This window comes from Pinus tabuliformis, chromosome X, assembly GCF_031772625.1.
Source record: "Pinus tabuliformis cultivar Carrire ecotype Pingquan chromosome X, CPIR1, whole genome shotgun sequence".
NCBI classification, from domain to species: Eukaryota; Viridiplantae; Streptophyta; class Pinopsida; order Pinales; family Pinaceae; genus Pinus; species Pinus tabuliformis.
The window spans coordinates 162265059-162337147 of NC_142308.1; the positions used below are offsets into that span (position 1 = coordinate 162265059).

The 72089-nt window shown below is 38.2% G+C and overlaps 1 protein-coding gene and 2 pseudogenes across 1 annotated transcript; 1 reads left to right on the plus strand and 2 right to left on the minus strand.

Moving 5' to 3' along the window:
- The first annotated feature begins 22229 nt into the window (after positions 1–22229).
- On the plus strand, positions 22230–23940 carry LOC149138959 (sugar transport protein MST3-like). Its single transcript, XM_089453141.1, has 2 exons — positions 22230–22877; positions 23232–23940. The coding sequence occupies exons 1-2, from the start codon at positions 22275–22277 to the stop codon at positions 23688–23690; spliced, it is 1062 nt and encodes a 353-aa protein (XP_089309267.1). The 5' UTR covers positions 22230–22274; the 3' UTR covers positions 23691–23940.
- A 1993-nt stretch (positions 23941–25933) lies between these two features.
- On the minus strand, positions 25934–27593 carry LOC149138960 (isocitrate dehydrogenase [NAD] regulatory subunit 1, mitochondrial pseudogene; annotated as a pseudogene).
- Positions 27594–27730: 137 nt separating this feature from the next.
- Positions 27731–29655, minus strand: LOC149138961 (isocitrate dehydrogenase [NAD] regulatory subunit 3, mitochondrial pseudogene; annotated as a pseudogene).
- Between the last annotated feature and the right edge of the window lie 42434 nt (positions 29656–72089).

Sequence of the window (72089 nt, forward strand, 5' to 3'; positions counted from 1 at the left end):
AAAGGGGGAGAAATATTTCAGCAAGATCGATCTGAAGTCAGGTATCACCAGGTACCAATCGAACCCTCTGATGTGTGGAATACTGCCTTCAAATCCAAGGAGGGCCTTTTCGAATGGTTGGTTATGCCTTTCGGATTGACGAATGCTCCTGCAACCTTCATGAGGCTAATGGATTACATCTTGCGGCCATTCACCAACTCCTTTGTAGTAGTATACTTGGATGACATTCTGATCTTCAGCTAGAGTTGGGAAGAGCACCTCCACCACATCCGACAGGTTCTCCAAACACTGCGGCAACACAAGCTATGTGCCAATTTGGAGAAATGCACTTTTGGCATGACCCAGGTTCAGTATCTGGGATACATCATTGATGAACAGGGAGTGCATGTCGATCCAGCCAAGATCCAAGTCATTCGGGATTGGCCATCTCCAGCCACTCTAACAGAGCTCCGCAGCTTTCTAGGTCTTGCCAACTTCTACCGCAGGTTCGTGTTGGGGTTTTCTCATATTACTTGGCCCTTGAGTCAAGTCACCAAGGGAGGGGCGAAAGCAAAATTCTTTTGGTCTGAATCTCAACAGAAGGCATTCATGGAGTTGAAGGATCGCCTCTGCACGACACCAGTGCTCGCGTTACCAGATTTACAACAACCATTTGAGGTCGAGATAGATGCCTCTGACTATGCTATTGGGGCAGTCCTTACTCAACATGGACATCCAGTGACATATCACAGTGAAACACTTTCAGACACAGTCCGGAAGTACCCCACTTATGATAAAGAGATGTATTCCATTGTACAGGCCTGCCAACAATGGAAGCATTACATTTTGGGGAAGGAAACGGTCATCCACACAGACCACCGACCCTTGCAGTTCATACAGACCCAAGGGAAATTGCAGAATGATCGCCATCAGAAGTGGTCTACATACTTGCAACAGTTCCACTTGAATATCAAGTATAAGAAGGGCAGCACCAATAATGTTGCAGATTTCCTCAGTCGACCACCGATCATGGCGTTAACCATCGTGCTCAACTCTTGTGGGCACGAGACTTCTGATTGGCCACTTCTCTACAAAAGCGACCCAGAATTCGGCCACACATACCAGACACTCTTGGAGGGTCGGCATGTTCCAGATTTTCACCTCTAGGATGCCCTGTTATGCCACCTGGGTCACCTTTGTGTTCGTTCAAGCGAGCGTGCCAAGATGATTTGGGAAGCACACTACAGTCGGGCTGTGGGGAATTTCGGGGTCGAGAAAACAGTGGCAGTACTGTAAAATTATTTCTATTGGCCGAATCTTTGACAGGATGTTGGGAAGTACATCAGATCATGTACTGCCTGTGCCATTGCCAAACCGACCATTAAGAAGCACGGCCTCTATACCCCGTTGCCTACCCCTAGTTGACCTTGGGAATCCATCTCCATGGATTACATGTCAGGCCTTCCTTCCACTAAGCATGGAAATGACTGTGTTTTTGTGGTCGTCGACAGGTTCTCGAAGATGGCCATTATGGCGGCCTGCAAGAAGAATATCACAACAGAAGTCACTGCTAAACTCTTCTTTGAACGAGTGTGGGTGCACTTTGGGATCCCACAGTCTATCATCTCAGATCGGGACAGTCGGTTTCTTAGCACATTTTGGTCCAGTCTCTGGTCAATGCTGGACACCAAACTCACGAAGTCCACAGCCTTCCATCCTCAAACTGATGGCCAGACAGAGGTTGTCAATAGGATGATTGTGCACATTCTACGCATGTATAACTCAAAGCATCCACGCACATGGGACGAGAGCCTCCCCTATGTTCAACATAGCTACAACCGAGCTCTTCACAGCTCCACTGGCCATAGCCCTTTTCAGGTGGGTTTGGGAGTCCAGCCACTATGCCCCATTGATGTGGCCATGCCACTTGCAGCTACTCACATAAATTCAGCTCATGTCCAGTCCGAAACAAATAAGGCCACCAGCTTCATTGAGCGCATCCAACATATTCGCCAGCAGGTCCATGACATTCTGGAGAAATCAAATGCCAAGTACAAGCAGCGACATGATCAACATCGGGTGCCACACAAGTTTCAGGTGGGCGACAAAGTCTAGTTGCATTTGCAAAAGGAACGCCTTACTGGAGCCTATCGGAAACTGAGACCACTCCGATATGGTCCTTACACCATTACTAAGGCTATGGGAGACAATGCATTTGAGCTCAGCATTCCCCCATTCCTTGGCCTGCACCCAGTGTTCAATGTGGACCGCCTTCGGCCATACTTTCCACCATTACTAGACACATCCGACATTGCAGAACAACTCAAACCCACAGAATTAAATCCAGATTGCGTGGAACAAGCTGCAACTGATCAGATCATGGACACACAGATCAAGAACACTCGCCAACAGAATATCCAACTGTATCGAGTTGTCAAAGCAGGCCAACTCCTTCAGCAGGGCAAGTGGCTCACCAGGGAACAAGTTTAGCAAAAGTTTCCTCATCTCATGGAGGAACTCAACGCAATGGGGACCATTGCTTCCTAAGGGAGGAGGAATGATCCAGGTGGATATTGGTGGCCACTTGCCAAGTCCACCTGGACCCCCACCATTGTTTCTCTCAGCATTTTCAGTTTCCTTAATTGTAGCAAAACTTACTAATTTTAGCAGTTTTTCGGGTCCTGAACTTCTGGAGCCATTTTGAGGCCCTAAATGACGTTTTTTGGGAAATCTGGGGGCACCATGGGTCCATGGACCGATGTTGCCCTTCCCAAAGTGGTAGTGCTTGGATAGATCTTTCTAACGAGCTCTTGTACGCGACAAACGAAGATCGCATGCCAAAGTTACGACCCCGGGAAGTTGATGTACCAATTTACCCAAACGGGGCCCACAGTTTGGCGTTTCATCTCCTAGGGTTAGGTTTTGGAATGTTAAGGGTTTTCCATTGTTTCTCAACAATAAATAGGCCTTCGAGCCTCATTGTAACGCAGTTCAGAGGCATGTAGCCACCACATCTCTTCTCAGAGATAAGCTACCATCGCCCTAGCTGGTTTATTTCCATTTCTGGTTGTAAGCATATTTCAGTATTTTCCATTAATGAAATGAAGTATTATTTCCGCTGCATCTTTGTGTATATGGTTATCTCTGTAATTTGTTGCGTTCCTGTTTAAATCCGGATCACACACGATTGGGAAAGCATGGTGCTTTTCCATGGTCCACAGGCTTTATAACCAGAGTGGGATAGGCCAGGCCGACCCTACCATGGCGCTGACATACAAGAAGCGTAATATGCAACGTGGAGATGGCAAGGGAGGGAGGGAGCACTTAATGGAGCAGCACATGTAACTGTGTGAGCAACTTAATATGCAGTGTGGAGATGGCAAGGGAGGGAGGGAGCGCTTAATGGAGAAACACATGTAACTGTTGGTTGTTAAGAAGAGTGAGGAATGGAAACGCATATGACAGTGCACTATTCAGGGCTCTAGAGCATGACAAAGGTGTCAGTTCTGCAAAATAGGCAGAACATGGGCCAGGAGGGAGTTACAAGGGCAAACTGTAATGCCAAAGATAGAGTTGGCTCTAATACCATGTCAGGCCAAGAGGTAACTTCTCAAATGAAATTGTATTATTCATTTAGGTTGATAATTATTATATACAAGAGGGAGTGGTTGTTCAGTTCATCTCCCGATGATTCTCCATTTCCTCTATTATTTATTTACACTAGTTACAGCTGTTCATCCAATCCCTATGATTAGGTGTCAACAAATTTATTAATTTATTTGTAAAATATTAATAAATATAAAAACAACAAAACCTTTATATAAAATTTATCATCTTTTTATTTTAATTTCATTATACTTCCATACAAATAAAATAAAGCAATAAGATTGCAAGCTTCCAAAAAAAAATATTTCTAAAATACAAATATTTTTTCTTTTTTATTATAAATCTTCTCATATTTGTTTTTATAAAATAAAAATAAAAAAATATATATATACCATTATATTATACTAAAATTTACCATCTAAATTAAAAAAATGTAATTATGTGAAAACTCTCAAAACATACACTCATACTAAAAACTCATAATTTCATAGCTACATGTATTATTAGTCCCTGCCGGGGACTATATGCGATCGATCGATCGCTGACCCTTCGTTGACCGAGGTGATTTTTCGATATATTAACAATATAACCTAAGTCGAACTAAGGTTTTGGGGCTGGAAAGGTTTTGGGGTCTTATTGCGGGCTTCGCGTCGTTCGAGGTGAAGGCCACGTGGTCCCGCGACTCCCATGCGGACGACATGTACTGTGGTGGTCTTATCGGCGGACAACTGTCCCTCCTCGAGATCCTGGAAAGTTACTCGGCTTGGGTTTTACCCTGTTCGCGCCCTTTGGGTTATTATTGTTACTTGGTTGTTTAGCTCTGCAGTCTCTGCGATTTTTCCTTTGTATTTGTTGTATTGTCTGCGGTGAAAACAGAATGTGGTTCCTGCCTGCTCGGTTAACTGTATAGCAAACGTTTGGTTGCGGTTCTGTTGTTCCAGGTCCGGCTTGTATGCCTCGACTGTCTGGTGTCGCTTTGGTAAGTTCGGCTACTGTATTGTTTAGATGTTTGTTCCTTTGTCGTTTGGTGTTTTCCAGTGGCGTTGATGTTTGTCACAGTATTGGCATTCTGGTTAAATACTGAGGGTTTCTCTTACCTGCATGGGTTTTATGGAAATTTCCGTAAATTCTGGTTTCGACCACCATGTGAGTTCCTTATCATTTGGGTCGAGACGACCTGGGTGAAGCTGTGATTCTTGGTACAGATTGAGCGGCACGTGATCCCACGACTCCCAAGCGGACGGCATGTACTGTGGTGGTCTCCCTGCTCGAGATCCTGGAAAGTTAATCGGCTTGGGTTTTACCCTGTTCGCGCCCTTTGGGTTATTATTTTTACTTGGTTGTTTAGCTCTTCAGTCTCTGCGATTTTTCCTTTGTATTTGTTGTATTGTTTGTGGTGAAAACACAATGCGGTTCCTGCTTGCTCGGTTAGCTGTATAGCAAACGTTTGGTTGCGGTTCTGTTGTTCCAGGTTTGGCTTGTATGCCTCGACTGTCTGGTGTCGCTTTGGTAAGTTTGGCTACTGTATTGTTTAGATGTTTGTTCCTCTGTCGTTTGGCGTTTTCCTGTGGCGTTGATGTTTGTCACAGTATTGTCTGTTCGTTTCCCTCAAGAGTCCATGGTTATTTGAGCATTATAAGTTAATGGCATTCTGGTTAAATACTGAGGGTTTCTCTTACCTGCATGGGTTTTATGGAAATTTCCGTAAATGTCGGTTTCGACCACCATGTGACTTCCTTATCATTTGGGCCGAGACGACCTGGGTGAAGCTGTGATTCTTGGTACAGATTGAGCGGCAGTCTTTTGTAGTTTGAAGTGTTTTTGCACATGAAGATCTAAAAAAATTGGGGTTTTTGAACTGTTTGAACTGTTTGTGCCGCATATTGGGTTTTTAATGGAATGTATTGTGGTTTGGAGAAAGAAATAGGTACTCCTCTGTTAAATTCAAGGGTCTGGTGCTGGGTTGTGCATGAATATGGTATAGACGAGAAGGAATTCGAACCCTCGGCTTCGTTGCAGGTACGACGTTATTCTACTAATTGCTTTTTGTCAATTTTTCTATTAATTGCTTTTTGTCAATTTGTTAGGCTTTTAATTTTTGCATTGTGTAGGTTTATGGTCCAGTTACTATAGGTTTATAGTCCAGTTACTTCGTGGTCCCTGCCGGGGACTATATGCGATCGATCGATCGCTGACCCTTCATTGACCGAGGTGATTTTTCGATATATTAACAATATAACCTAAGTCGAACTAAGGTTTTGGGGTCTTATTGCGGGCTTCGCATCGTTCGAGGTGAAGGGCACGTGGTCCCGCGACTCCCATGCAGACGGCATGTACTGTGGTGGTCTTATCGGCGGACAACTGTCCCTCCTCGAGATCCTGGAAAGTTACTCGGCATGGGTTTTACCCTGTTCGTGCCCTTTGGGTTATTATTGTTACTTGGTTGTTTAGCTCTGCAGTGTCTGCGATTTTTCCTTTGTATTTGTTGTATTGTTTGCGGTGAAAACACAATGCGGTTCCTGCCTGCTCGGTTAACTGTATAGCAAACGTTTGGTTGCGGTTCTGTTGTTCCAGGTCCGGCTTGTATGCCTCGACTGTCTGGTGTCGCTTTGGTAAGTTCGGCTACTGTATTGTTTATATGTTTGTTCCTCTGTTGTTTGGCGTTTTCCACTGGCGTTGATGTTTGTCACAGTATTGTCTGTTCGTTTCCCTCAAGAGTCCATGGTTATTTGAGCATTATAAGTTAATGGCATTCTGGTTAACAGGGCGGAGATAGGAAGAAGGTTAGCATGGTTTCTGAGAAGGACAGAGAACGAGAGCTTACCAATTGAATTAGCTTAGTTTGCTGTTGTTTATATATTGGATGAAATGTTTCCTTTGCGAAAGTTATAAGCTTTTCCGTGATACTGAGGGTTTCTCTTACCTGCATGGGTTTTATGGAAATTTCCGTAAATGTCGGTTTCGACCACCATGTGACTTCCTTATCATTTGGGCCGAGACGACCTGGGTGAAGCTGTGATTCTTGGTACAGATTGAGCGGCAGCCTTTTGTAGTTTGAACTGTTTTTGCACATGAAGATCTAAATAAATTGGGGTTTTTGAACTGTTTGAACTGTTTGTGCCGCATATTGGGTTTTTAATGGAATTTATTGTAGTTTGGAGAAAGAAATAAAGACCTGCAAGTATTTATGTATGTATGTGCCGCATATTGCCTTTCTTTTATTAATGGAATGTATTGTTATTAATGGAATGTGTTATGGTTTGGAGAAAGGAGCGTTGTTTGCCTGGTACTCCTCTGTTAAATTCAAGGGTCTGGTTTCACGAGTTGTCAGGCTTGAGCAGACTGCTCTTCCTGTCGCTAGGTTTTGCTGTTCTGCTTGCCCGAAATGTTAAAATATTTAAGATTGCAGTCTGTTTTGTAACTGCACGGTTTCCTATCTTAGGCGTGTATTCAAGGTTTTTCGCTTGTATAATTTATCTGTATGCTTACTTTGGTGCATAATGTTTTTTTAAGTTTGTAATTCTGTTATGGATGTATGAATATTCGACTCTGACATTACTCCTAGAGCGGAAGGTTGCTTTGTTAATAACTCTGTTAAGTTCATTTAGTTACTGTTAAGTTCATTTGCTTTGTTAAGAACTGCTGAATTGAAGGTTTGCTATATTGGTACTAGATGTTCTTCGTTTGCTGTTGTTTATATATTGGATGAAATGTTTCCTTTGCGAAAATTATAAGCTTTTCCGTGATACTGAGGGTTTCTCTTAGCTGCATGGGTTTTATGGAAATTTCTGTAAATGTCAGTTTCGAGCACCATGTGACTTCCTTGTCATTTGGGCTGAGACGACCTGGGTGAAGCTGTGATTCTTGGTACAAATTGAGCGGCAGTCTTTTGTAGTTTGAAGTGTTTTTGCACATGAAGATCTAAATAAACTGGGGTTTTTGAACTGTTTGAACTGTTTCTGGCGCATATTGGGTTTTTAATGGAATGTATTGTGGTTTGGAGAAAGAAATAAAGACCTGCAAGTATTTATGTATGTGCCGCATATTGCCTTTTTATTAATGGAATGTATTATGGTTTGGAGAGAGGAATAAAGACCTGCAAGTATTTTTCCAGGGGCTTCTGGAGACTTCGTTAACCAATTTCGTCATTTGCATATTTTCTCATGGTACTCGTACAGGCTGTGTTGTGCATGAATATGGTTTAGACGAGAAGGAATTCGAACCCTTGGCTTCGTTGCAGGTACGACGTTATTCTACTAATTGCTTTTTGTCAATTTTTCTATTAATTGCTTTTTGCCAATTTGTTAGGCTTTTAATTTTTGCATTGTGTAGGTTTATGGTCCAGTTACTCTAGGTTTATAGTCGAGTTACTCTGTGATTGTTTTAAAAAATATAGATATTTAAGCTGTATTGGCTCATTTATATTTTTTGTCTCATTCAATTATATTGCAATTCAAATCTGGAATCGTCGTTGTTTATTCTGTGTTTACATTAATATTAATATTAATATTATTAATTATTATAATCATAACAATAATATTATTTGAGATGATCCCAACAAGTAGAAGTTGGGTAATGCATCCAACTAGCTCCGTATAATGATGTATCAAGACATTTTGTCTATTTAAACCTTAGATTAAAATCTCATGTTAGCTAGTTATAACCAGATTGGTTCTGATATGATGTTCAACTACCTTATTCTCCTCAGAGAGAAAAAATAATTTTATTATGAAAACAAAATTACATTTACTATATATGTTTCTGCATTTCACAGATATCCTTAAGCATAGGAAGTGATAAAAGTATTGCTGACAACATATCTTGCTTCATAAACAGTTTCCAAAAATGTCAATATGACAGCCCTATCATAGTCATTCTAACATATATCAGAGCTTTGAAGCCAGTTTTGTCTCATAAGAAATTAGCTCCTAGATATGTCCATAAACAGTCCCATAAAAAAATATACATATAGAGATATCCTTAAGCATAGGAAGTGATAAAAGTATGGCTGAGAAGATATCTTGCTTCATAAACAGTTTTCAAAAATGTCAATATGACAGCCCTATCATGGTCATTCTGACATATATTGCAGGTTTGAAACCAGTTTTGTCTCATAAAAAATTAGCTCCTAGATATGTTCATAAACAGTGCCATAAAAAAATATACATATAGATATTCACATTTAAAAAGTCCCATGATTATATCAAAAGTGTGTCAAGACATTCCATGAGCTGCCCTTCCACTTTCTCTTGAATGATCCAAGCTCGTGCTACCAAGTGTAATCTAGCTTTTGACAGTCCATCGGTTTGCAGATATGACCTCATCTATTTATGGATGCAGATTCTGCTAGTAAAACCCTTTTCAATTGAACAGAACGACCAAGAAAAAAGAACAACAACATGCAACATAAACAAACAGAGTATATTCTTTTTGCCTTTCCTTTCCTATGGATCTTCTGTTCTTGTTCAAGTTTTACTTTTATATGTTCTTTTGACTTGCACTAAATATGTCTTACTATTGTATAACATAGCATAAATCTTGAAAAAGGAAATGAAACAATTGAAGAAATAGAATGCATAAGCCAATTAGAAAGTGCAACCCAACCACTTGTTTTGCAAAGGTATGTCTATGATAACTACACAAATATGCTAATTTGTATTTAGAATATTAATGTTTACTATGTATGCATTCTATTTTTATTTTTACATATGTATGGTTCTATGGTTTTAATGTTATTGTTCACTTTTTACTTCTAATTTGCACTAAATATATGTTACTATTCTATAACATAGCCTAAATCTTCAAAGACAAAAAGAAACAATTGAAGAAATAGAATGCATAACCCAATTAGAAAGGGCAAGCCAACCACTTGTTTTGCAAAGGTATGTCTATGACAACTATACAAATATGCTAATTTGTATTTAGAATAATAATGTTCACTAAGGTATGTCTATGACAACTATACAAATATGCCAATTTGTATTTAGAATATTAATGTTTACTATATATGCATTCTATCTTTACATATGTATGGTTCTATGGTTTTAATGTTCCTTGTTAACTGTTTACTTTTATATGCTCTTTCAAATTGAACTAAACATATGTTGTTATTCTATAACATAGCATAAATCCTGAAAAAGGAAAACAAACAACTGAAGAAATAGAGCGCATAACTCAATTAGAAAAGGCAAACCAACCACTTGCTTTGAAAAGGTATGTATGACAACTATACAAATATGCAATTTTCTATTTAAAATATTAATGTTTACTATATATATCTTCTCTTTTTACATATCTATATTTAAATGTATATATATCAGATTAATGTTTACTATATATATCTTCTCTTTTTACATATCTATATTTAAATGTATATAAATTAGAAAATCTTGGACGAGTGAAGAAAGCACTAGTAGTAAGTCCCCCCAAACAATGCAGCAAGAAGACATGTACAGGTTACATATCACAATTTCTTTATTGATTGCTTATCACAAAATACATGTGATAATATCCACATCATATTGAACCATGCCTTTGCCTGTGTTAGTCCAACTGAAACAATCGCAGCCAAACTTCATTCAACAAATGTACAAAATGATACATCAAAAAGGTATGCATATGAAACAAAACACTCTAATCTATTTCTACTTATTCAGTCTTTAGGAGAAACATACTATTCTACAAATGTTTATAGCAATTTCTAACTAAGCAATTTTAATAGGCAAAAACAGATACTGCCAATTAAAGTATCAATTGAAGATCTCAATAGTCGTAAAATTGGGCAGCTATTTGTTGGAGACATAATGGTTGTCTATACTGCATTCCTTGATAAAGCAAACAAATCACGTCAAGTATTGCGAGCTGATTTGACAGATGCTCAAGGAATGATGACTATAACGTTGAGTGTACCTGCACATTTGGTGGAGCGACATGAACACGAAATTTTGCAAGGCAACAACATCTCAATTACAAATTTCAGGATATTGCCTAAAACTGTTTATGATCGCGGTGACTGTGACAAAATAATATTGCTTAATGAATCAAGTATCATAGAAACTGTACCTGAAGTTTGCAAAGAATATTGCTTCATTCCCAATACAACCATTAGGCAATTTGCAAACAAAAAAGAAATGTACCCAATTGGCACAATCGCTGCCGCCATTACACTTGCCAAACGAGTTGGATTGCATTACATACTTCATATCAAAGATGGAGATTCTGAAAACGACAATGCAACTGTATGTATTCAGATGTTACTTATTCCTAATTTTCAGTAGATAACATGCATCACTTCAATACATAGTTGTTGTAATTTGTCTATAGTTTTTGTAATTTGTCTAGTGCAATTGCAATTTTTCAATGCATACGAACAATGTATTTGCATATTACTTTTTGTATTTTTCAATACATAACAATTTCTGTTTTGCAGTTGCAACTCTTTGACACATATGAACAATTTTTCCTTTCAATGGAAAAACAATTGCAAAAAGGACACTTTCCGCTCATCCTTTTCAAAAATTTAACAAAAAAGGTAAACACAAAAGAAACAATATTCAGAGCATCGAAGTCAACGTTCATGACTGAACTTAACACAGATGCACTCAACAATCTCGGAAAACTAACTACATCTACCTATGCTGTAAGTATAACAATAATAATGTTTTTGCTGCCTTTGCATTTGCCATGTAATAATGTAAATTAACGCTTGAATGTTTTATAAACAGGTCGAAGGTATTCTGATCGCAACAAATCCATATTCAACTCCTTTCGAACCTGTTTGTGCAATTTGTAACTCCCCAGTGAATTCATCCATAGCAATAGCCAATGCAACAATTTTCTGTTCACAATGCAATGATAATTGCCCTTTCCTCTACAAGCATTGTATAAATGTTGTAATAGAATCCATTACAAATAACTTTGTCCAGTGCATTATTAGGGAGCCCTTATTACATGACTTGCTTCCTGATTTAAAATCAATGTCATATGAAACATATTTGCAACAGAAAGCTACCACTGTTTACATCTTACGTGACTTCAAAATTCAGAGCAAGTTCACACTCAATGAAGATAGTGAGCTATTACATGTCAACTAACAAATGGAAGGTACATGAACATATGCCTTAACATGTTTTCTCTCAAATATGTCCTCTCTTCAATTTACAATGTTATCATTTTGTTCTAACTAACCATTTGTTATACAGATTACAAAATCCAGGAACATGGCAGCCTTCACATCCACAACAAATGCAAAAGTAATATGAATATGTTTCTTCATATTATGCTCTTACTATAATACAAGTATTTGACTTGCAATTTTGACTCATTTACAAAGAATATGTAACGCAACGGTTGATGAAAAAAGGCTAGAAAGTCTTTATGCATCTGTGTTTGTACTATTTCTGTTTCTGTTCTCTATCTCGAATGGAACGCATTCTGCATCATGCTTTATATCATTGAATACAACAAATGCAACATCAGATCAGCAATAATTTTGTATCTACAGCTGCTGAATGCAAACACCAAAGATTCCATAGATTGATTAAACATGGCACTTATTATCTACTCAAGTTAAATGACAAATTGTATATTGAATCGGCTAGTCATTTCTGTCTCTTCCTATGTTATGGCTGAATGCTATGTTAGTTTTTGTTTCTTGCATACTGTAGGTAATGATTCAGGAAACAGGGCTAGAAAGTCTTTATACATGTCTGTTTGTACTGTTTCTGTTTCTGTCCTGTATTTGAGATCGAATGCATTCTGCAACATGCTTGAAGCTAGACTTTATAAATAGCACCAAACTATATGGACTTTAAAATGAATATATGTTGTTTGAAAATGGAATTATGGCATAATGCATTTGGTATTATTAGTCCTTCCCTGGGACTATATGCAATTGATCAATTGCTGACCGTTGGTTGACCGACATGATTTTTCATTATAATAGCATTATAACCTAAGTCGAACGAAAGTTTTGGGCTCGAAAGTTTTTGTTTTATTTTACCTATGTTTTTGTTACCTGTACAAGGAATGAAAATCTCATCTAAACATAAGTTTCATAGAGGAAAACAATGCTGGCAATGTTGCTGCAGCACTGATGACTTGGCTGGCTCCAAAGAGCAAGGTCTGTTCACTATCTTTTGTATGAGTGGCAGCCCCAATATTTTCAGTTTTCTATCCTAGTTTTTGAGGGGAAGCATGCAATTGGATGTTCAGAATCCTCTTAAGATCATGGGTGCTGCAGTTTTAAATTCCTTGGTCAATGACTTAAGACTTTGAACTTAACAAGTTCTCAGGGATGGACAATGGAATGAAGAAGATGCAGCAATGCTTGTTCTTGGTGACATAATCAGCATCAAACTTAGAGATATTGTTCCTGCAGATTCACGTCTTCTTGAAGGAGATCCTTTAAAGATTGATCAGGTCTTAATCCAATCCTTTTCTTTACTTCTTATTTCTGATTACAAGTGCTCGAATTTTCGGTATGCTTTTATATCGTTTCTGGGATTAACTTCAACTGTTTTGGTACTTTTCCTGAGCCACGCTTTATGACAATATTTTTGAATGTGTGTAGTCTGCCCTCAGTGGTGAGTCATTACCAGTAACAAAGCGTCCTAGCAATGGGATTTATTCTGGCTCTACTTGCAATCATGGTGAACTTGAATGTGTTGTCATTGCTACTGGGATCCATACCTTTTTTGGTAAACCAACACATATTGTCAACAGTACAAACCAAGTTGGCCACTTCCAAAAGGTTGGTATTTATTCTGGACTTCTGATTCTTTTTTTTGTGCTTTCTCTTATTTCATAAATACATAATTTTTGGTGATACTGCAGTTGTACCAAATTGGCTAGTTAGGGTTCGTGGTAATATTGGATGATCCAGTACTGTTAGCTTCCTTCAAACAAGTATCAATTACTAATTGTTGTCATGAATAGGTTTTCACGAAAGGATATGACAAGGATGCTGTTGTCTTGATGGTTGCAAGAGCATCCAGAACAGAGAATCAAGATGCCATTGATGCAGCAATTGTTGGGATGCTTACAGATCCTAAGGAGGCAAGTATTTTTTTTATGTCATCATATTAAATTTTAGTTGATAAGCAGGCCTATGCTTATTTTACTGATTTGTATCTTTTGTTGTGGCTTTTAACATCCATGCATCTAAAAGGCACGGGCAACCATTCAAGAGGTCCATTTATCTTTCAATGATTGTTACCCAGAAATGCTTAAATTCTCTCAGTTATTATTATACACAAATACTTACGAAACTTCAGCCATTATTATACATAAATACTTACGAAACAGGGGAGGTTATGGATGATGATATAGTAGACAACCATATCCTTCAATGCGATGTCAATACAGTCTGATGCATTAATAACTCCAAAATGATGCAATGGCATTAACAGCTTTCTTCTAAAAGAAAGGTTTCCACGAAATCTCAATTATTTTTATCTTTCACACAGAAATAATGAATAATATAAATTTTCACAGGAATCATGAATAATATTCTTCTTTCTATAAGAAAAATGAATGAATTAGGGAGATAGATTTAACCCGAAGGTCGGTGTTTGGCTCTGCAGTTGTGGGTGTCTCCCACTAGAAATTTGTACATAACATTATACATAAAATTACTAAGATTCATAATACGTAGCTCTCTATTTTAGGAGAAGGTGCAATCTTTGCATCACTCAACCATTAGATATCAGTTCCAGTCTTATTTGTATTTTTGGGCTAAACAACATAAATTCTCAACTGGGACGGATGGAAATCTTTTGGAATACATACTTGCTCACCAGGATATCCAAGTCCTATGCAATAAAAACGGGCACTAATGCTTTTTGAATGACCCGGTAGAGTTTATGTTTATTGCTATTGCTAACTTGTCTCTAATTGGAGCATTGCTTACTGATCAAATTTACCTACTGCTCAAATTATGATTGATCATTGCTTACTGTGTAAATTATGACTCATCAATCTTTTTTGAGAAACAGAGTAAAATAAATTGAATTAAGATGATAGACATTTGCTTAAATAAGTTTTAATAAGTTGAGAATATAATATATGTCACCTTCATGTTGTTTCTGTTTCCATGGTTACTACTTTCTCTTCTGCGGTTAAGCTTTCAATGCTTAAGTGCTCCATTATATAATTTACATGGGTAAATTTCATCCTTTATAACAATAATTTCATCTAAGAAATATGTATAACAATAATTTCATTTATGAAAGATGAAGACCTGTAATTTCTAACCCTATGATGGCCAAAGGTGTCAGTGGAGCAGAGTCATTTTGGATACTAGGTTATCCCCACCCTGAACTCCTAATCTTGTATTCTATGGGGATTTATACCTCTGGAGGTACAGAACCCTTTCCTCTATGCTCTCCTTGGCACATCCTAATGAAGCGGTTCCATATCCCCACTCGTGGAAGCTGCATTGTGTGTTACAGATCGCCTGATCGATCTCTCTTTCGACATTCCCTAACTGTTGGTTGGTATTTCTTTCCACACCAGCAAGTTTTTTTTGTCTTTTCCTCCAAATTCATTAAACATACCTCGTCTTCCGCATTTAGGCTCCTATCAAGAAACTACCTTTGGAGTTCTTCGGCAAGGGGACTTAAAGGTTTTTATGAAACCCGTGCCTAGAATTTCTAGTTGGCTGTTTGCATTTTCTTGCACCATTTTGCCCCTTTGTTGTATACTAAGACAATGGCAATGACATGGTGGTCGAAACCGACATTTACAGAAATTTCCATAAAACCCATGCAGGTAAGAGAAACCCTCAGTATTTAACCAGAATGCCATTAACTTATAATGCTCAAATAACCATGGACTCTTGAGTGAGAACAACATAACCGCAACCAAACGTTTGTTATACAGTTAACCGAGCAGGCAGGAACCGCATTCTGTTTTCACCACAGACAATACAACAAATACAAAGGAAAAATCGCAGAGACTGCAGAGCTAAACAACCAAGTAACAATAATAACCCAAAGGCCGCGAACAGGGTAAAACCCAAGCCGAGTAACTTTCCAGGATCTCGAGGAGGGACAGTTGTCCGCCGATAAGACCACCACAGTACATGCCGTCCTGAGCACTCTGGAATATTTTGAGCCAATGTTTGTATTAGATCTCGTTGAAAAGCAGGCACTCCAAGCCTTATTTCAGAAGTTTATGACTTTGTAGCCTCATGGTTTTGATCTCTCCTTCTGCATTGTCATGTTTAGCTAGTTAGCGTGAATCTGAAGTTTGATGACACATACAGTTCTGTAACCAGTAATAGGATTGCATGTGATAAAGTACCTTTGAACAGCTTGATCTTATTTTGAAATTTTGTTATCTAATTAGCAGCGCTACTGCAGTGACTTCTGAAATGATGCACACAACAGCTGCCAATATTAGAATATTACCAAGAGAAGACCTTCCTCGGTGTTCTTTCGAAACTGATCAGTTGGTTGAGGTATATACAATACTGAGTTTCTAATAAATTGTTTTTGCAAATTAAAAGAGATCTCGTCAAGATTGGAAAGCTGCAACAAGCCATGTTAGAGATATGTTTTACTCTTATACAGCTTTAGTCAATCAAATACTATTTTTAATGTTAAACAAGCTTTTGACACATTGTACATGATATAAGGATTGCACAAGAACCTTTAGTTCACATAACTCCTTAAGATGTTTTGTCTCAAATATGTCCTCTCTTCAATTTACAATGTTATCATTTTATTCTAACTAACTATTTGTTATATAGATTACAAAATGTAGGAACATGCTGGCCTTCACGTCCAGAACAAATGCAAAAGTAATATGAATATGTTTCTTCATATTATGCTCTTATTGCAATACAAGTATTATGACTTTGTAGCCTCACGGTTTTGATCTCTCCTTCTGCTTTGTCATGTTCAGCTAGTTAGCATGAATCTGAAGTTTGATAGCAGATACAGTTCTGTAACTAGTAATAGGATTGCATATGATAAAGTACCTTTCAGCAGCTTGATCTTATTTTGAAATTGTGTTGTCTAATTGGCAGGGCTGTTGCAATGACTTCTGATATGAGGCACACAACAGCTGCCAATATTAGAATATTACAAAGAGAAGACCTTCCTCGGTGTGCTTTCGAAACTGATCAGTTGGTTCAGGTATATACAATACTCACTTTCTAATAAATTGTTTTTGCAAATCAAAAGAGATCTCGTCAACATTGCAAAGCAATGCGAAACCCGCAATAAGACCCCAAAACCTTTCCACCCCAAAAATTTGGTTCGACTTAGGTTATAATCGCTTGGTTCAATGTATCATGTTTCAATTTCAGAATTTTAGCAAATGACAGTTTCTGTCATTTTCAGAATTTTGCAGTGGATCAATTTTTGACAAGACCTGTTCTGTATATTTAAAACTGTTGCCACATACTGGTTCCTGTATACCTTATGAGTTTTCTATTTTGAATATTCTTTTGCCCCAATGAAATAACATGGCAGCAGTATCAGATTAGCGATAAATTTGGCTTCAATGCTAGAGCAAATAACAATGTGTTAAATGGCTAGTGATTGAAGCTCGATTGTTGATACCTTGCTATGAAGATCCTTTATTGATCAATCCCATTCATCATCAAGCTATCCGACTATGCAGTCTTCACCAGCCCCATGGTCATCAAAGGTCAGCTTTGTTTAAACATTTTTATTTATTTTCATCCACTGTTAATTAAAACAAGGTTTTTTGTCTTTGACGACTGTTATCAACTATTCGACATTATTTCTGTTGTGGTATTTGTACTGGATCAATTTTTGATGGGACCTGTTCTGTATATTTAAAACTGTTGCCACATTTCGCCGCAATGAGATAACATGGCACCAGTATGAGATTAACCATAAATTTAGCTTCAATGCTACAAGAAATAACAATGTGTTAAATCGCTAGTGATTCAAGCTCAATTGTTCATACCTTGTTATGAAGACCCTTTATTTACTGATCATGTTTTCTTTGTATGGTCAGATTTCTCATGCCAAAGTTAATCTTCTTGAAGTTACACCAGGAACATCTGAAGCACTGGTTGAAATTTCAGGCACTCCACAGCAAACAAGTGCACCCATTTTGTATGCAGTTCTTGATTTCCCTCTGACATTTTCCAACATTTGCCAACAATTCCTCTACTGTCCCTCTGTTACTACTTTTTGATTTTTATTTCTTAGAATAAAAGCAGATTCCTTGGTGCAATTAAATTTCTATTTAAGATAATTAAGCATAAATCTGTCTGCAAACACCAACCCCTGTAGTACTAACTATATGCTTTGTTTCAAAATTCAGTCAAATCGCGATATAAACAGTATTGGCAATTTCTTTGAGTTTGAAGAGCAAATTCTTCGTCAAGGGAGTTCTGCCAGATTTGGAAGGGGCACAAGATTTGCAAAACTTTGTCAATTGCTGCTATCATGGGCGTTTTGCTAATCACCATTTCTGTACTAATGTCCCTCGCATTGTATATCACCTTTGGCAGTGTCACAGCAGCTGGTGAGCTTATCACAAAAACTACAGTTGAAGTTGTAATATCTGAACGCACAGTTGCAGCCATTCTAGGAAAGTCTGGAAATGATGTTGTTAAAATTCAGCAGCTAAGCTCGTATAAAGAAGCATAAATTTCTGCAAATTCCATGGGATCCCCTTCAACTGAAATTTTTGAAACATGGAGACTTGGAATGAAGTGTTGTCATTGCTGACAAAATGACATTGTACTGACAAAATGACAAAATGTTACAGTACAAAATTTGACATTGTACTGACACAATACTTCTTTATCCAGCCTATAAAGTGCCATTTCTTTGACTTGACATAAATGTATTTTGAAACAAAAATGACAGAACGATTTTGATAAACATGAACTGCATTATATTTTGAATTTGGATTCTACTGCCACTGCTTACGCTCCAAAACCAATGTTCTCTGTGTAAAAAATATATATTTTTATATATATTCAATATATTATTACACAATGTATTAGCTTATCAGTTTAAATTATAAATTATATTTTTTAATTCAAATACTATGATATTGCAGAAAGCAAGAGTATAGAACACCAAAAGATAATGGATTTTTTCTTGGAGATCATGATCAATTTACATTTCAACTCGTAAAGTTTAAATGTTTTTTTAATTTTAATTTGTTTATTTTAATTTTTAATTTATAAAATAAACTTATCAAAATTATTTTATTATTGTACTTAGATGCTATATTTACTAACCCAAAACTATAAAAAAGGCCAAAAGTCATGTCCTTTTGCATCACAACAAATTATTAATTAAATGCAACAAATTACTAATTAGAAATTAGATGCAGGGTTTATTTTCTTTGCTAATTAGTAATTGGACAAATTTAAAGTTCACACTAAAGTTATGATAAACAATATTTTTAAATAAATATATATTTTGTTCTTTTGACCATGGAATAATTCCTCAATCATTGAGATTAACCTGAATGGTATCATTTATGTCCAAACATGTTACTAGATATGTAATCTTTCAATCATGGGTTCAAGACTCCATAACTATAATTTTTAAATGCTTAAGTTCTTCTTTGACCTTCGAGAATGATCTATGTAAATATTGAACACTCTCCACCACTAATTTAATTAACAAATTTATATTCATAATAATGTTTATTTGGTCATTATCATTTTATGAATATTTTCATAATATTCAAATGTAAAAAAATAAGAAAATTCTATGTTTTGTGCACCATGGTTATTAAAATACATAACTTACTTTAACACCTTCCTATTATTTTAATATGTTTTGTGCACCATGGTTATTACAATACATAACTCACTTTAACACTTTCCAATTCTTCGTATATTATGCATTTCAACATATTTTATATCCCCGTGCTTATTAAAATACATAACTTACTTTAACACTCTCTAATTGTTCATACATTATAATGCATTATTATTACCTTTTATAGTTTTTTCCCCTCAAGTTTTCTATGATTCACTGTTAAATTTTATTATATTTTAATTATTAATCTAAGCATTTTTTAAATCATGAGACATTGGAAAATTATATCTAAAACTAATCTTATTTTAAGAAATACAAACTCAACATTATAAGAAGATATATGACAAGTGTCTTTTGAAAATTATTTTTAATCATAATAAGAAAATATAGGACCAATGTCTTTTAAAAATTACTTTATAATTGAAAATAATAAGACAAGTGATAAGGTAATTTTACTTTATACTTTTAAAAGATATTTTAAATATATATGTTAATGTATTAAGATACAAATTAAATTATTATTTTAAACAGATGGATAGATTTGTAATATGAAACAAAAAATTTGAGATATAGTAAAATTGTAACAAGCATTTATCAGTTCAATGACATTTATGACAATTCCTACTTAACAAAGGCAAAGTTCATTATATTTCACTCTTCGCATAAAGTCAAAAAGTTCATACAACAATTGGCCATCCAATTCATTAAATCTTAATACAAGTAAGCATGCCTAAAACACACTACTAAAGGAAACCAACTCTCATGATAACGCAAATTATATTATTATATATATTATAATATTTTATTATATATATTTTCATATCAATCCTTCCAATAAATTAATAAAATTTTAAAAACCAATAAAATCCCTGAAGCGTGATAACCCCACAATTAATTTTAAAAGCCAATAAAATCCCTGAAACGTTATGACCCCATATTGCTACTATATTTTCAACATTCAGTTAAAATACCAATAAACAAAACCAAAAAACCATTTATTAATTTTTTTAAAACAAAGGTGAAATGCCAAAACCATGTTTCACCGAATTGGCATTCAGATAATTCCAAATAAAGCATCACGCCGAAAACGCCTGTGCTGGTGAATAGCACAAAGTTAACTCAAACAAACCATTTGAAGTGCCCATTTTATGGCTCATGCAAAGCCAATTGAGCCTTAATCAATGGACAAGAAACATGCTGCTTCCTTGCAGCATGGCAATAATCGGGGAGAATGAGGGCGTGACTGATGTTCGACCATGACAGTTAACAGTCACATGACTGTGCACCAACCACATTACAAGTTCTCAACAATGTTCCAATGTTGCTAACCAAATGAAAATACTGGAGTTCAGTCATACAGTGATTAGTTCCAATGCTGCCAACCAAATGGAAATACTGGAGTTCAGTCATACAGTGTGATTATCAACACTAGCAGTTACTCCTTGGGCGTTTAAAATGAAAAACTGAAATATTAAATATTCAAGCCATATGGACTACATGCGAGTCACATCCCTCCATATCTGAAATCTGTTCATCACTGTAATTATGGGGAGCTACTTTCAGTTCCTCCATATCTGAAATCTGTTCATCACTGTAATTGTGGGGAGCTACTTTCAGTTGAACATGCATTTTTTGAATTCATTTTAGATAAGGTAGGATTTGGTTTTATCCATATCGCTGACGGCATTCCCATTGTGCTATATTTAGTTGAGTTCTTCCATATCAATGGACATTGTCCTTTGGTTTTCTTCTGTGTAATTTGTTGGCATAAGGAAGCTGCCACGGAATTGAAATAGTAATTCAAATCATAACTGAGGTACTGGGTAATAACAAGGCCTTGCTTGCCCCCAAATCGCATTCCAAATTAAGTGCATAATGGCAGGTGGAATGTTCATTGAAGGCGGAAATAGCCGAAGGGAGGTTCACCCAGGCAGGGTAACAGTGTTCGTCTTCTTCTCATGCATTGTAGCCGCCACTGGAGGCCTCATCTTCGGTTATGATATAGGAATTTCAGGTCTGCATTAAACTGGCAATATAATTTCTTTAAACTCGAATTATTTCTGCAGCCCCGAACTTAGAAGAGCATAATGAAATAAAATAACTTTCATATATGCAGCACACTGTAAGTTGGCGTCTTTTCTTTACCTGTGCTATATATACTGTCAATACTCATTCGGACTTTAAGTCTTCCTTGTATACAACAGTTTGCAGGGAATACTTGTAAGATCTGTTCTATGGAATCTTACCTTTACCTTCAGAATATAGCAGTCTCATAATATGAATAATGCATCCGGTTTTGTGTTCGTGCATCAACATGAATACTGTAAGTGCTGAATGTGTATTCATACATTGTTGACCACAATTTGCAGGTGGCGTGACATCCATGGATGACTTTTTACATAAATTTTTCCCTGGTGTGGAAAGGAATATGAAAGAGGCAAAGACTGATGCTTACTGTAAATTTGACAGCCAATCGTTGACTGCATTTACTTCATCACTGTACATTGCTGGTCTGATCGCATCGTTCTTTGCCTCGTCTGTCACAAGGTTGTTTGGACGAAAGCTTTCAATGCTTGTAGGGGGTGCAATTTTTCTTTGTGGTGCTGCAATAAATGGAGCAGCAATGAATATTGCCATGCTTATTATTGGACGGATTTTGCTGGGCATCGGTGTAGGGTTCGCTAATCAGGTGCGATTTTTCTTCATCGTCCCATTTGAAATGCATACAATGATTTTTTGGATCGCTGGTAACTTTTTTTCCCTCCAAAATTTACATTTTTTAATAATATTTCTATGTTTTGGGATTTTTCCACAACCTATGGGCATTTCTCTTCAACAAAACAATGGAGCCAATAAATCCATTCTTTGGAACTAATTTTGATATTTCCATTGCTATAGTCCGTCCCAGTTTATCTATCTGAAATGGCACCAGCGAAATTGCGTGGAGCTCTGAACATTGGCTTCCAAATGTGTACCACTCTAGGAGTTTTCGGAGCCAATCTTGTAAACTATGGCACACAAAATATTCATCCATGGGGGTGGCGGTTATCATTGGCCCTTGCAGCGGTTCCTGCTTGTATAATTACGTTTGGCTCCATTTGGCTTCCAGATACTCCTAACAGCATGATAGAAAGAGGGCAAACTGCTAAAGCCAGAGTCATGCTAGAGAGAATTAGAGGCACATCAGAAATCCAGGTAGAATTCGATGAACTGGTTGAAGCCAGTCGATTGGCAAAATTAGTAAAACATCCTTTCCGTAACATCCTCAAGAGAAAATACAGGCCTCAACTGGTCATGTGCCTGGCAATACCATTTTTTCAGCAGTTCACAGGGATTAATGTCATAATGTTCTATGCTCCAGTCCTGTTTAAAACGATAGGGTTTAAAGGAACTGCATCCCTCATGTCCGCTGTCATAACAGGACTTGTGAATGTGGGAGCAACTTCTGTATCCATATTTACTGTGGACAAATTGGGCCGCAGACGCCTCTTCATTGCTGGAGGAATTCAGATGCTTATATCTCAGGTAAATTCCAATCTAAATTTTATTTTGTTTTTATGTTTTCCTTAGAGGTGTATGTTTGTAAGGATTGTGTTTGCTTGTTCTACTTTCCATTCTTCTTTCCAGCCCATCCACCCCTTTAATGTTTGATGTTTTGCTAAATATTTGTGTTTGTTTGACCCATCTTTACCTCCCTCTTGTGTGGTTTGTGTATATATGTTGCTTAATAACATGAATAATAAGCTCTCTGATATACCTATCTTGCCACATCATAGTTCCTGATTCTTATTTTGTGTGTATCTTTACGAATAATAACAACTACCTTGTAGCATCATAGTTTCTGATTCTTTGATTTTGTTGGATATATAACTTATACAGGCCATCATTGCTATAATTCTTGCAACAAAATTTGGAGGACCAGGGGAAGGTAGTCTTCCCAAAACATACGCCATGATACTAGTTTTGCTGATATGCATCTATGTGGCAGCTTTTGCATGGTCATGGGGTCCCTTGGGCTGGTTGGTTCCTAGTGAAATATTACCCTTGGAAATCAGATCTGCTGGGCAAGCCATCAATGTTTCTGTTAATCTTTTGTTCACATTCGTTGTTGCGGAGATTTTTCTGGAAATGCTATGCCATTTCAAATATGGGCTTTTCCTATTCTTTGCTGGTTGGGTTGTGATCATGACTACTTTCATCTACTTTTTACTTCCAGAAACAAAAAATAAACCCATTGAAGAGATGGGTCAGATTTGGAAAAGCCATTGGTTCTGGGCTAAGTATGTTGATCAAGATGATGAAGATGGTCCACCTAAACCTGCAGTTCATGGGCTTTGACCTTTTTCCAATCGTGAGGGTGTGGAGATGTATTCTGTAAAGTCCACTAATTATTCCCATTGAACATGGCTTACCACAATTAGACATTAAATGCAAAATTATTTGATTGTAGAATGTACAAGAGATGGTGCGTATGGAGGTTGTAGATTTATAATCATTCCTCCAATGGACACACGGTGAATTACATCCTGTAGTAAAGATGCATGACAACCATGTAGTCAGATCATATTATCAATCAAGTCAGATAGTGATGGGCTGTAGTCAGATCATATTATCAATCAAGTCAAATAATGATGGGCTTGCAATATGAGGTCATAGTTGCCAATTTTGGGCAGTTTTAAGAAAAGATGTGTGTCACTTGTAGTTTGTATTTTTTAATTCAGTCACCTCAAATAAATAATCATTTGTGGACAACCTTATGGACGAGAAACTTTCTTGCTTAAATATTTACTGAATGGAAACCTTCTCAGTTTAATATAGGATTGGAGTGTTTGATTTAATTTTAAATAAATCAAGAGAAAATATATTATTTTAGTGGGTGGATTCGAGTGGATACAATACTTGTGTGGTAAGTAAAGTGTTAAAGATGTTATTGTAAATCTGAAATGACATTGCTTATACTTCAAGATCTTTTATTTTATGGTGAACAAGTTAGATTATGCTTCAAGCTATTTTAAATATCTATCTATATACATTTGAATAGAGGAACTAGCCTTAATCTCTTTATTAGTTATAAAAACATTGATTTAGTTGTTGTCCCCTCCTACATGTGCAAAGGCAGTCGGGTGCAGGTTGTGTTGTAAACAACTAATATGAAGTTCAATGAGTTTATTCATGTTTGGTTGGTTCTCTAGTTTTCTTTCAGGGATGAGTATACTTATGATAAATGCCCATACATTTTAAAGACCCACTCCAAGTTCGAGTGTCACTGCTAGATACTTGGTCACTAATAGAATTACCATTTACATCTACATTTACATTTAGTCGATTGTCTCCATATATACCCTATTAATATGATCACATACACTGCATGTAACCCACAATTTGTGAGATAGATACAATATCATAACCACAAATTAATTGAAGGCTCACAATCTTACCATTTACATCTACATTTACATTTAGGCGATTGTCTCCATATATACCCTATTAATATGATCACATATACTGCATGTAACCCACAATTTGTGAGATAGATACAATATCATAACCACAAATTAATTGAAGGCTCACAATCTTTGTGACTAAAGATGGCCTGAAACATGTTATAGAAAGAAACAAGTTCAAGTTGCGAGAATCAACCTACCTACAACACCGTTTCAAGGTTGTAATACAACTTTGAAATTAAGAAAAATAGGTTCAATATTCTGATTCGTTGAAAACCACATGAATAAAGGCAATCGGTCATGGACAAGAAACAAGCTCTTTCTCCCTCGCAGTGATTGAGATTTGATAACAGTGGTTAAAGGAACTGTTACCCCTCACATTGTATGTCAGGGTTCACATGTGTAATCTTCATCACCCATATGAGACGTATGGATGGTTAGTAATATGTATCGTCATAGATTTTTGGGCTTCACTTGGAGATAGTACTTTCACTTGATCTGGATGGTATCTTGGTGAAGGAGACCCAATTTGTCCCTGGTTGGTTGTCATGGTCATTGAAGATGGATCAGTCTTCTAGTGGATATGGACTTGGCATGATGATCATAGCACCTTGTCTGAAATATATTAACAGGCTGATTCAAGTGACATGCATGCATTCATTGATTGGGCATAGCAGCAGCAAAGGCCCAGGGGTATATTTCCAATTTGATTGAATCTTCACATTCAGAATAATTCGGTCCTGTAGCAATTGATATAATCTGATCGGCCAAGTTAGAGCGTAAATAAAGGATTTGGACATTGATAATTTGGGCTTAGATGTTCATTATGCTTTGGTTTTATATTGAGGCCTTTGTCATGCAGTTTCAAGCATTATAGCCTAGCATACTTTTAGATATGCCCATTGCCATAGAAAAGGATTTATCTGTATCTCCCTCTAAGCAATAGTTAGTTCACACCAGCAGACTTTGGAGGAAACTTCCAGCACAGGGGGTTACCAGTTGAATACCAATGTGACACAAGACTATAATCAGATTGATTTCTCCCGCAGCTAGGGTGCTTCTGTGCATTCCTAGAAGGCATTGATACCAGCAGTAGAACAGCTTTGTTGATGAAAACGAATTCTTGGGACCTGTGGGTTATGGGTACACGAAACCCATCTGCCTTAACATGACTGCGCAGCACTTTCCATTGTTCCAACCACAATGAAAGGCATCTCTCTGGCCTCGTTCTCGTTCTTGGCGCAATTTCCACAGCCTTTTCGATTGCTCCAACTTCTCAATAACAGCATCTACCACCTCGAGTAGTACTATCCCCTCCAAGATCTTTTGTGCGGAATTTCCCTTCTTTGATGACACCCATAACAGCTTGTTCCAACTGGTCTGCAAATGAAAGGAAACTGCAAACGCCGCAGCATCATTGCCGAAGATAATAATAATGCCACTGGGTTGGTTTTCTTCTTGACAACCAACCTTACATTCCTAGCAAAGGCTCCTTGTTCAAAAACAGCATGGTCAGCACCAACATTTCCTCCGGGCATAACCCCAGTGCCACCTGCAATACCAGCCGCCGTATTTGCCACCAAATTACCATACAGATTTGGTGTAACCATAACATCAAATTGTTCAGGCTTTGAAACAAGTGGCATACAGCAGTTATCAACAATGATCTCATTATACTTTATGCCAAGTTGCATACAGCAGTTATCAACAAAGATCTCATTATACTTTATGCCAGGGCAGTTCTTTGCAACCTCACGGCAAGACTCCAAGAAAAGTCCATCAGCAAGCTTCATTATATTTGCCTTGTGCACTGCTGTCACCGTCCTCTGATTGTTGAGATAAGCATACTCAAAAGCATACTTTGCAATCCGCTCTGAACAAAACTTTGTTATCACCTTGAGGCTTTCGACCACACCAGGGATGACCTCGTGCTCCAGAAAAATAAAACAAAAACGCTGGCAACTAATTCAGTGGAAAAACATACACAGACACAAGTTCACATAAAACACTTTTTTTTTATTACGTACAAACTCAGATTACAATTTTAAGGCATCTGAGCCTTAATCCACAAGTTCACATAAAACACTTTTTTTTATTATGTACAAACTCAGATTCAGATTACAATTTTAAGGCATCTCAGCCTTAATCCAGATTTCTGGGGCAACTACATTTTTGCCCTCTCAGGTAGGCACAGGTTTTTTCTTTTTTTTTTTCTTTTTCTCTCAGTTCTTATTACCCATACATTCAGTTTTTAACTGATTTTTAACTAAAATTAGTTCATTAACCGAATCTTGCTCAAGGTTGGCTTGGCTGTCCATGTCGTTGTCCACTTGTCTTCTTCTTCTAATTTTTTTCATTGAGCATCAGACTCCCAAGGTACAAAAATTATGACCTCCTCGTCATATGCTCTCAAGGTACAAAATTATGACCTCTTGGTCATATGCTTTTCCTGAGCAATTCTACCCATTGTTTCTCTTCTTTAGTGGAACTGCCTTCTGTGAGCTGCAACCAAACCTCTGCAATAACAAGTCCTCCCTGCTACCAGATGCCCTACCAAGCTTCTCCGCTAAGCTTAGTCCTCTCAGCATCTCCGCTGTTCTCTCCTCTCGAACTCTCGAACCAATTGAGCGCTTCTGCTCCAGGTTTGCTGCAATCTCCTCACCTTCACAAAATAAAATTAAAAAAAACTACAAGCTTACAAATCTTCAACAAACTGTACCTCTTCTTTCTTCGTACCTCTTCTTTCTTCACATACAAAAAAACCACTTGATGAAAACGAATTCTGAGGTCTCTTCATTTTCAATATTTTTTCTTCGCATACAAAAAAACCACTTGATGAAAACAAATTCTGGAGTCTCTTCATTTTCAATATTTTTTACAAGTCCGACCTTGGGACTGGTGGGTTATGGATCCACGAAACCTATCTGAGACTTCTCAAAGTCTCCTTAACATGACTGCGCAGCACTTTCCATTATTCCAACCACAATGAAAGGCATCTCTCTGGCCTCGTTCTCGTTCTTGGCGCAATTTCCACAGCCTTTTCGATTGCTCCAACTTTTCAATAACAGCATCTACCACCTCTTGAGTAGTACTATCCCCTCCAAGATCTTTTGTGCGGAATTTCCCTTCTTTGATGACGCCCATAACAGCTTGTTCCAACCGGTCTGCAAATGAAAGGAAACTGCAAACGCCGCAGCATCATTGCCGAAGATAATAATAATGCCACTGGGTTGGTTTTCTTCTTGACAACCAACCTTACATTCCCAACATTCCCAGCAGAGGCTCCTTGTTCAAAAACAGCATGGTCAGCACCAACATTTCCTCCCGGCATAACCCCAGTGCCACCTGCAATACCAGCCGCCGTATTTGCCACCAAATTACCATACAGATTTGGTGTAACCATAACATCAAATTGTTCAGGCTTTGAAACAAGTTGCATACAGCAGTTATCAACAATGATCTCATTATACTTTATGCCAGGGCAGTTCTTTGCAACCTCACGGCAAGACTCCAAGAAAAGTCCATCAGCAAGCTTCATTATATTTGCCTTGTGCACTGCTGTCACCGTCCTCTGATTGTTGAGATAAGCATACTCAAAAGCATACTTTGCAATCCGCTCTGAACAAAACTTTGTTATCACCTTGAGGCTTTCGACTACACCAGGGATGACCTCGTGCTCCAGAAAAATAAAACAAAAACGCTGGCAACTAATTCAGTGAAAAAAGATACACAGACACAAGTTCACATAAAACACTCTTTTTTTATTATGTACAAATTCAGATTACAATTTTAAGGCATAATCCAGATTTCTCTGGCAACTACATTTTTGCCCTGTCTCCTAGGCACAGGGTTTTCCTTTTTCTTTTCTCTTTCTCTCCGTTCTTATTATCCAGATTTCTCCGGCAACTACATTTTTGCCCTGTCTGGTAGGCACAGGTTTTTCCTTTTTTTTTTCTCTTTCTCTCAATTCTTATTATCCATACATTCAGTCTTTAACTGTTTTTTAACTAAAATTAGTTAATTAACCGAGCCGAATCTTGCTCAAGGTTGGCCTGGCTGTCCATGTCGTTGTCCACTTGTCTTCTTCCTCTTGTCCACTTGTCTTCTTCCTCTAATTTTTTTGATTGAGAGTTCCGATGCTCCTGCATCATTTGTTTTCACGATGATTTTTCAGTTGTCTCACCCAGCTTATTATGCGTATTGTTATGGCCTGGGAAGGGCTATCCTTGAAGGATATTCTAATTGTCAAGGCTGTCAAACATCCATACCTGGACAGTCCAGCACACATTAAGAGGTTGAGGATTTTGTGTTTTTCACGATGAATTGAAAGCTAAGTAGAGGGTTCTTTCACAAGCCATGAAACACTACAATTACTGCAGATGAAGTCACGTCCTAGGAGCCACACAAGCCACAAACGCTCCAACAGATAAGGGGCCTTGTTAGTCCTCAAAATGTGCCTTCATTTTGAGGCATTCTTTTCAATGTGGTGGTGTCATCTTCAGAAATTACAGAGCATTGAAGTCATTCACATTTCCGGCAGCAAGAAGATAATACCCAATAGCAGCGTTTTGAAGATGAGTTAATCCAATACACACAGTTTGATGGCAAATACTGTTGCAAATCTGCAGAGGACACAATGGATGCCAGAGGAAATAACCCAGGCTTATGAATGAGTAGATCAGCGACCCCTTTATCTCCATGCACTATCATTTGAGGGCCTGAACGTCCTCTTCTAAGGGATAATGCAATCAAGTATTCACATGATGTTTCCAAGCAGATTTTACAGGTGAACGAGGATGCATCAGTTTTGATTTGCCATCAGGCTTCTCAGCGTTTGGACAGCCCTGTATGTTCACCATCTTTGCACCATCGTTTGGCTTAAACAGGCAGTATCAATGTTTCTGTTAATCTTTTGTTCACATTCGTTGTTGCAGAGATTTTTCTGGAAATGCTATGCCTTTTCAAATATGGGCTTTTCCTATTCTTTGCTTTGCTGGTTGGGTTGTGATCATGACTACTTTCATCTACTTTTTACTTCCAGAAACAAAAGATAGACCCATCGAAGAGATGGGTCAGATTTGGGAAAACCATTGGTTTTGGGGTAAGTATGTTGATCAAGATGGTCCATCTAAACCTGCAGCTCATGGGCTTTGACCTCTTTCCAATCCTGAGGGTGTGGAGATGTAGTCTGTAAAGTCCACTAATTATTCCCATTGAACATGGCTACCACAATTAGACATTAAATGGAAAATTATTTGATTGTAGAATGTACAAGAGATGGTGAGTATGGAGGTTGTAGATTTATAATCATTCCTCCAATGGACACACGGTGGACACACGGTGAATTACATCCTGTACTAAAGACGTATGACAACCATGTAGTCAGATCATATTATCAATCAAGTCAAACAATGATGGACTTGCAATATGAGGTCATAGTTGCCAATTTTGGGGAGTTTTAATAAAAGATGTATGGCACTTGCATTTTGTATTTTTTAATTCAGTCAACTCAAATAAATATTTATTTGTGGACAACCTTATGGACTAGAAACTTTCTTGCACAAATATTTACTGAATGGAAACCTTCTCAGTTTAATATAGGATTGGAGTATTTGATTTAATTTTAAATAAATCAAGAGAAAATATATTATTTTAGTGGGTGGATTCGAGTGGATACAATACTTGCGTGATAAGTAAATTGTTAAAGGTGTTATTGTAAATCTGAAACGACATTGCTTATAGTTCAAGATCATTTATTTATGGTGAACAAGTTAGATTATGCTTCAAGCTTTTTTAAATATCTATCTATAATATATATACATGTGAATAGAGGAACTAGCCCTAATCTCTTTATTAGTTGTAGAAACATTGATTTAGTTGTTTTCCCCTCCTACATGTGCGAAGGCTTTCGGATGTAGGTTGTGTTGTAAACAACTAATATGAAGTTCGATGAGTTTATTCATGTTTGGTTGCTTCTCTAGTTTTCTTTCAGTGATGAGTATACCTATGATAAATTCCCTTACATTTTTAAGGACCCACTCCAAGTTCGAGTGTCACTGCTAGATACTTGGTCACTAATAGAATTACCATTTACATCTACATTTACATTTAGTCGATTGTGTCCATATACCCTGTTAATATGATCACATACATTGCATGTAACCCACATCATATATTTATGAGATAGATACAATATCATAACCACAAATTAATTGAAGACTCACAATCCTTGTGACTAAAGATGGCCTGAAACATATTATAAAAAGAAACAAGTTCAAGTAGCGAGAATCAACCTACCCACAACACCGTTTCAAGGTTGTAATACAACTTTGAAATTAAGAGACATAGGTTCAATTTTCTGATTCATTGAAAACCGCATGTGAATAAAGGCAATCGGTCATGGACAAGAAACAAGCTCTTTCTCCCTCCCAGCGATTGAGATTTGATAACAGTGGTTAAAGGAACTGTTACGCCTCACAAATTATGTCGGGGTTCACATGTGTAATCTTCATCACCCATATGAGACGTATGGATGGTTAGTAAGATGTATCTTCATAGATTTTTGGGCTTCACTTTGAGATAGTACTTTCACTTGATCTGGATGGTATCTTGGTGAAGGAAACCCAACTCCTCCCTGGTTGGTTGTCATGGTCATTGAAGATGGATCAGTCTTCTAGTGGATATGGACTTGGCATGATGATCATAGAACCTTGTCTGAAACATATTAACAGGCTGATTCAAGTGCCATGCATGCATTCATTGTTTGGGCATAGCAGCAGCAAAGGCCCAAGGGTATATTTCCAATTTGATTGAATCTTAACTTTCAGCATAATCCAGCCCTGTAGTAATTGATATAATCTGATCGGCCAAGCTAGAGCCTAAATAAAGGATTTGGACATTGATGATTTGAGCTTAGATGTTCATTATGCTTTGGTTTTATATTGAGGCCTCTGTCATGCAGTTTCAAGCATTTTAGCCTAGCATACTTTTAGATATGCCCACTGCCATAGAAAAGAATTTATCTGTATCTCCCTCTAAGCAATAGTTAGTTCACATCAGCAGACTTTGGAGGAAACTTCCAGCACAGTGGGTTACGAGTTGAATACCAATGTGACACAAGACTATAATCAGATTGATTTCTCCAGCAGCTAGGGTGCTTCTGTGCAGTTCTAGAAGGCATTGATACCAGCAGTAGAACAGCTTTGTTTTCATGATGATTTTTCACTTGTGTCTCACCCAGCATATTATGCGTATTGTTATGGCCTGGGAAGGGCTATCCTTGAAGGATATTTTAATTGTCAGGGCTGTCAAACATCCATGCCTGGACAGTCCAGCACACATTAAGAGGTTGAGGATTTTGTGTTTTTCACGATGGATTAAAAGCTCAGTAGAGGGTTCTTTCACAAGCCATGAAACGCTACAATTACTGCAGATGAAGTCACGTCCTAGGAGTCACACAAGCCACAAGCCCTCCAACAGATAAGGGTCCTTGTTAGCCCTCAAAATGTGCCTTCATTTTGAGGCATTCATTTCAATGTGGTGGTGTCATCTTCAGAGATTACAGAGCAATGAAGTCATTCACATTTCTAGCAGCAGGAAGATAATACCCAATAGCAGCGTTTTGAAGATGAGTTAATCCAATACACACAGTTTGATGGCAAATACTGTTGCAAATCTGCAGAGGGCACAATGGATGCCAGAGGAAATAACCCAGGCCTGTGAATGAGTAGTATCAGCGATCCCTCTATCTCCATGCACTATCATTTGAGGGCCTGAACGTCCTCCTCTAAGGGATAATGCAATCAAGTATTCACATGATGTTTCCAAGCAGGTTTTACAGGTGAACGAGGATGCATCAGTTTTGATTTTTCATCAGACTTCTCAGCGTTTGAGCAGCCCTGTATGTTCACCATCTTTGCACCATCGTTTGGCTTATACGGGCAGTATTCAGTTAGTATTACTAGCAATGGAAATTTAGCTGGAACAAGAAGACAAAACAGCTGGCAACCAACCCAGCCAAGCAAACTAGATCAATGTCATCCTTAGTTCAGTCACAATTTTCAGCAGCAAGATAGCCCTGGTTTTTGAAGATTCGTTGCTCTACAATCTGGGAGCATTTGTTTATGGATTCATACAGTGGTTCAATGACAGACGCCCAATATATCTTTTTTTTTTTTATACCACATGGTGAATCGGTAACTGCCTGGCCTAATCTAGGGGAGACCCAGGATCAAACCTTAACGCTGCCACTATAACACCAAGAGCATAACCAACCACCTGCAAATCAGTTATACTAAGTTCCTATGATTTTAGCAAGAGCAGACTCAACGGGAAAGGGGAATCCGCCCCTCTAGCCGCCACCACAGCAGGTCAATGTACTCAATGAGATTTGAACTCGGGTCTGCCTGGGCATCGCCCATATGACTTTACCGTCAAACCACACATCACTGTACCTGCGGAGTTCTGATGGGATCCGGTGCATTAACGCTGGTATGATCGCACCCATATTTATATTGCTTTAGAATATATCCTTATTTCTTTTTATTTTTATCAGACGCCCAATATATCAAAGGGAAGATTGAAGTGTCTATATGGTACATATAAAAGCAAATACCACAAAGAAAATAACATACCAGCCCTTTGACATCGTCAACATGCATGGTTTAGGGGCATCCAGGATTGAAAAGAGTATGGTGGGCACGTTGAAGTATATGTTGACTAGGGCAAGCACCCTGGTTGGGGGAGCGCTTATCTCTTTTCTTTTGTTTTTGGGGGACAGTAATGACCTAATGATTAAGCAAAAGTCAAGATATCCTATATTTAAATATCACGAATCACGAACGGGAGTGAAAATTTGATGGGACCAGCCCTCTCAACCCTTACAGTCAATCAATAATTAATTTATGATTAATAAAAAGAAATAATGTAAACAGTCATATGGGTTGATTGTGCAATTAAAAGGTGTGTACTGTGGTTGGTGTGAGGGGACACTTGTCCCTGCCTCGAACTCTGCTCTCCCGCGCTTTGCTTACACCCCAAACCCTCGTTCACTATGGCATTTCGACATTGTGGTTCTCTGCTGTTTGCTGTGAGGGTTTGTCGACTGTTACTCTGTGCTTGTGAGGGTTATGGCAATGGTGCCCGGTCTGCGCTCACCCACAGGCCCTTTTGCCTGGAGGTTTGGTAACTCTGTCAACAACTCCTTGTCTACTCACTATTTGGCCTCACCTGGGTGCTGTGCTGGTTGTTCCATCGACTACTGTGGAGAGTTTCTTTCGTTCTTCAGCTGTTGTAGCTTACCCTCTCATGGGCGCTGTTCCTGTTACTGTTGTCTCGGCTTTCTCTGTGTGCATTTGCTGTTTGAATGTTTGGTTGCTCGCATGGTCATTTCTTTGGTTAACTGGTTGTTATATTTTTATGGTTTACAGGTTGCGGTCACAAGGGACCGGGTCCTCGGCTCTGCTCGTCACTGGGCAAGGTAAGCCCTCTGGTCCATGCTTTAGCTCCTTGCAATTTTTCTTCCTTACTAAGGGCAGTTGCTCCTTGTGAGTAGGGAATCCTTCTTGTGGTTGTGACCTAGTTATGGGTTCTTCTCTCCGGCGTCGTCCACTCCTCTGGTAAGCCTTCAAACCCTCACCCTCTCTGCTTCATGCTTCTTTTGTTCAGTTGGATAGTCAGACCACTAACACCTCTCTGTTGGTTTTGTCTGTAGGTGGGTTGTGGCTCTGGACGCTTGTTTCCGCGCCTGTTGCTGCCTGGTGAAACCGGTAGGGTCGCTCCTCGATATTGACCTGTGTTATCGTTTTTTGTTTCATGGCTCCAACATTCTTGTTGTCTGGTAGTTTGGTTAGGTTTTTGAGAGCCTCGGCTCCTCTGTTCCTTGTTTGCTATTGGGTTGCCTTCGGGCTTCAAACCTTCTGTATAATTTATGTTTGCAATAGTTATGGAGTCATTCTGGGTTTTCAAACCCTGGGTTTGCTATCGGTTGTCTTATGTATGGGCTCGTCCCGTCTTAACAGTTGCTGGTCTAATATTCTGTAACTTATTTTCATGTAAAGACTGTTACTTGGAAAAGGAAAAAAAAACTTTATATGCTTGTGGGTTACCTGTGTATGTAATGCGATTATTTTAATGCTGAGACTGTTAATCTTTCGAGGGTTTCTCCATATTGATTGTCTGCTCTTCGTATGTCTGAAACTCGTTGCTGGCTGGAACTGTGAATTCGGCTCTCTGTTATTATGATGTCTTCGATTGCTGCTTGAACTGTCCTCGAGACACTCTGTTTTCTTGGATGACTGTTAGGAAAGAAATGCTAGAACAGGAAATGCACTCTTATGATTTGTCAGTACGCACAGTAATTAATGGAAAGAGATAATAGTTAGCTGCAAATGGATTCAGATGTTTGTAACAGAAAATTTCTTTTTGTCTTCTATTCTATATCTCATGAAATCAAACCCGTTACAATTTTGGTGTATTTTCTTTTAAGCTATTTTGAAACAGTTTCTCACAACTGCTAGCAGTTACATATATAGTTGCATGGTTATGATAACTGTTCTTTTTTTTTATCCTGTTGTAATTTTACGAAAGACAACTAATTAAATAAAATAAAAGAACAAGTTGGCTGGAACAACCTCCAACTAATCATAATGTTCCTAAATGCTATTTGACTAATAAAATAAAAATGAAAGTCCCTAAATGTTGTTTAACTAATAAATGGAAATGAAAACTAAAAGGTTACTGTGAACCTGTCTGTCTTAGCTGAGACCAAATACCCCAGCCATGATACCCTCAGCTGGATGCTCCTGCATCAGGCTCCCGGGGTAATAAAAATTCATGGCTCCGGTCCATGAGCTCCTCGACTGAATACCCTGCACGCTATATTTGTCCTGCGTCAAGCCAGGAACTGTCCTCGATGGGACGGTTCTTCCACTTGACAAGGTACTGTAGGTACTCCTTCCTTTGAGTCAACTTGGCCACCTGAGTATCGAGGATTCTCTTGATCTCCAGGGGTTGAGCTGAAGGCATTTGCCTCATCCATGAGTTACTTCCTTCCTGGGAGTCCTGTTTTGGCCGTGCCGAACTGTCGTCTTCTGGACTGGCAGTGTATGGAAACAAATCTACCACGTTGAAAATGGGCGATATGCCTATCCCTGGAGGTAGCTGTAATTCATAAGCATTGGTAGAGAATTTACGCAGAATTTTGCATTGGCCAATCTTCTTATACTTCAGTTTGTTGTATTCACCCTTAGGGAACCGTTCTCTGCGCAAATGTGCGAGGACTTCATCCCCCACATTAAATTGTGCCTCTCGTCGTTTCAGATCTGCTTGCTGCTTATACTTTTGATTACTGTCCTGCAATTTCGACTTTACCTGCTTGTGTAGGTCATTCATTGCTTTGGTGAAATCTTCCCCGTCAGCACTCCGTCTTTCCAGCTGTCCTAGATCCCGTAACTCATGCACTCCGTGAGGATGCATGCCATACAAGATCTGAAAAGGACTGTATCCCGTGCTGCGATTCGGTGAATCGTTGTAAGCGAACTCCACCTGGGCAAGTACACGATCCCACATCCGTGAATTTTCTCCGATCAAGCTTCGTAGCAGGTTTCCCAAGCTCCTGTTCACCACCTCCATCTGCCCATCAGTCTGTGGGTGATAAGCGGAGCTGAAACTCAACTGTGTGTCCAACTTCTTCCACAAGGTGCGCCAGAAATGTCTTGTAAATTTCACATCCCTGTCGGAAACAATGGACTTAGGCAGGCCATGCAGCCTGACTATCTCTGTGAAAAACAAGTGTGCTACGTGAGTGGCATCACTGGTTTTTTTACAAGGGATGAAATGTGCCATCTTTGAGAACTAGTCTACTACCACCATCACAGAGTCATAACCTCGCTGCGTTCTAGGCAGACCCAAGACAAAGTCCAAGCTGACTGAGTCCCATGGTCTACTCGGAATAGGCAGTGGTGTGTAGAGTCCCGTGTTCTGACTATGTCCTTTCGCCAACTGACACACTTTACACCTGGTTACAAATCGCTGCACATCCCTTCGCATCTTCGGCCAGTAATAAAAGTGACTGAGCTGATCTAAGGTCTTATCAATGCCGAAATGTCCGGCTAGACCTCCGTTGTGCTTCTCCTGGATGATGTTCTCTCTCATCAAACAGTTAGGAATGCATAGTTGTCCTCCTTTAAACAACAGCTTCTCCTGTAAGTTATAGTCCAACCATGGACTATTATTCCTCAACAAAGGGTTTTGGCAGGCTTCATAAGCCTCCTTGAAATCCGCATCTCCCTAATACAAGTCTGTCAAGTGCTCAAACCCCAGCACTTGTATCGTGATCTCCTGCAAGAGCAAAACTCCCCTGCTCAATGCATCTGTGTTATGAAACCAGCTCAAGAAAAGATAGAAAAGATAGATCAACGCCTTAGAATTCAGCCTCTTCGAGGGGGCAACCTCCTTTACATTACATAAATGAACAATTCTTTGATGATTCAAATGACAAAACCTCCTTTCTATATATAGGAGTCTAAGGAGTCACAATATAATCCAGCCGACCTAACAATAATAATATAAAGCCACAAAAATAACAATAGAGGGATTCTATGGGGCACAGAAATAACAATAAGGGGGTAATAGGGGCACAACAATATAAATAAGGGGTATAACTACAATAGTAATGGGGTAATCACTAGTATTATAGGGACCCAACATGCCCCTCTCCTTCAAAAAAGTGTTGTCCTCAACGCTTGAGTAGTTCTGGATACTTCTGCATAAAATTCTCATCCTCCCATGTGGAATCTTCAGCGGATAAGTTCTTCCACTTGATAAGATACTCTGAAATTGATCGATTTCGTAGCTGTCGAGTTCTTGTTTCTGTGACTGCTTTCGGTTCCAATATAATTTTTCCTTCCTCGTCAAGTTCTGGCAATATTGTTTGAATTGGGAGCTTGTCGCCTATAACCTTCTTTAAACATGAAACATGGAAAACTGGGTGCAATCGAGAAGCTGCAGGAAGCTCCAATTTGTATGCCATAGTACCAATCTTTTGCAACACCTTGTACGGACCATAATACTTTGGTGATAATTTATTATCCTTCTTAGCTTGCTTTAGGGACATTTGCTTATATGGTTGTAGCCGTAGGAATACCCAATCACCTACATCAAAACTTCTTTCACTGCGATGTTGATCTGCCTGTTGTTTCATTCTATTTTGTGCCAACACGAGGTTATCCTTTAAGAGTTGGAGGACTTGTTGTTGATGTTCGATGTGATGTTCCACTGCCTGAACCTTAGAATTTTCTCTTAAATATGATGTGATGGATGGTGGTTGATACCCATAAAGTGCCATAAATGGGGTCATTTTTGTTGTTGTATGGAAGGAAGTGTTATACCACCATTCAGCCAGAGGCAACCATTTGACCCATTGTGTCTGTTTATCAGATACAAAGCAACGAAGATATCCTTCCAAACATTTGTTTACTATCTCAGTTTGCCCATCAGATTGAGGATGATAAGATGAGCTATGAGCTAACTGAGTACCAAGACAAGAAAATAATTCTGTCCAAAAATTTCCAGTGAAAATGGGATCTCTGTCACTTACAATAATCTTTGGGTTTCCATGTAGCTTTTGAACTGTTTCCATAAATGCAGTAGAAACTGTACTGGCTTTAAATGGATGTGATAATGCACAAAAGTGTGCATACTTGGTAAGTCTGTCAACTACCACCATGATGACACTCTTTCCCTCAGACTTGGGTAAACCTGTGATAAAATCCATTGAAACCTCCTCCCAACGTTGGCTTGGAATGGATAAAGGTTGTAATAGACCCGGTGTCTTAATTGTTTCAACTTTATTTTGTTGGCAAACCAAACATTCCGCCACAAACTTTTGAATATCTGATTTAAGGCCATCCCAAAAAAATTCCTTCTTAACCCTGTGGTAAGTTTTTAAAAATCCTGAGTGCCCTCCTAAGGGAGAAGTGTGCAATTCCATAAGAATCTTTTGTTTTAGCTGGGAATTCTTACAGAGGTATAAGCGATCTTTGTACCATAACGAATCATTTTGCCAGCTAAATGTATCAGAAGTACTGGAATCTTGTTGTAGCTTTCGAATAAGTGCCCACACTTCTTCGTCATTCTTCCATTCCTCCCTTGCTTCGTTTATCCAATCTGGTTGGATAATAGAAATGGCACACAACAATGCTTCCACATCCTCATCCTTTCTTGAGAGTGCATCTGCCACCACATTTTGCTTCCCTTTTTTGTAGATGATTTCAAAGTCATAACCCAACATCTTTGTGACCCACTTTTGTTGCTCTTCAGAGGATAATCTTTGTTCTAAAAAGTATTTAAGGCTATCATGATCCGTTTTTACCTTGAAGTGTCTTCCCATTAGGTAGGGTCGCCATTTCTTAAGTGCATGGAGTATTGCCAACATTTCCTTCTCATAAATAGCTTTGCTTAAAAACTTTCCCTTGATTGGACGACTTTCAAAAGCAATGGGTCTTTCATCTTGCATTAGAACAGCACCAATTCCATTTCCTGAAGCATCACATTCCACAATAAAGGTTTTTGTGAAGTCCGGTGTAGCTAAGACCGGTGCTTGGCACATTGCCTCTTTAAGATGTTCAAAGGCCTTTGTTGCTTTCGGAGTCCATGAAAATGAATCTTTCTTCAATAATGTTGTTAGAGGTGCTGCTATTCTCCCATAATTCTTAACAAACTTGCGATAATACCCTGTCAACCCAAGAAATCCTCGCAGATGCTTTATGGATGTGGGGATTTTCCATTCCTTAATGGCTTTAATTTTGCTAGGGTCTACCTTAACTCCTTCATGAGATACAATATGACCCAAATATTCCACCTCCTGGACTCCAAAGAAACATTTGGATCTTTTTGCATATAATTGTTTCTCCTCCAATAGTTGTAGCACCCTGTCAACATGTTCAACATGATCCTTCCAAGACTTGCTGTAGATTAGTATATCATCAAAAAATACTAACACAAATTTTCTAAGGAATGGTTTGAAAATTGAATTCATCAAACCTTGAAATGTTGAAGGTGCATTGGTAAGGCCAAAAGGCATGACCAAAAATTCATAATGACCCTCATGAGTTCTAAATGCCGTTTTCGGAATGTCTTCAATCTTCATTCTGATTTGATGATATCCTGAACGAAGATCCAACTTGGTGAAGTAAATTGATCCATGCAATTCATCCAGTAATTCATCAATGACAGGAATGGGGAACTTATCTTTAATAGTGAGCTTGTTGAGCTCCCTATAATCCGGACACATGCGCCATGATCCATCCTTCTTGTGCACCAATACTACTGGAGCTGAGAAAGAACTTTGACTCGGTTGAATTATACCAGCCTCTAGCATTTCTGCAACCATACGTTCAATTTCACTTTTTTGGACATAGGGATATCTGTACGGCCTGATGTTTGGAGGAACACTTCCTGGAATCAGATGAATAGCATGATCATGATCACGCATAGGTGGGAGACCTTTGGGAGTCTCAAATACCTTGGAATGATTGTCCAGGACTTTTTGGAGATCTGGAGAAATAGATGATTCCAATGTGGAAACATCTAGCGAACATAATTGTGCAATTACACCTCTTTGCTCCTTTTTTAGAAGCTTTGTCATGCCATTAGAGCTGATTATCTTTCCTGGTTTCCCTGCAATACCCCTTAATTCAACTTCCTTTCCTTCCACAGAAAATTTCATGAAAAGTTCTTGAAAATTAAAAGCTATTGTACCCAAGGATTGTAGCCATTGGACTCCTAGTACAACATCAGCACCTCCCATTGGAATGGAAAGCATTGGGCTAGTCAATACATATTCTCCCATGGATAGCTTGATATTATGGCACTTTCCAGAGCAATTTATTGTTCCTCCATTTGCAATCATCACTTGACACTCTGGTGCTGGATATAGGAAGCAATTCAATTCTTTTGCTACCCTACAATGAATAAAATTGTGGGTGCTTCCTGAATCAATCAACACTATTACCTTTTTCTTCTTGATTTGTCCTTCTATCTTGATGGTTTGAGGAGTGGTAATTCCCGCCAATGCATTACAAGATATGGTCGGATTTATTTGTTCTTCATCTAGGCTTTGTTCCTGGAATATATCCTCTTCTTTTGACCTTTCTTGCTCCTTTTCTTCTTCCTCTTCACAATCTATGTAGAATAATTTCTTCTCAGCACACTTATGACCTTTTGTGTATTTGCTATCACAATTGTAACAAAGCCCTTTTGCTCTTTTTTCTTCCAATTGTTGTGGTGTCAACCTTGTAGGTTGTGGAAGACTAGGGGCAACAACACTTCCGTCTTTATAGTTGTGAGTGGTATGCTTCCTAGTTGCCATAATTTTGCTTTCCATTTTTCTTGCTAACCTGAATGCCTTCTCTAATGAATCAGGTTCCCAAAGGCGAACATCATGTTGGATATTATCCTTTAAAGACCCTATGAACACATCAATCCTATGCTCCTCTGGAATATCTTTTACCCTTATGTTCAATTTTTGGAACTCCTCAATGTGCTCCATTATTGAACCCTTTTGTTTGAGACTTATCAATTGGCTAAAAAAAGTGTTGCTTTTTGTATCTTCATAATGTGCTATCAATTCTTCCGTAAAAATTGCCCAAGTGATAAATTGTTTACGAGAACAAAGCCATTGATACCATACAAACTGATTTGGTTCCAAATATAAAGTTGCCATACGTACCTTTGTGTGTTTTGCACATTATTGAGATCGAAGAATTGCTCCATCTGTAATATCCATGTGGCGGGATCCTTGCCATCAAACTTCCTCATATCGATTTTTGGAATATGGTGATTCTTCGATCCAACATTAGCGTCTATGGAATCATGATTAACATTTCTTTTGTTCTCATCATGAGTTTCCTTTACTACCTTTTCACCATTAGTGACCCTTTCTTGTAGCAACTTCTTCAATTCTTCCATGTCTGTCTTCAAATCTATCTTCAAATCATCCATCTTAGCTTCCATGCCCTTTATCTTAGATTCCACGCCATTTATCTTAGATTCCACGCCACTTATCTTAGCTTCTGTTAGCTTTTGTGAGCGTGACATTTGTTGCACTTGTTCTTGTAATTTTGATATATCATGTAGCATTTCTTCCTCTTCTTCATGAGTCATGCTAGAGCTTTCAGGTTCCTTACTAGGTGTTTGCATTTTCTTTCCTCGGGGCATCAGTTACCGATAATAATGCTTTACTATGCCCTTTGAATTCTGTTAAACCAAGCTTACACAAAAATTTAAAAAAAAACTACACACCTTTTTTCACTTTATAGAAGCCTGATATTGAATCTGATGTATCTCTGTAATTTCAGATCATCCAGTTCTGAAATTGCTACCTGTAGTAGCCTTCTGTGTCCTCTTTCCAATGCCACAAGTCTGAGCCAAATTGGATTCTCCAAGGAAGAGTTATGTGAAATCTCCCACAGTGACTTGCTTTTAGACTGGTTCAGTAGAGCGAACTTGTACGACGTGCCACGAGTCACTGTTTCAACCTTTGAATCTGAAACACACACACAAGAAACTACAGTCCGTCCTCTTTCTGTACCTTCTTACGAAATTTCAATCCGATCCCCAGAGAGAAAGTTATGACGATTTTTCCCAGGTCACCTGTTTTGAATGTAATTCAGGAGTCTGCAAAAAGACCAACTTCCTCAGATCATATCTCGGAAAATATCGCGCGAAAAGCTCTGAAATTCGGACCCAAGGTTCAGCGTAATTTCTTCTCAAATGGGTTTTTTTTGCGACTTCTGAAACGTCACAGAAAAAGAGTTATAGCGAAAATGCCACGATGACCTGTTTGGAGCAATGAAACCCTAGAATCCAAAGCTCTGATACCAAATGTTATGAAACCAGCTCAAGAAAAGATAGAAAAGATAGATCAATGCCTTAGAATTCAGCCTCTTCGAGGGGGCAACCTCCTTTATATTACATTAATGAACAATTCTTTGATGATTCAAATGACAAAATCTCCTTTCTATATATAGGAGTCTAAGGAGTCACAATATAATCCAGCCGACCTAACAATAATAATATAAAGCCACAAAAATAACAAAAGAGGGATTCTATGGGGCACAGAAATAACAATAAGGGGGTAATAGGGGCACAACAATATAAATAAAGGGTATAACTATAATAGTAATGGGGTAATCACTAGTATTATAGGGACCCAACAATCTGCTACCTTGTTGGCCTATCCACTGATATGCTTCAAAACAAATGTGAAACTCTGCAAGTACTCAACCCATTTTGCATGCTTGTGGTTCAACGTATGCTACTGCATAACATATTGCAACGCAGAATTATTAGAAAACAAAACAAATTCATTACCAAGCAAATAGTGTCTCTAATGCTTCAAAGCTTGGATGATAGCATAGAACTCCTTGTCGTAAGACGAGTACTTCTGCCTGCTTTCATTCAATTTTTCATTGAAATAAGAACTGGTTTGTCTTATTGGCTGAGTATGACCCCAATGGTTGTACCATTGGCATCACAACGGACCTGGAAAAGCTTGTTAAACTCAGGCAATCTCAAGATTGGTCTTTTAGTGATCTTCCTCTTCAACATCTGGAAGCTTTTCTCTGTTACTTCAGTCCAATGGAAAGGCTGACTTGCCTTTTTAATAGTGTCCAACATAGGTGCGCAGATCTCACTAAAATTCCTTATAAACTTACGATAAAAACTTGCCAACCCATGAAAGCTACGTACCTCAAACAGACTCTTTGGGGATGGCCAGCTAATGATAGCTGCAATTTTCTCTGGGTCCATTTTCAGCTCATTTTCTACAATCACAAAACCCAAATAAACTAATTCCCTTTGAAGAAAAGAACATTTTTTCAAATTTATCAGCAGCTTGTTTTGCTGTAATTTCTCTAGCACACTTCAAACATGTCGAAAATGTTCTTCTTTGGTTTTACTGAAAATCAGTATATCATCAAGATATACAATCACGAACTTTCCAATGAATTCTTTCAACATCTCATTCATCAAGCACATAAAGGTACTAGGGGCATTACTTAACCCGAATGGCATCACCAGCCACTCATACAGACCTTCATTGGTTTTGAAAGTTGTCTTCCATTCGTCCCCTTCTCTGATTCTGATTTGGTGGTATCCACTCTTCAGATCGATTTTCGAGAAATATGCTGCCCTGCTCAAACAGTCCATCATGTCATCCATCCGTGGCAATGGAAACCTGTACCTGATGGTAATCTTATTGATGGCCCTCGAATCTGTGCACATCTGCCACTCTCCTCCTTTCTTGGGAGCTAAAATTGTTGGAACTGCATAGGGACTTAAACTCTCCCTTATCAATCCCTTATCCAGCAATTCCTGTACCTGTTTCCTAATCTCCTCGTTGTCCTTAGGACTCATTCGGTACGCTTCCTTGTTTGGTAAACTAGCTCCGGGTATAAAGTCTATGTGATGACTGATACTTCTCTTAGGAGGCAATTTATCCGGCAAATCATCCACCACAATGTCGCTGAACTCCTGCAACATGTCCTAAATTTCTTCAGGCAAATCTGCAATTTCAGTGTGTAACAACACTGCTCTTGGCCTCCTTACAACAACATATTTTATCTCGCTGTCTTCGATCTGTTTCAAAAATTCCTTTCCTCCCACCAACAATGCTTTGGCTCCACTAGTTTCTGCTGTTTCTTCCTCCTTGATGGGTACAAGCATGTGTTTAATCCCATCCTTGACAAACTTGTAACAGTTTGTCTTTCCATCATGAACTACCTTTCTGTCATACTACCATGGTCTTCCTAGCAGTATGTGACACACGTCCATAGGCATAATATCACAAATAACCTTGTCCCTGTATTTGCCAATATGGAACTCAACTTCACATTGTTCATCAACCAACAGTTGATGGCCTTTCTACAACCACGACACCTTATAGGGAGTGGGGTGCTTCAACCGTTTCAAACCCAACTTCTCCACCATCTCTGTGGCAACTAGATTATCCATGCTCCCACTGTCGATAATCAGCTTGCAACATTTTCCATGTGACTTACAAATTGTCCGGAATAATGCCTTTCTTTGGGTTTGGTTAGCTATTTCCTTTGCTGGTTTCAGCAACACCTTATTCAAAATTAAGACCTCCCCTGTCTCCGGCACATTCTCTACCTCCTGGGGTGGTGCCTCTGCTTCCTTTGGCTGTGTAACATACGCTCCCCTTTGGCCAGCCTGTTCCCCTTCAGGACACTCAAAGGATCTGTGCCCCCACTTGTGGCACTTGTAGCACTGGTAGGCAGCTCCTCTGCCTCTGCCATTTCCCCTTCCTCTCTGATATGGCCTTCCTCCTCTAGTGCTACCTTCTTTTTCTGTTGTCCCTGAGGTCTTTGAACTACTGCCCTCTTCACTGTTGTTGGCAGCTCTTCCTTTTCCAAAGGATTGTGCTTTCCCTTTGCTAGTTCCTCGTCCTCTCCTGGCATTCTGCTTTCTTGTGATCTTCTCTTCTGCCTTTAAGGCACTCTGGTATGCTTCCTCTATGTTCTTCGGAGAAAGAATACTTATCTCATCCAATATCTCCAGCCTTAGGCCATTCACAAACCTTGTTGTCTTTTCCGGAGTGTCTTCAGTATAACCAGCTCTCAAATTCACCCGGTAGAATTCTTCAGTATATTCTTTCACCGTCATTCCTCTCTGCTTCAAATTCTGTACCTGTCGATGCAGAGCAATCTGGTAATCTTTGGGCAAAACCTACCCTTCATCTTGGCGACCATTCTAGGCCACTTTCTAATTGGTAATTTATTCATCCTTCTTCTCTCTGCTTGGACACTGTCCCACCATAAGGCCGCGTGTCCTTTCAGCTTGGTAGCAGTGAATTTAACTCTCCTATCTTTGCTGACCTCCTCACATTCAAAATATTTTTCCAGCTCACTAATCCAGTCCAATAGCACTTCTGTGGACAAACTGCCATCATAATTCAGAATCTTAGGCTTTGGCTTACTGCTAGCCAACAAGACTGACCTCAATAATTTGATTTCAGGTCCTTCCTCATCCGATCCATCTGTCGTAACTACAGCTTCTTCTTCACTGTCATCTCCTACTTCCGGATCCCTTCTCCTTCTTGCTTCTACTGCCGCCAAGCGGGCATTCAAGATCCTAATCTCTTCCCTTAATCCTTCCTCTGCTACTATCCGAATACCTCTCCCACGATCTCGTCTTCCAACTTCCATTTCTTATGAAAAAAATCAAACCTAGCTCTGATACCACAATATGATGGGACCAACCCTCTCAACCCTTACAGTCAATCAATAATTAATTTATGATTAATAAAAAGAAATAATGTAAACAATCATATGGGTTGATTGCGCAATTAAAAGGTGTGTACTGTGGTTGGTGTGAGGGGACACTTGTCCCTGCCTCGAACTCTGCTCTCTCGCGCTTTGCTTACACCCCAAACCCTCGTTCACTATGGCATTTTGACACTGTGGTTCTCTGCTGTTTGCTGTGAGGGTTTGTCGACTGTTACTCTGTGCTTGTGAGGGTTATGGCAATGGTGCCCGGTCTGCGCTCGGCCACGGGCCCTTCTGCCTGGAGGTTTGGTAACTCTGTCAACAACTCCTTGTCTGTTGACTGTTTGGCCTCACCTGGGCGCTGTGCTAGTTGTTCCATCGACTACTGTGGAGAGTTTCTTTCGTTCTTCAACTGTTGTAGCTTACCCTCTCGTGGGCGTTGTTCCTGTTATTGTTGTCTCGACTTTCTCTATGTGCATTTGCTGTTTGAATGTTTGGTTGCTCGCATGGTCGTTTCTCTGGTTAACTGGTTGTTATATTTTTATGGTTTACAGGTTGCGGTCACAAGGGACCGGGTCCTCGGCTCTACTCGTCACTGGGCAAGGTAAGCCCTCTGGTCCATGCTTTAGCTCCTCCTCGCAATTTTTCTTCCTTACTAAGGGCAGTCACTCCTTGTGAGCAAGGACTCCCTCTTGTGGTTGCAGGTAAGCCCTCTAGTCCATGCTTTAGCTCCTCCTCGCAATTTTTCTTCCTTACTAAGGGCAGTCGCTCCTTGTGAGCAGGGACTCCCTCTTGTGGTTGTGACCTGGTTATGGGTTCTTCTCTCCGGCGTCGTCCACTCCTCTAGTAAGCCTTCAAACCCTCACCCTCTCTGCTTCATGCTTCTTCTGTTCAGTTGGATAGTCAGACCACTAACGCCTCTCTGTTGGTTTTGTCTGCAGGTGGGTTGTGGCTTTGGACGCTTGTTTCCGCGCCTGTTGTTGCCTGGTGAAACTGGTAGGGTCGCTTCTCGATATTGACCTGTGTTATCATTTTTTTTGTTTCACGGCTCCAACATTCTTGTTGTTTGGTAGTTTGGTTAGGTTTTTGAGAGCCTTGACTCCTCTGTTCCTCGTTTGCTATTGGGTTGCCTTCGGGCTTCAACCCTTCTGTATAATTTATGTTTGCAACAGTTATGGAGTCATTATGGGTTTTCAAACCCTGGGTTTGCTGTCGGTTGTCTTATGTATGGGCTCGTCCCGTATTAACAGTTGCTGGTCTAATATTCTGTAACTTATTTTCATGTAAAGACTGTTACTTGGAAAAGGAAAAAAAAAACTTTATATGCTTGTGGGTTACCTGTGTATGTAATGCGATTATTTAAATGCTAAGATTGTTAATCTTTCTAGGGTTTCTCCATATTGATTTTCTACTCTTCGTATGTCTGAAACTCGTTGCTGGCTGGAACTGTGAATTCGACTCTCTGTTATTATGATGTCTTCGATTGCTGCTTGAACTGTCCTCGAGACACTCTGTTTGCTTGGATGACTGTTAGGAAAGAAATGCTAGAACAGGAAATGCACTCTTATGATTTGTCAGTACGCACAGTAATTAATGGAAAGAGATAATAGTTAGCTGCAAATGGATTCAGATGTTTGTAACAGAAAATTTCTTTTTGTCTTCTATTCTATATCTCATGAAATCGAACCCGTTACAATTTTGGTGTATTTTCTTTTAAGCTATTTTGAAACAGTTTCTCACAACTGCTGGCAGTTACATATATAGTTGCATGGTTATGATAACTGTTCTTTTTTTTATCCTGTTGTAATTTTACGAAAGACAACTAATTAAATAAAATAAAAGAACAAGTTGGCTGGAACAACCTCCAACTAATCATAATGTTCCTAAATGCTATTTGACTAATAAAATAAAAATGAAAGTCCCTAAATGTTGTTTAACTAATGAACAGAAATGAAAACTAAAAGGTTACTGTGAACCTGTCTGTCTTCGCTGAGACCAAATACCCCAGCCATGATACCCTCAGCTGGATGCTCCTGCGTCAAAATTTTCTGGGCTGTCTACTCCGTGAGCTTAAGTATAGGTGAAGTATGTTATATTGGGGAATAGAATACTAGTGGTAAAAAAGCTAACAACCTACTTCAACAACTCAGTGTATCTTTATTTGACTAGTGAAAAAATTAACAGCCTATCTCAACAACTCGGTCTACCCTTACTCGACTGAAAAACGCTTATCTCAAGAGAAACCCAATGAAATCATAAAGGATATTGGAAAGAGCAAAGAACTGTGCTGACGAAAATGGTCAATCCTTGCATGATAGTTATAACGACTATTACCCTACCTTTGCAAACTCTTCAATACCCAATTGCCAATTGGTCTATTCATTGGAATATGCAAAGGGTTTCTCGTGGCACTGGACATAGCTAAAAGAAGAATAGCTCAACTAATTGTCCAATCCTTACATGATAGTTATAACACTATTACCCTACCTTTGTAAACTCTTCAATACCCAATTGCCAATTGGTCTATTGATTGGAACATGCAAAGGGTTTCTCGTGGCACTGGACATAGTTAAAAGAAGAATAGCTTAGCTAATTGACGTTTTGAAATTTGTTTAGGGGGATTGTTTGAAATTTGGTTGGGATTTTTTGAAATAATGAGTTTGAGCAATATAATCTGTATAATTTCCTGCGTTTAAAAGTTTATTAAAAGACTGAATCTATTTATAGAAAAATATTTTAATATGTTTTTAAACTATTCAAAAACATTTTAAACGAAGAAAATTCACAGTTTCACAAAAATTCTATCACCAGATTCCAACCAAAGGGCAAAAAAGTTCATTGATTAGTTAAACTGTGCTAAGAAAAAGGCCCTATTTTGACTAAGTGTCCCACTTATATTAATTGTTCAGATCCCAAAGAGCAGCGTCCCACTCGTTTGGAGGCAGGATGCACATATTGCAAAGGTCAGACAGGGTTTCATAGTACAGCTTTGAGGAGGATAGTTAGCTTTGTGATGGATCGTTCCATTCCTCCGGCATATTTTAGATGGGTTCACTTTTGGAGGGTTGTTAATTTGTTATAATAATTAAGTAGTTACTCGCACTTAATGTTGGGATTTGGTTTTTTTTAATTAAAAAAACAAAATAATCATAATATACCATATTGATTTTTGGTTTAAAATTGTATGGAGCATTTATAATAAAATATAAAATATATATTACACTGATTTTTATTATTTAAAATGATTTTTTAACTGTATATTTGGATTCAGTATCCTGAAAAATCCTGGGACGCTTTGATTGTGCAGAAACTCGCTATCAAACTTGCGATTCTGATAAATTGCTGCCGGATTTTGACCGGAAAAACCCACCGGAAAAACTTCCAAAAAATCTCATTATAGACAACTGCGTTTAAAATTACATGAAACATTTATAATAAAATATAAAATATATAACATATTGATTTTTGGTTTAAAATTGCATAGAGCATTCATAATAAAATATAAAATATATTGTTTCAGAGTTAGAAATGACTATGGTCTACCAATGTTTTAGTGACGGGATACCACAAGTAATAGTGAAAGTCGTGGATTTAAAACAAATTTGATAATAGAGACAGTTTTCCTTCAAATTTTTAAATAATTAAATAACTTAATCTTGATGACGGATATTTCAGAGATCAGAAATCTAACAGGGAGAAACAAAGTTAACCATTTGATTTTGTTCATGCTCGTTCAATTTCTCAAATCTGCATTCAACATACCTTCACAATCACAAAAAGGCTTTCATTATCTTCCCTCAGGATTTGAAACAGATCCTGGTCACTGTCACCATTTGCCTTTTCAAATAGAAGCACACCCGTGGTTATTGGACTGTGCCCTTGTTACATTCCATGCCTACAGGCATATTCTGAAAGGAAGGTGAGCATTGAATAATTTTAGAGTCTGAGTATCCAATAATATCAAATTTCCAGATGAAAAGTAAAAATTTGACACAACAGTGCCCTTGTTACATTGCATGCCTAGAGGCATGTTCTGAAAGGATGGTGAGCATCTAATAATTGTAGAGTCTGGGTATTCAATAAAATCAAATTTCTAGATGAAAAATAAAAAGTTGACACTTTGGTTTTTAAAGAAGTATATGTTTGTGATATCATAAGTAGGCTCAAAACGTAAAGTTTTTTACAACAAATAGAGATGATTTCAAGGAATGCTTCCAATTTTCCTCTGTCACTGAATGCTAGAAATATCGGCGAGCACATCCATGACCGATGCAAACAGAGCCTATAAGTATGTTTAGTTGTTTTGAGGACAAGTTACAAAAGCAGGTCTTAGAAAGCATGGGGAGTGATGATGAAATATTTTCTAAGTGTTCTTGTATTGTCGTTGCCTGTAAATGCCGAGAAAGTCGGAATACAGAACTATACTTTGCCTGATACAAATGATCAAACTAGTTGATCAATGCATTTGTGTTCATAACCGACTTTATGAGATTATACGACCTAGACACAGTTTTCAAAAATGTTATTTGAATTGAAAACTAGCAGATGGTTGCTTCACAGAGATTAATGTTGGGTATGGGATTCACAATCATATCTTTTCTTAAGATTATGCCAGATGGGGACTTGGGAATTGAATTGACAAATGCTACTCAACGTATCTTCTTGTATGGTAAAACTTGCACTCCACAATAACATATATTTTCTCTTAGAAATTAACATCTTAAACACTAGCATATATTTTCTCCTAAAAATCAACATCTTAAACAAAAGAAAAATTGAAGTTTTAGGTTGAGAGTGGGTAAGGAAACAAACAAAATCTCAAGTTCTTCATTTACCCATTTTGCAACAAATTTGATTATATTCTCTTGGCAGAGATTGTTGTCTGACTTCCTCATAACAAATGAAATCGCTATCAATGACCTGCTTCAAGATCATGATACGTAATATACACACCCAAAAGGAAGAGAGTTTCATGCTTAAATAAATTAACATGTATGCAAAAATCTTTGGCTTAATGTGAAAACTGAAAAAGAAATCAACTAATGTTGCAAAGGTCATGCGTGCAACGAGCCCAAATATTGAATTCCAATAAAACTTCAAAATATTTGTTAGCTCAATAAGTGGCAAATCCAGCTACATGTACACATTTTAAAGTATATCAGCCTAATAAATGGGAACTATATCAGATCAAGAAGTAGCAAATGGCACTCACAGAATAACAACATTATCAGTAAACTCCTCTAATTCTATTGGAGGAACCTGAAAAAATATAAGTTTTCTCTAAGAAAATCAATATTTTGAATTTTCATCCTACTAGAAAGGTCCCTGGAATTCTTTATACTTTGATCAACTATGTTATTATGTACACAACAAAAGGCATTTGCTTCATCATTACCAAAATAACCTTCTTGGAGCAGCTGAAACGTTTATGGACAGTAAGTCATAATGCCTATGGAATACATAGTACCAAGTCTTAGAATTGTCGCATTCATGGACATGGCAGACAGCCAAATTATGGAGGAGAGACTAGAACAACTGCTCGCACTCTAGGAAAATCGCTATATTTTAGGATTTCACCAACAAGTGCAGAAAGCCAGGGAAAAGGCCTGGCATGACCGGCATATTAAGCAGAAAAATTTCAAAGAAAAAGATCATGGTGATGCTTTAAAAACCGAAGGTCTTCGGGGGCACTTCATTTTGTTTATTTAATATTCTTGAAAAAATCTAGCTATTGAACTTGGTTTGTGAGGTAGAGAAATAACAATCTGGGAAAATTACCCGAACTTGGTTTGAATCTGGGAAAATTCAACCTGTGGAAGACATTGTCATGACATCATGTTAAACCAATGATTTGAGAATTATCCAAACGATTGTGTGGATCACTTCTTCGAAACATAGATTCATTGCCCAGGAAATAGTATTCCTGCTTGAAAGATGATGTAGCTACAACAGAAATTACAGAACATATGCCCTTAAGATTTCTCAAGAGCATAAAGTGCGCACTTGTGAGGAGACAAGATAGCTTGATGAATGTACTTAAACAGATATCATGGAGATTAATAAAGGCGATTTTGGGCATGGGGTACAACATGTTTACTAGTCACCCTGCTCGCACTTAATAGATCCTTTGAAGAGCGACCATCTTGGATGGAAAGTAGTTTGAATTTTTGATCCATCTAAGGAGGGCGTTCAGGTTCCAGCCCTATCTTGTGCACTATTTGCAATACATATCCACCTACGATGGAGTTTCTTAACAAGAGGATGTCAAGGTTCCAGCTCAGGAGATGTTCCAAAGCATGAGTCGGTGAATGTCTCACCCCCTTCAACTGAAGCTCCTATAGTTGATATTGAAACCATAAAGGAAGAAGCATCATCATCGACTGCACCTACACTAGTAGATGTTGAAGCTCCAATTCAGGTCACTGTTACCACAATAACCGAGGAAGCTTTACTTTAGGTCAGAATTCCTCTATTAAAATTTTTGTAAGCCTCTGGCTTAGGGTTATCAACTTCAGATATTTGTGGATCATATTTAGAATTGTCATGCATTTTGAGCAATTGTTCCTCTTGAAATATTTCATGGACACTCTTATCAGCAAGTTTTGGGTTGTTATCTATCAACTTTATATTGGATTAATGGAATTTTCATTAATGGGCATTGGTTTTTCACGAGTATGAGAAAGTATTCCTGAAATAGGTCATTGGATTTTGTTATTACAAAATTTGGATTGACCTATATCCGACATTAGTGTCTTGCACTCGGCTATTGGATTTTAGTTCAAGCTTAATATTAGGAGGATTTTTCATAGATTATGGGGGCATATTGAAGCTTTTATATCCTTGCATCAGGGATTGGGTTTCATCAAGAGGGATCTTGCAGTTTCCTTGGATGTAGAATGTGTCTTGATATTTTTGTATAAGGCATTGTGTTTAGTTGCTATTGTCTTTGATAGGAAATTTAGTTGTCTAATATTAGAGGTTGACTTTTGAACTTTAATACAACTAGGTAACTGGATTTAGGGAGGAAGCAAAGTGAATTCAAGGGAAGTCTCTATATAAGGGAGTATTTTTCCAGATTAAGGAAAGTCGCATATCAATGAAGGCAAATCAAAATCGTCAATGAAGACCACCTATTCCAACTTCCATGCATATTAAAATTGGTATGTAGAAGCTATTGGATTACGCATGTTGTTGGAGTCGAACTATTGGGAAGGTGATAATGCAGATAATGTTGTAACACCAAATTGCATTGAATGTTCTATTGGAAACTAGATCACTATTGAGAAGGGGGCAAGGGGGTGAATCAGTAGTGATGACACTTTTTAACTTTTTCTACAAATTATTATTCTTTTAAATCATGCACAAACTAAAACACATAATCATAGATCAGAGCATCATATATAGACATGCAACCATAAAATCATTCAACACAAAGGACACAAATATGTCTGGTGGAAAACCCTCTCTAGGGAAAAAAACCACCTATTATTGTTGCACTGCTCAATTCTATTATGTCAAACAACTCTTTACATAGAGATACAAATATGGCTACTATCAAATGGAGATCGTTTCTCATGTAGATCTACAGACTACCATCTGCTGAAGGCCATCACGATCAACAATCCTTGCACAATTACTCCTGAACTATCAATCGACTCTACAAACTCTGATCTGTTGGAAGCTACAACGATCAACGAGCCTCACCTAGATTCTGCCGAACTATCCAACCACCATTAGATTGATACATCTGCTCACTTATATTGATTTCGCCTGAGTCACCTAACTCCACTCCTCTATGTGGTTTTCGTTTCAAAATGTTTCAAACTGGAACTGATAAATACTCAACATGAGCACTACAACAACATATCTTCAAGGCACAATCAAATAGAAAATCTGCAGCACTAGCTGCAATCAAACTCTCCACACAAGCTGTAAAACAACTCTTCAAAACACTACTCCAATCCACACTTCAACATCTCACTCACTGCATAAATATGATGGCTGAAACGTACTTCAACTCACTGCTACTACAACTGCAAACTGCTTCAAAATTTTTGCAATATAATCCTCACACAACTTGCACACTCTTTAACTGGCTCACATTCACTCCACACAACTAGAGAATCAACCATACTAGCATTGAGATTCCTCCAATATGTAGATGAACTCAAGTGCACAACTCAATAATTACCAAGAACTATTGGGCTCTACAACTTTGTTCATATGCATGAATTGACCGAGATTCATCTCATTGACTCTATCAAGCCACTAGTTCCATTTCCCTTTTGATATCTTCAACTTTAATTAACTTCTGGAGGTCCCACAAACTTTTTCGACCATAAACTGAAAAGTTTCGAACAAGAATGTCGCCACAATACAAAAATTAGTTTACCAGCACAAGAAATCCAGATAAAAATTGGTGTAAATGCTCGGTCGCACACATGACACTAGCTTCATGTGACTGGAACATCACAGTTGCTCCCATAGGTATGTCTTTCAGTGGCTGGAGCTTTTTAGTCTCTCCCATAAGCTTACCTCCATGCGATTGGGGAAAAAACTAAGGAAAAACATTGGAACTTCAGTTTAGGACCTCTGCTAGTTGATGGATCATCTTCTTTAGCTCCTTAATACTCATCCCAACCTTTGTAACAAGTCTACAACTGATGACATAGGCCAAGAACCTTTGCAACAAGTCAGTGACATACAAGACTTAGTCTGCCAACCTCAACACCAAGACCAACACCTCCAACTCCTCAAGCAACAACCACAACCTCTCTAAACATCTCCAACATCTGTAGAAACATATCTAACTCCTATAGTAGCAACATCAAATCATCCAACCGCCTCCAACACTGGTAGAATCACCTCCAACATATGCAGCCACAACTCAACACATGTAGCAACACATCCAATGTCTCCAAGACATGTAGAGACATATGTAACACCTAGAGTAGCACTCCAACCACCTGCAACAATAACATCTCCAATCAACACAACATGTCAACCTCGATCTAATCATCAAATGTGAATTCCATCTCTACACAGCAGTAGCAACATCGTGTCACAAGCATGTTGACATAAATGCCAACAAATAGGACTACCAAGCCAAACATCCATCACTCATGCATATGACAAGCAACATCATGACCATGACCCTGTTGACATCAACGCCAACATTACAATGCAAAAAAACTCCCCCTTTGGCATTGATTTCAACCTACATACAACATGTGAGGTTGATCTCCATACACTCTTTGAAACTAAAGTTGCTCTCTATTCATCCAAATTCTCTCCCCCTTTGACATCAATGGAAAAGGGCCATACCAACACGAATACAATGCCAATAATGTGTTGGATGAGAGAATTACTTCCCTGTTATACTCAAATCCATATGAATGCAACTCAAAGATGCCTCTCCTGCAAGATAGGAATGTGAATAAAGGAACTCGGCTACCAAACATATCTCTAGCCACTATCTTAAAATCCCTGAAAAATTGAACATACTCCCCCTAAGCATGTAATGAAGCTTAAATCATACACTCTTACTGCTACAATATGCCTCCTTTCCAAGTGCAAGAGACTAATCCTCACGAACATGACTCTAACTGACTTTGGACAAGATATATAATGAATTACAATACAATATAATGCTTCATGGAGCAAATACATGGTTGTGACAAGTACATAGGACTAACAAGTGACTCCTCTCTAAGCACACCTATCACCAACCAAAACTTTTATGGACCCAAGTTTACATCATGCTCCCAATATAGTGGGGCTACATCAAAGATATACAAGATGATACATGACTTGGACTTCCATTGACCCATACATATCTAATGACAATACATACTAGACACTATGGGTCTCTCCATGAGAAATGTGCCCAAAAGATAAAACAATGATCATACATGGCTTTTACATATGCACATAAGTGTGCTCTCTTCTATACATGCCCAAAACATGAAATAACATGAGTACATGGCAACAATGAGCAATGATATATGCTTCATATGGCAGCAATAATAAAATGCAATAGATGGCAAGTGCATCAAAACATAAGGCCTCCATGAGTGTATAAATTCCTTGTAGATTCAACTGCTAATTGTAATTTACTAAAACAATAAACTTGAATCTACTCTACTCATCAGTGGAAAATATTAATCGATCGAGAAATCACGAAACATACAAGAGAAATAATTCAATCAACACATTATACAATGATTTCCTGGGGAAATCCACAACTAAAAACCCCTATTATCTATATATTGCATTAGTAAAAAAATATGAGAAAATTACAATGCTTTGCTCAAGCCCGAGCAACATCTGCACTATCTCTATCTGTCTCACAACTTCCTAGACAAACCTAGGCCAATATTTAACCAATTTTCTTCTTTCCCAAGTCCGTATTTCCTTGCATTGTTTCCTTGGGAATTAGCCCCCTATTAATTAGGGAAAATCCTCAATATAAATTGTGCAATTCTCATAGGCCTTCCTATGACTACATGCACCACCTATACAATTCAGATGATTATACAGCTGATAGTAAACTAACCTTGAACTCCAATCTCAACTGGGTAACTCTCATGTATGACATGCATGAGTTATTTATGAGTGAATCATCAATTAACAGGTTGAACAAATGAAGCAACACCCCATTGTCTAACCTCCTACTAGTTCCTCAATCAGTTGGAACTAGTTTAACTAACTTTAACTCAGTTAAATTAAATTAATTAGTTACAAATCAAAATAAACTCAACCGGGACTCCTATAATGCATGAGACACTCTACATGACTCTAGTTAGACCCTCAACTCGAATTAACTTAGCCAACTAAGTCAAATTAACTTAGTTAACTCGTACAAGTTGTTTTGTGATGTGGAATTACAATTTTATTCCTAATTTAATTCAAGAACAAAATTGAATCAAGATTTTCTTGTTGCATTTTCAACACTCCCTCTCAACAAGAAATGGATTATCATATACCCCAATCTTGCCTTTATGGCACTCCAATTTGCCTCTTAACAATGCCTTAGTCAATATGTCTGCATCTTGTTCCTCTATAGGATTGTACTCCAGCATCATCATTCCCCTCTACACACAATCTTGTAGATGGTGATACTGGATGTTGATATTCTTGGACCGATCATGAAAAACTAGATTCTCATAGAGTTTGATACAACTCTGGTTGTCACAGTTAATCACTCTAGGATCCATCTGTTGACCAAATAACCCAACAAGGATCTTCCTCATCCAAATAGCCTCACAAGTTGCTTGACTAGTAGCCATGTACTCTGCTTCTACCGAACTTAGTGCAACTGATCTCTGCTTCCGGTTGTACCAAGAAAATATTATTAACCCAATATTGAAGATTCCCCTTGATGTGCTCTTCCTGTCAGATGGACTACCTGCCCAATTTGCATCTGTGAAGCCTTGTAGGTTCACTCCCTCTATCCATCTGTACCAATGACCAAACTGAGAGGTGCCTCTGAGGTATCTCAAAACATGTTTAGTTTCCTTCCAATAGAGTTTATTAGCTTAATCATTGCTTGACTAAGTTGCATAACTGCAAAACATATGTTCGGTCGTGTGTTTAGAAAATACATATGTGAACCCACAAGTTGCTTGTAAATTGTAGCCTCCACTACTTCACCCGAAGTAGCATCTTCCTTCCTCCAATTTCCTGATAAAGGAGTCTCCATGGGTTTGTTTCTCTTCATGTGGAACTTCTTCAGTATCTCGTTGGCATACTTTCCCCGAGAGAAAAACAGTGCCTCATCTCCTTTCCATACTTCCATACCAAGGAAATAATGCATGAGCCTCAGGTCCTTCATCTTGAATTATCTTGCAAGATCCTCCTTGTAAGATTTGACCAACTTATCATCACCTATCAGAATTAAATCATTGACATATAATATTATAATCAATAATTTACTTTCAACCACAATATGGTAAAGGTTTGCATCTGCTTCACTTTTGGTGAAGCCCAACCCGGTGAAATAGCTTTCAATCCTAGTGTACCAAGCATGGGGTTTTTGTTTCAAGCCATACAATGCTCACTTGAGTCTTCACACATGTGACTCTCCGTTGAAGGTCTCAAATCCTTCTGTCTACTCAATGTACACCTCTTACTCAATCACTCCATTAAGGAATGTTGTCTTCACATCCATATGATGTATCTTCCATCTCATCTGCTCTAAAAGTGTTAGAATAGATCTGATTGAAGATTACCTTGCTACTCGAGCAAAGGTCTTCTTGTAATCAATTCCCTCCACCTAAGAAAACTCTCTGGCCACAAATTTTGCCTTGTTTTTCTCGAAACTTCCATCTATTGCTTGCTTTACCTGTTGAAAATAGCAACAAGAAATGATAAAAATAGAATCCAGGAATTCCAATTTTAATTTGTCCTTGAATTAAAATTGTGAATTAAATTCGAATTTAGTCTCACTAGATGCTTGGAAATAATTAATTAATTCATTATGGATTGATTAGTTGGAGAAATTCAAGTTAGAAGTCTTTCTGAAGTATGCAACAGTTATCCCTTAAATTAAGGAGATTATCCCTTAATTAAGGAGATAAGATTGAGTTGTAATTATTTAGCTCAGTTTACTGAGTTAAGTCCAATTAAATTAGTTCCAAACTGTTTTAGAAACTAATTGTGAGTTCAGTCAGTTAATGCATGCATGCATCCAAATAGTGTACTCAAGATAACTGAAGATTCTTATCAGTAACTCATGCATGTCTATTATGAGAAATACCTAGTTGAGATTAAAGACAGGGGCATTGTACTATGAGTTGCATGTTTTCTCCTGTAAAGGAAACTCATGCATGCAGAAGAATAAGGTTCCTTTAGGACTGTGTAGTTTTACAGGGTGTGAGATCAGTGTTACACTTGGTAACAGTAGGATCACTCAGGAGAAACATCGCAAGGAAATAGGAGGCTTGGAGGGCTGAAGATAAGGTTTGTGAGAAGCTTTTTTTGCCTGTGAGCATCTAGGAGGATTGCAATGAGAACTGGCTAGCTGTGAGAGCTAAAGTTGTGTGTAATCCTGAGATATTTCCACCTTGTATGATAATACAAATAGTGGGGTTTTTCGCTGAGGCTTTCCCCAGAGTATTCTTCTATGTTTCATGTGTATTGATTCTTCTTCTCTGTTATATGTGTTCTGCTTGATCTTGCTCAAATCTATTAAGCTTCTGCAAGTTTGATTGTAGAAGTAGATTAAGTATTTTGCTTTAGTTATATTGCATAATCAGGTTAATCTACAGTCATAATTTCTACATGGTACCAGAGTTGAGTTCATCAGAGCAGTGAACAATATACAAAGAAGAGAATTCGAAGTTTGAAGTTCAGGGTTGTAGGTGCAAATCGAATTCATCTCATACTTCAAGGTTGGTCAATGGTGTTCTATGGCTTGAGACTCAAGTATGCCTTGGATGGCAGCTCAAATTACATAGCATGGAAAGATCGCATGGAGGTTGTATTAGAAGACAATGGCTTGAAGGATTTCATTGATCAAGAAATCCCAAATCCAGGTTTAACTAATGCACAAGAATTGGCTGAATGGAAGAAGTGTGTGGTGAAGGTGAAACAGATTCTTCTGGAGGGAGTTCGAGACCATATTGTCTCGAGTCTCCATGGGAAGGAGACTCCGCTTTCAATGTGGAAGACATTGAAGGACCTCTTTCAAAACAGTAGCGACCAGAGGAAACTGATGCTCAAGGATAAGCTTCAGAAAATCAAGATGGAGAAGGGCAATACTATTTCTACATATCTGAACAAGCTCACCACCTGCAGAGATGATCTTGGTAGTGTGGGAATAACTACAGCTGATGATGATATGGTGAGTCTTCTCTCCTCGGTCTGCCAAAGAGCTAGAATAGCTACCAGGAATTTGTGAATGGAAGAGATAAACTGTCGGATTGGGAACGTCTGTGGTTGGATCTCATGCATGAGGAGATCAGGAGAAGCACTCGAGATGGTTCTTCATCAAAGAATGATGATGAAGAAAATCTGACCTTAGCAAGTAAGGCAAGGAAAGGGAAAGGGAAGGCTTCCCATTCCAAATCTAATTCTTCTCATGGAGGGAAGAAGATTGACAAATATAAAGTGAGATGCTTTAATTGTCATGATATGGGCCATTATGCAACTAATTTCCCATTGAAGAAATCCATGAAGGGATCCTCAAAAGGATCAGAAGGTGAGGCATTAGCCTCTCAGTTTGAAATGGAATTTACCCTCTTCGCATGCATGGTGTCATTGATGATGGGTTGTGGTTGGTATCTTGACAGTGGAGCCTCTTTCCACATGACTGGCGATAAAAGTTTATTTAGTACCTTGGAGGAGAAAGACCTCAAGATACGCATAGAGATGGGTAACGATGAAAGGTTTAGTGTTTTAGGAGTGGGCACGGTTGCTTTTTAGAGGGAGCATGGAGCTCCTATCACCTTGACAGATGTGAAGTATGTGCCTGGACTGAAGAAGAACTTGGTATCGATCGTGATGTTGGAGGACAAAGGCTACGATGTTGTCTTTAGTAAGGGAAAGGTTTTCCTTAGACACATCACCACGAGACAGGTGAAATAGATCATTTCATGAGTTAAGAACATGTATTCTCTCAAGGTTCAAGATGCATGCAAAGGCTTGAAGAGCAAGGAAAATGTTAGAGACTTGGTGGTTGAGAGGGAGAGTAAAGTACCTCTCAACATGCAGTCCCAAAAGAAGTCTTAGACAATTGTGGAGAAGCTACAATTGGAAAAGTGGGCAGATGGATCATATGCAGTCTTACCTCCAGGTGTGAGGTGGGGCGATGTGAAGTGATAATCCCAAGAAGTCTGAAATAGGGGCAGGATCCTTGAGGTACCTAGCCTCTTTGATTAGACCTTGCTACGGGAACCCTAACGAGGAGTAGTAGGACTGGCTGAGTGGGTAGAGACGGATGTGGATGGAGCAGAAGAGAGAGATACAGTGCAGGAGTCCTGAGACTGTGCAAGGCTAGCAGGTTGCAGCAGTGCGAGAGGCACAGGAGTGTTGCACCAGTGCAGGATGGAACATAGAGGTGTGCAACAGTGTGAGATGCAGGGAGTTGTTGCAGTGACGCAGAGGTCAGAGAGGGAGCACTTGTCAGCGGCAAAGGGAGCTTCAACATCAGAGGGTGTTTCTAGCCCAACAGGGAGGTCAGTTGGGAGATCAGTTACTTACTTCTCAGTAACTAAGTTGCAGTGCAGCAGTGGGCAACACGATGCAACATGATGATAGGAGGTGCAGTCCTGAGATATTTCCACCTTGTATGATAATACAGATAGTGGGGTTTTTAGCTGAGGCTTTCCCTAGAGTATTCTTCTGTGTTTCATGTGTATTGATTCTTCTTCTTTGTTATATGTTTTCTTCTTGATCTTTCTCAAACCTATTAAGCTTCTGCAAGTTTGATTGTATAAGTAGATTAAGTATTTTGCTTTAGTTATATTGCATAATCAGGTTAATCTACAGTCATAATTTCTACATTATCTTGTAAATCCATCTAGAACTCACCACTGACTTGTCTGTTGGTCTTGACAACACTTCCCAAATATTGTTTCTCATAATGGAGTCATAATCCTCTACCATGGCATCAACCCATACTGGTTACTACACTACTTCCTTGAATGAGGATGGCTCAATCTCTACACTCTCACTTATCAGAACCATGTAGATATTTTACTGATCTGGTGACCTCCTTTGCATGCGTTAGGATGTGGGTGCTCTCACATTCTCTCTAGCATCATGCCTCAATCTGTCAGCTTCTCTAGTGTGCTTGCTTCCATCTATGGAAGTCTCTGCATGAGTGGGTGCTTCCACTCTCTGCTCCTTTGCATGTGGTTGCTCAACATCATCCTGAGGTTCTTCCTTTGGAGCTAAAATATCCTCATCTGCATGCCACTGAAGCTGCCTCTCAAGGGAATATCTCATGGCCTTCTCTTCATTGAAATTAACATCTCTACCAACCATTTCCATCTTATGAGATGATAGGTACACCCGATAGATGTGAGGTGTATCAGTGTACCCCACAAATATGCCCAAGTGTTAGGTCCCTATAATATTAGTGATTCCCCCATTACTATTGTCATTATAGCCCTTATTTTTATTTTTGTGCCCTTATACTACTATTGTTATGTCGACTTTGATTATATCGTGACCCCTTAGACTCCTATATATAGAAAGGAGGCTTTGTCATTTGTATCATCCAAGAATTGTTCATTTGTGTAATGTAAAGGAGGTTCCCCCCCTCGAAGAGGCTAATTTTTAAGTTGTTGATCTATCTTTTCTTCTATTTTGTGAGTTGGTTGCATAACAATTGGTATCAGAGGTTTGGATTCTAGGGTTTCGCTGCTTCAAATAGGTCATCGTAGAATTTTTGCTATAACTTTTTTCTAAGACATTTCATAAGCTAAAATTAAACGCATTTGAGATGAAATCTTGATGAACCTCAAATACGAATTTCAGATCTTGTATCACTATATTTTCAGAGATATGATCCATGGAAGTTAGGGTTTTTGCAGGCTCCTGAATTATATCTCAAACAGGTGACTTGGGGAAAATCATCATAACTTTCGCAGCATCTGATTGAAATTTCGTAAAATTTTATAGAAAGAGAATGGAATGTATTTTTCTATGTATCGGTTTCAAATCTAAAGGTCAAAATAGTGACACGTGGAACTTCGTACAATTTCACTCTACGGAACCAGTATTTAATGAGGTCATAATGGGAGATTTAGCATAACTCTTCCTGGGAGAATCCAATATTGATCAGATTTGAGGGGTTGGAAAGAGGACTCAGAGGGATACTATAGGACAAAATTTCAGACCTTGGAGATCCAAAATTATATATATAAACCAGATTCAATATCAAACTCCTACAAAGCGAAAAAAGTGTGTAGTTTTTTTTTTTTTACTTTTGCATAAGTTTGGTTTGAAAAATTAGTTTGAAGGAATTCAAAGGGCATAGTGAAGCATAATTATCATTAATTGATGCCCTGAAGAAAGAAAATGGAAACACCTACTAAGCAACTTGAAAGCTCTAACATGACTCATGAAGAAGAGGAAGAAATGCAACATGATATATCAAAATTACAAGACCAGGTTCAACAAAATTCACTCACAAAAAGTAACAGAAGCTAAGATGGATGGTTTAAAGAAAGGCGTGGAAGCTAAGATGGATGGCGTGGAAGCCAAGATGGATGGTTTAAAGAAAGACGTGGAAGCTAATATGGATGGTGTGGAAGCTAAGATGGATGGCATTGAAGCTAAGATGAATGATGTGGAAGCTAAGATGGATGGTATAGAAGAAAAACTTAAAGGCAACATGGAAGATTTGAAGACAGATTTGACAAAGTTGCTACAATAAATGCTTAATAATAGCGAAAGGGTAGTAAAGGAAACTCAAGAAGAGAACAAAATAAATGTTAATAATGATTTCATAGACTCTAACGTTGGATTGAAGACCCACCATGTTCCAAAGATCGATATGAAGAAGTTTGATGACAAGGATTCCGCAACATGGATATTACAAATGGAGCAATATTTTGATCTCCATAATGTGAAAACGACACAAAAGGTACACATTGCAACTTTATATTTGGAACCAAATCAATTTGTATGGTATCGATGGCTTTGCTCTCGTAAAAAAATTGTCACTTGGATTTTTACGGAAGAAATGATAGCACATTATGAGGATACAAAACGCAACACCTTTTTCAGGCAATTGATAAATCTCAAACAAAAGGGTTCAATGATGGAGCACATTGAGGACTTCCAAAAATTGAATATAAGGGTAAAATATATTCCAAAGGATCATAGATTGATGTGTTCATAGGGACTTTAAAGGATAACATCCAACATGGGGTTCGCCTTTGGGAACCTGATTCATTGGAGAAGGCATTTAGGTTGGAAAGAAAAATGGAAAGCAAAATTATGGCAAAAAGGAAGCCTACCACTCATGACTATAAAGATGGAAGTGTTGTTTCCCCTAGCCTTCCACAACTTACAAGGTTGACACCGCAAAAATTGGAAGAAAAAAGAGCAAAAGGGCTTTGTTACAATTGTGATAGAAAATACACCAAAGGTCATAAGTGTGCTGAGAAAAAATGTTTTACTTAGATTGTGAAGAGGAGGAAGAAAAGGAACAAGAAACATCAAAAGTAGAGGATATACACCAGGAAAAAACCGTAGATAAAGAAGAAATGAATCTGACCAAATCTTGTAATGCATTGGCCGGAATTACAACTCCTCAAACTATCAAGATAGAAGGACATATCAAGAAGAAAAAGATAATAGTGTTGATTGATTCAGGCAGCACCCATATTTTTATTCATTGTAAGATAGCCAAGGAATTGAATTTCTTCCTATATCCAGCACCAGAGTCCAGCACCAGAGTGTCCTTACAGATATCCCTATGCCCAAAAGAGTGAAATTGAACGTATGGTTGTAGAAATGCTAGAGGCTGGTATAATTCAACCTAGTCAATTTTCTTTCTCTTATTCAGTAGTATTGGTGCACAAGAAGGATGGATCATGGCGCATGTGTCCAGATTATAGGGAGCTCAACAAGCTCACTATTAAAAATAAATTTCCCATTCCTGTCATTGATGAATTATTGGATCAATTACTTCACCAAGTTGGATCTTCGTTCAGGATATCATCAAAGCAGAATGAAGACTGAAGACATTTTGAAAAGAACATTTAGAAATCATGAGGGTCATTATGAATTTTTGGTCATGCCTTTTGGCCTTACCAATGCACCTTCTACATTTCAAGGTCTGATGAATTCCATTTTCAAACCCTTCCTTAGAAAATTTGTGTTAGTATTTTTTGATGATTTACTAATCTACAGCAAGTCTTGGAAGAATCATGTTCAACATGTTGACAGGGTGCTCAAACTATTGGAGGAGAAATAATTATATGCAAAAGCTTAAAATGTTTCTTTGGATTACAAGAGGTGGAATATCTGGGTCATACTGTATCTCATGAAGGTGTTAAGGTAGACCCTAGCAAAATTAAAGCCATTAAGGAATGGAAAATCCCCACATCCATAAAGCATCTGCGAGGATTTCTCGGGTTGACACAGTATTATTGCAAATTTGTTAAGAATTATGGGAGAATAGAAGCACCTCTAACAACATTATTGAAGAAAGATGCATTTTCATGGACTCCAGAAGCAACGTAGGCTTTTGAACATCTTAAAGAGGAAATGTGCCAAGCACCGGTCTTAGCTACACTAGACTTCACAAAAACCTTTATTGTGGAATGTGATGCTCGGGAAATGGAATTGGTGTTGTTTTAATGCAAGAAGAAAGGTCCATTGCTTTCAAAAGTAGTCCAATCAAAGGAAAGTATTTACACAAAGCTATTTATGAGAAGGAAATGTTGGAAATACTACATGCACTTAAGAAATGGCGACCCTACCTAATGGGAAGACACCTCAAGGTAAAAACGGATCATGATAGTCTTAAATGATTTTTAGAATAAAGATTATCTTCATAAGAGTAGCAAAAATGGGTCACAAAGATGTTGGGTTATGACTTTGAAATCATCTACAAAAAAGGGGAGAAAAATGTTGTGGCAGATGCACTCTCAAGAAAGGATGAGGATGTGGAATCATTGCTTTGCACCATTTCTATTATCAAACTAGATTGGATGAACAAAGCAAGGGATGAATGGAATAATGATGAAGTGTGGGCACTCATTCAAAAGATACAACAAGATCCCAGTACATCTGATACATTTAGCTGGAAAAATGATTCGTTATGGTACAAAGATCGCTTATACCTATGTAAGAATTCCAAACTCAAACAAAATATTCTTATGGAATTGCACACCTCTCCCTTAGGAGGGCACTCAAGAATTTTAAAAACTTACCACAACGTTAAGAAAGATTTTTTTTGGGATGGCCTTAAATCTAATATTCAAAAGTTTGTGGCAGAATGTTTGGTTTGCCAAAAAAATAAAGTTGGAACAATTAATACCCCATGTCTATTACAACCTTTATCCATTCCAAGCCAATGTTGGGAAGAGGTTTCAATGGATTTTATCACAGGACTACCCAAGTCCAAAGGAAAGAGTGTCATCATGGTGGTAGTTAACAGATTTACCAAGTATGCACACTTTTGTGCATTATCTCATCCATTTAAAGCCAGTACAGTTTCTACTACATTTATGGAAATAATGAAAAAGCTACATGGAAACCCACAGATTATTATAAGCGACAGAGATCCCATTTTCACTAGAAATTTTTGGACAAAATTATTTTCTTGTCTTGGTACTCAGTTAGCTCATAGCTCATCTTATCATCCTCAATCTGATGGGAAAACTGAGATAGTAAACAAATTTTTGGAAGGATATCTTCGTTGCTTTGCATCTAATAAACAAAAAAAATGGGTCAAATGGTTGCCTATAGCTGAATGGTGGTATAACACTTCCTTCCATATTGTAGCAAAAATGATCCCATTTAGGGCACTTTATGGATATCATCCACCATGCATCACATCATATTTAAGAGAAAATTCTAAGGTTCAAGCAGCGGAATATCACATCAAACATCAACAACAAGTTCTACAACTCTTAAAGGATAACCTCACTTTGGCACATAATAGAATGAAACAACAGGTAGATCAACATCACAACGAAAGAAGTTTTGATGTAGGTGACTAGGTATTTCTATAGCTACAACCATATAAACAAATGTCCCTCAAGAAAAATAAGAAAGACAATAAATTATCACCAAAGTATTATGGTCCGTACAAGGTGTTACAAAAGATTGGTACTATAGCATACAAATTGGAGCTTCTTGCAGCCTTTTGAGTGCACCTAGTTTCCATGTTTCATGCTTAAAGAAGGTTATAGGTGACAAGCTCCCAGTTCAACAAATACTGCCAGAACTTGACAAGGAAGGAAATTTCATATTGGAACATGAAGCAGTCATAAAAGCAAGAACTTGACAGCTATGAAATCGATCGATTTCAGAGTATCTCATCGAGTGGAAGAACTTACCCACTGAAGATTCCACATGGGAGGATGAGAATTTTATACAGAAGCATCCAGAACTACTCAAGTGTTGAGGAAAACAATTTTTTGAAGGAGAGGGGCATGTTAGGTCCCTATAATACTAGTGATTCCCCCATTAATATTGTCGTTGTAGCCCTTATTGTTATTTTTGTGCCCCTATTGTCCCCATATTGTTATTATTTTTCCCCATAGAATCCCACTATTGTTATTGTTCTGCCCTTATATATTATTGTTATGTCGGATTTGATTATATTGTGACCCCTTCGACTCCTATCTATAGAAAGGAGGTTTTGTCATTTGTATCATCTAGGAATTGTTCATTTGTGTAATGTAAAGAAGGTTTCCCCCTCAAAGAAGCTGATTTTGAAGTCGTTGATCTATCTTTTCTTCTATTTTGTGAGCTGGTTGCATAACACCAAGTCAGTCGTTGGTTCTAGTTTTTTCCTTACATCCTTGGTAACATGAAAGTAAGTCCTGAAGCATGCCACATCTGGTTTCTTACCTAAAAAATCTTCTTCTGGTGTACTCATCTCAAGAATCTGGTGAGGACTCCTGTTCTACACATATAGAACTATGTTTCATGCTTCTTCCCACAAGTGCAGTGGTAGGCCCTGATCATGTAACATCCCCTATGCATCTCCCACAATACTTTTGCTATTCCTTTCATCCACCCCATTTTTTTGTGGGTTATGGGGTGTTATTAAATCCCATCAAAATCCTTCTGATGCACATAAGTTCTTGAATTCATTTGACACATATTCTCAATCATTATCACTCCTAAGAGCCTTCACTCTCCTACCAGTGTCTTTCTCAACAAGTGCTTTAAATTCAAAAAATTTAGAGAACGTCTAATATTTCTTTTGCATGAAGAAAATCCAACACTTATGTGAGAAATCATCTACAAATATTACATAATAGATGTGCTTAGTCTTGGAGGCTGTTGAGAATGGTCGACACACATCTGAGTGAAGTCTTTCAAGGATCGCTTGTGCTCGATTGTCCTTATCATGAAAGATGGCTTTGGTGCACTTCCCCAATCTACACTTTTTGCATGTATCTCTCTTCTCTATTGCACCCTTGGGAAGTCCAGTAGAAATTTGTTGCATGATGTTCAAAGCTCCATGGTGAAGATGCTACAATATTCTATGCCATAATTCACTGATGTCTCAGCTCTATACCTTCTTTGCTTTTGTGCTCAATGTTGCATAATCTTCTACATCCAATTTGTATAGGTTCTTCACCTGAACTCCGATCTATTTCACTTGTCCTGAGGCTATGTGATGAAGGAAAGCCTTTCCTTTGCTAAATATCACATCGTAGCCATGATCCTCCAACATAGCAACTGAAACTAAATTCTTCTTCAGACCCAAAACATACATGACATATTTTAATGTGAGAGGAGAACTAGACTCCCTTTGAAAAGTAATAGTACAAATTTTAGTGGCGCTATACCTTCCATCATCTCCCATATCAATGTGCATCTGGAGGTCCTTCTCCTCCAAGTCACTAAAAAATTCTTTGTTTCCGGTCATATGGAATGAGGCTCCACTATCCAGATACCACACACTACCCATCACCGATGTCACCATGCAAGTAATGAGGGTGAAATCCAACTCGAATTGTGAAGCAAGAGCTTCACTTGTCGCTCCTCCTGAGGGATTCTTGCTAGCCTTCTTGTGCGGACACTTCGTGGCATAGTGTCCCATCTCATGACAGTGAAAACATTTAATCTTCGACAAGTCCTTCTTCTTGCCACCTTGTTTGGAATCTCCTTTGGATTGAAATTTCTTTCGTTTCCTTTTCTTCACCTTTCCAGCCAAGGCACAGTCCTCCTCATCATCATGCTTGGATGAGGTTCCATCTCTGGTGCTCTGCTTTATCTATTCTTGCACCAATTTGGACCACAAATGCTCCCACTTTGGTAGATGCTCCCTCCCATTTACCAAATCCCGGTAGTTGTTCTAGCTCTTGGGAAGGCCTAGTAGTGCTAGGCTTACCAGATCATCTTCAACAATTGTAATACTGACACTCCCAAGCTCATCCCAACATTGGGTGAACCTTCTCAAGTATTGTGGTATTGTGTCGCCCTTCTCCATCTTGATCTTCTGAAGCTTGTCCTTTAGTGCCGACTTCCTGCGGTCATTGTTGTTCTGAAACAAGTCAATCAAGCCTTGCCACATTACATATCATGTATCCTTCCCATGGAGGTTCGAGATAATATGATCTTGAATTCCTTCTAGCATGATACTTCTCACCTTTGCAACACATTTCCTCCACTCTGCTATATTTTGAGCATCTGTTGTTGGAGGCTTAAGAATATCATTGTCTATGAATTCCTTTCGTCATTTTCTTCCAACACTGCCTCGATCCTATCCTTCCAAGAAATATAGTTTGAACTATCCTCAAGGGCATATTCAAGTCTCAGTCTATAGAACGACATCCTGATGGCTCTAAAGAATGATACTGAAAGTTTGATTTCACCTACAAAATACAAACTCCTATTCTCCTCTTCTAAAGTGATTTTTGTTCTGATACCATGTAGAAATTCCTTGTAGATTCAAACTGATAATTGTAATTTACTAAAACAATATAATTGAATCTACTCTACTCATTAGTGGAAACAATTAATCGATCAAGAAATCACAAAGCATACAAGAGAAAGAATTTAATAAACACATTACACAATGATTTCCTGGGTAAAGACACAACTAAAAACCCTTGTTATCTGTATATTTCATTAGTCAAGAAATATGAGAAGATTACAATGCTTTACTCAAGTTTGAGCAACATCTGCATTATATCTATCTATCTCATAGCTTCCTAGAAAATCCTAGGCCAATACTTAACTAATTTTCTGCTTACCCAAATCTTGATTTCCTTGCTTTGTTTCTGTGGGAATTAGCCCCTATTAATTAGGGAAATTCCTCAACATGAATTGTGCAATCCTCATAGGTATTCCTCTGACTGCATGCACCACCTATACAATTCAGATGATTATATAATTGATATCACATTTCCCATGTGTTAGTACCTGTCAAGTCATGTCAGTCACTGACGATCAAATGTGCTTTTACATAGCTATTCTTTAGGGTTTCAGGTCAAATTTTTAGTTTTAAAAAGTTTTTCAATAAAAATTTGATCACCGGTTAGGAAGGTCAGTCTCTACTATTCCTTTCAGTCTCATGGTCAAAGGAAACTGTGTTGGTCAAGTCAAATCATCATTAGTAGAGTCCCATATTCATTTTTGTTCATAATCCACCTATTAAGTCATCATTAGGTCATCATTAGACCACCACTAGGTTACTAGGTGTAATTCTAGCAAATTGGTCTTTTTACCATTTAATTTCATATTATAAGGAATAGTAGAGATTAGTTTGGTAACTAAGGTTTGAAGGTTATGCTTTTTATTTCATTCTCTCAAATGAAATATCATCATAATATTATAAAAATAAAGTGTCAAGTCCAAGTGTAAACTGTTTGGTGGGTCCACTATTATTGTACAAAGGGAAAATCGATTTTCTCCACTTATAAAAGTTCATCACTCACTCTCATTCATTCCTTATTTCCCCATTTCACTTTCCAACACCCCATCTCATTCCACTAAGGTGATTATGTCATGCCAAGAAGGTTTGTTGCAACTAACACTTGATTTCTGAGACTGTGCTATGCAAATGACCCTGTCTCTGCTATGCATATACCAAGTAACTACTCCATCTTCTCTCCAAGAGTATGAGCCCTATGTAGAGGTTTCTTCCATCATGGTGACATTTTTCTGCTGCTAAGACAGGTTGGTGATCTATGTTACGATTCAAACTTCTTTCATTTCCCTTATCTATGCTCATTTGTCTCATGTCTACTTCTTAGGGTTTTGAATGTAGTTAGCAAGGTTTTCATCCTTCTCTTGTTAAATTTGCTGCTAAAAATCATATCTGAGTGCTCCCACGCTATCATTTATCCTAAATACACTCATCCAAACACCTCCCATCAAACCCACTCCCAAAATTCACCAATTCTACCTAAACCCTAGACAAACTTCACCCCTTTTTACTATAGGATTATGTTTCCTTTTCTTGGAAACCTTCCATTCACCCAAATCCATTAATTCCACTTTCCCTAGCTTCCTAAACTCCCTCACTATCCCCCCAAATTTTCTTGGAATTTTCTCACATCCCTATCCCCCTCATTTTCCCCAAACTCTTTCACAGCTATTGAAAATCCCCTATTTTCCAACAGTCAAAACCCTAATTGCTATTCTAAGAGCTAAGTGCTGAGATGGAGTCTGAAACCTCAGAACAGAGGAATCATAGAGGAGGAAATGTCATCATACATGAACCTACATCAACCCATGAGGTCTTATCATATCCCTTCATTAGGAAATCATTTGAAGTTGAAGGTTGCCTTACATTTTGTTATAGGGTTGAAGAATTGAAGTACCATGTCCAATTGACTAGTGCTCTTGCTGCTAAACTTAAAAGGGACAAAGTGACCATAGCAGGGTTTCAAATAACTATTTCAAGGAAACTTATCTCCTTAGATACAGGTATTCCATACATTGGAGAAATCTGGTTCAAAAGAGAAGACCTTGACCTCAAAAACTACAAGATGTACCTTAAAAAACACAATACAAGGTAGCGCCAACATATATTTTTCCATTCAGATATTTGTTGGATATGTACACCCCTCTCATGGAAATGATCGTGAGGTATTTCACATGTGAAGGATGTTATTCAAGGATTTATAAGTATCACATGAAACTTCTGATGCATTTCACTGGTGTACAACAAATCAATTTGTCCTATTACTTATACAAAAGTTTGGTCAAAATGGCAGAAAAGGTAAAAAAGCAAGGTGAGAATCACTACACTTGTTTGTTTCATCATGGCCTAGTGAAAGTGCTAGTTTGTCATCAATTAGCACAAGCAAACATGTCTTGGGATCATTTTGCAAGTTCATCTTTTCCTCCATCTT

Excerpts from the sequence above, each read along its gene's own strand:
- LOC149138959 (XM_089453141.1), top strand. The coding sequence starts at position 22,275 with ATGGCACCAGCGAAATTGCGTGGAGCTCTGAACATTGGCTTCCAAATG. Across the intron at positions 22,878-23,231 it reads TTCAGATGCTTATATCTCAG|GCCATCATTGCTATAATTCT; the intron begins GTAAATTCCAAT and ends TAACTTATACAG.